At 34.1% G+C, this 72089-nt stretch overlaps 2 protein-coding genes across 2 annotated transcripts; one reads left to right on the top strand and one right to left on the bottom strand.

Moving 5' to 3' along the window:
• The first annotated feature begins 58804 nt into the window (after nucleotides 1–58804).
• LOC139872898 (uncharacterized) lies at nucleotides 58805–61328 on the top strand. Its single transcript, XM_071860836.1, has 3 exons — nucleotides 58805–59566; nucleotides 60051–60606; nucleotides 60983–61328. Exons 1-3 carry the CDS (start codon nucleotides 58908–58910, stop codon nucleotides 61127–61129), a joined length of 1362 nt encoding a protein of 453 aa, XP_071716937.1. The 5' UTR covers nucleotides 58805–58907; the 3' UTR covers nucleotides 61130–61328.
• An 821-nt stretch (nucleotides 61329–62149) lies between these two features.
• LOC139902849 (putative RING-H2 finger protein ATL21A) lies at nucleotides 62150–63705 on the bottom strand. The gene is made up of 2 exons (XM_071885498.1): nucleotides 62991–63705; nucleotides 62150–62595 (listed from the first exon to the last, which is right to left on the bottom strand). The coding sequence occupies exons 1-2, from the start codon at nucleotides 63703–63705 to the stop codon at nucleotides 62150–62152; spliced, it is 1161 nt and encodes a 386-aa protein (XP_071741599.1).
• Between the last annotated feature and the right edge of the window lie 8384 nt (nucleotides 63706–72089).

Genomic DNA, 72089 nt, shown 5'->3' with positions numbered 1-72089 from the left:
AACAGACACCCTAATTGACGCGAATCCTAAAGATAGATCTATCGGGCCCAACAAGCCCCATCCAAAGTACCGGATGCTTTAGTAATTCGAAATTTATATCATGTCCGAAGGAGGATCCCGGAATGATGGGGATATTCTTATATGCATATTGTTAATGTCGGTTACCAGGTGTTCAATCCATATGAATGATATTTTTGTCTCTATGCATGGGACGTATGTTTATGAGAAATGGAAATATGAAATCTTGTGGTCTATTAAAATTCATGAAATGATTATTTATGTTAAACTAATGAACTCACCAACCTTTTGGTTGACACTTTAAAGCATGTTTATTCTCAGGTACGAAAGAAATCTTTTGCTGTGAAATTGCTCATTTTAAAGATATTACTTGGAGTCATTCATGACATATTTCAAAAGACGTTGCATTCGAGTCGTTGAGATCATCAAGATTATTATTAAATCAGTTATAGTTAGATATATTATAAAATGGTATGCATGCCGTCAACTTTCGTTGTAATGAAAGATTGTCTTTTCAAAAACGAATGCAATGTTTGTAAAATGTATCATATAGAGGTTAAATACCTCGCGATGTAATCAACTGTTGTGAATCGTTTATAATCGATATGGACTTCATCCGGATGGATTAGGACGGGTCCTTTAAAAATTTAGGCTTACATTGATGGTTTGTCCGAGAAGATTGAACACGGGGTTGAGTCTAGTGAACCCCAGACTATTGAGGCGGCTATGTCTATGGCCCACAAACTTAATGACAAGGTGTTGAGAAGAAGCAAGACTACAGTTGTTGAAAGTAGTGAGGAGGTTGTCAAGAAGGCTGATAATGGGAAACGAAAGTGGGATAACAACCGCAATCAAAACCAGGGTCAGCAGAAGAAACAGGATACCTCAGGTGCTAATAATAGAAATCAGCGTGTGTGTCCTCGTTGCTATAAAGCTCATGATGGTTACTGCACAGTTACTTGTAAGAGGTGCTCTAAGCAAGGGCACATTGCTAAAGATTGTACAGTGCTTTTGCCGGGGTCTGCTACTCCCGTGACTGGTGGTAATAATAATAATGTTGGTAATAGAGGTGGTAACGGTAACGGTAATGGGAAATCGAATAATGGAGGTAATCCAAGGGTTTGTTATGAGTGTGGGAAGCCGGGGCATTTCCGAGATGCTTGTCCCAACAAGAAGACTGCAGAGACTGCACGCGGCCGAGCGTTCAACATTAATGCTAAGGATGCGGAGGAAGATCCTAAGCTTGTTACTGGTACGTTCTCAATCAACGATTTATCAGTTTATGTATTATTTGATTCAGGGGCTGATTTAAGTTTCGTGTCGAGTAAATTAAGTCCGAGAATCAAAACGTCGTTAACTCTCTTAGACAATACTTATGTTGTTGAAGTAGCTAATGGTAAGGAACTTACTGCTAAGACTGTACATCGTAAGTGTAACATTAATCTGGGTGGTAGGGATTTCGAGATAGATTTGATACCGATTGAACTTGGTAGTTTTGATATTGTTATTGGTATGGATTGGTTGTCTGCGAACCGTGCTGAGATCGTGTGTTATGATAAGGCTATTCGTATTACTGATGTGATTGGAGAGCCACTGATGGTCTTTGGAGATAAGAAATGCACACAGTTAAACCTTATTTGAAACACCGGCCATTTTTTTTTTTTAAATACACAGCGGAAGACTTTATTAACAAACACAATATAAGTCACGTCATTACGTTTAAGTTTACACAATGGTGTTACGTTATCACAAAACATTATTTATACAAAAGTCCACATCAGAGTTGGGTTGTCAAACATGTCTTCTGCAATAGCACCCTTCCCGACTAGCAGTACCTAAACCTGCAAGGGGAGAATATGTGGGGGATTAGCGCACCGCTAAGTGAATGGAATCTATCTAACAGATATAGCTTAAGTCACACACAAGCTATATACTAACAACAACACATGCTAACTACCAACTAGCATACAATAAGACAATACGAGGATCGGCGGCTTGTACGAGCACACGACTCCTAGCTGATCGGACTTGAGTCTACCGATAGTCCCTGCTACTCAATTCACAGTATAGTTATCCAGATGCAGGGGGTGCATCGTTCACACTATACTCACAATCAGTAGCCTATGGACCCAACCTCACCTAAGCACGGTTGACCTCATACGAACTCTGACCTCTCCTAAGCACGGTCTAGAGTCCCCAGTCTCCCTAGGCCCGACTGGTGCCATTCACACAGTGTACACATAATTCACATACAACATCAGGCATACTATATTATTCTAACATGGCAATTTCTACACTATGCATGGTAAAAGAGTCAACCACGGTAGCATGATATGCTACTTAAACTCTATCCGGAGATAGACCCACTCACCAATTACCAGCAACTGCTCAGTTATTATTTCTGAGCTTCCTCCTTATCCTTATAACCTGAGAACAACACAAATAAAGTTAATATACATATCCAATAAATAATATAATCATTTCATATGATTAACTAGGTCATAACACCATATATTCATAATTTTATGAGTCTACATTATGACTCCATTCAATAATGGCATACAGGTGCGTGCAAAACACGACATACACACTAAAACTCCTTTTTCGACCTACAAACAGTTTGATCTAGTTTCATAAAAGTTCATCATTGAAAAGTACTCTTCAATACGATTCCAACGATATTTGATTCATCAAAAACGGAGTTACGGTTTGAAAGTTACGCCCGTTTCAATTTCATAAAAGGTACTGTAGCAAATAGTGATTTTCGAACACTGTAGCAACTCGGTACTGTAGCAACACGGTACTGTAGCAACACGGTACTGTAGCAACTCGTACTGTAGCAAATAGTGTTACTGTAGCAATACCGAACACTGTAGCAAATAGTGATACTGTAGCAAATAGTGATACTGTAGCAAATAGTGACACTGTAGCAAATAGTGACACTGTAGCAGTTCGGGTACTGTAGCAAAATACTGTAGCAAAATACTGTAGCAACTGGGTTTCGAACTTCTTACGCTGATTTCGTGATTTTTTCCCCAAAAACTCGATTTTTGAGCGATTTTGATCAAATTTTAAGCACATGGAAGCTACTAAACATATATACAACCTATTTCTAACGTCAATTAACACATACAAACATATAATATGAAGATTCAAGCTCAAATTCATCAAAAACCCATTTACACCCAAAACCCAATTTCTATGAATTAAAACACGAATTCAAGCTAACAAACCTGGATAAATGATCACAAGGATGATATGAATCAATCCTTAAAGCCTCACAATCCAATTTAAGACTTAGATTCAATTAGGGTTTGTGAATGGATTAAGTTTGGTACGTTCTTGTTTGAGAAGGTTCAAGAAATGAGAAGAGTGAAGCAGATATTACACACTTATGTGGGTTATAAACCCATGCCCCATAACACACGGGTATTTATCAGTTATCTTAACTGATAACCTTTCGTATCTCCTTAGGCGGTCCTAACGGAGACCAAATTAAATAAACCAACCTGTTCTGGGACCCTTGTCACAAACTGGTCTTAACTCCATATTCAATTAATAATAAATATATTAATAAAATAAAAGCATAATTTAAACACAATTATAAACCTAAGGGCAATTAAGTAATCTTACTTCTAACCCCGGTTTCAGTCTGTTACAAATCCACCCCCCTTAAAGAGATTCCGTCCTCGGAATCTGGTCTTGCTCAAACAGATGAGGGTAACGGGTCTTCATCAACTCTTCTGTCTCCCACGTCAAGTTAGTCCCTAAGCTGTGTTTCCATTCTACTAAAACCATCGGGATCTTTTTCTTTCTTAACTCAGTAACCTTTCTGTCGACCACTCGAATAGGTTCCTCAACCAACTTGTTACTCAAATCAACTTTCAAATCTACCAGCGGTACGATTTGTGTCTCGTCATCGACTTTACACTTACGCAAATAACACACGTTGAATGTATTATGAATACCGGCTAACTCTGACGGAAGATTTAACACCACAGTCTGATCATTCAACACTTCACTGATCGGAAACGGACCAATAAATCTCGGTGCTAACTTACCACGTTTACCGAATCTGATAACCCCTTTCCACGGCGAAACTTTCAGATACACTCGTTCACCCACATTAAAGGTTACCGGACGTCTACGCGGATCAGCATACATTTTCTGCCTATCTCTAGCGGCTTTTAACTTTTCTCTCGCAATTGCAACTTTTTCGGCTGTCATTTGAACAATTTCGGGACCTGCAAACTGTTTCTCCCCGGCTTCTAACCAACAAGTCGGAGTTCTGCAACGGCGACCGAATAACATTTCATAGGGCGGCATCCCTATACTCGAATGATATGAATTATTATACGCAAATTCGACCAACGGCAAATGTGTATCCCACGAACCACCGTATTCTAACACACAAGCCCTTAACATATCTTCCAAAGTCTGTATCGTTCTTTCACTCTGTCCGTCTGTCTGAGGATGATAAGCTGTACTTAAATTCACACGTGTACCCAGATTCTGTTGAAGACTATTCCAAAAATTTGACACAAATCTGGAATCTCTGTCTGAAACGATCGATAATGGCACACCATGTCGACTAACTATCTCGTTTATATACAATTCGGCTAACTCACTTAACGAAGCTGTTTCACGAGTAGCAAGAAAATGAGCACTTTTAGTTAGGCGATCCACTATTACCCAAATCATATCATGTCTTTTCTGAGTTCGAGGTAATTTGGTCACAAAATCCATCGTTATATGTTCCCATTTCCACTCTGGAATCTGTAACTGACGTAACGAACCATAAGGTTTCTGATGTTCTGCCTTCACTTGAGCACATATATGACACTTTTCGACATAACTGGCAATATCCGATTTCATTGTTGGCCACCAATACACTGTTTTCAAATCATGATACATCTTATTACTACCCGGATGTACTGTCAATCTGGATTTGTGAGCTTCCGTCATGATTAAATCCCTCAAATCTCCAAGCTTAGGCACCCAAACACGATTGTTTAAGGTCTTTAGTTCACGTGAGTCATCAATTAAGTCCATTTTTCGTTTGGTCATTTGTTCAGATTTAATATGTTCGTCCTCTAAAGCACAGGCCTGAATGGTTTTTAAGCTGTTAATCAAATCTGAAGTTATATTCAAACGAAGAAATTTCACATTTTCACTTGACTTTTTACGACTTAACGCATCTGCAACCACATTTGCCTTACCCGGATGGTATTTAATTTCACAATCGTAATCTTTGATCAACTCTTGCCATCGTCTCTGACGCATATTCAATTCTTTCTGTGAGAAGATATACTGCAAACTCTTGTGATCTGTACATATAACACAATGGGTTCCATACAAATAGTGTCTCCACAGTTTCAAAGCAAACACTACTGCAGCCATTTCAAGATCATGCACTGGATAATTCTTCTCATGAACTTTCAACTGTCGCGAGGCGTAGGCGATTACTTTATCTCTTTGCATTAATACACAACCCAACCCAGCATATGATGCATCACAGTATACCACGAAGTTGTCTGAACCTTCTGGTAAAGCTAACACTGGTGCCTGACACAGTAGCTGTTTCAAAATCTGAAAAGCCTTTTCCTGTTCATCAGTCCATCGAAAGGCTACATCTTTACGAGTCAACTTAGTCAACGGACCCGCTATTTTCGAGAAATCCTTGATAAATCTGCGATAATAACCGGCTAATCCCAGAAAACTCTTAATCTCAGTCGGAGTCTTCGGAGAATTCCAATTCATTACCGCTTCTATCTTTGTCGGATCAACTTTTATACCTTCGGCACAAATCACATGACCCAAAAACTGCACTTCACGTAACCAAAATTCACACTTTGAAAATTTTGCAAATAATTGTTCACGTTTCAACATGTTCAAAACCTGTCTCAGATGTTCAGCATGTTCACTTTCGGTCTTTGAATACACTAGTATATCATCTATAAACACAATCACAAACTTATCTAAAAACGGACGACACACTCTATTCATTAGATCCATGAAGATTGCTGGCGCATTCGTCAACCCAAACGGCATGACAAGAAATTCATAATGACCATACCTTGTTCTGAACGCTGTTTTCGGTATATCTGATTCAGCAACACGAACCTGATGATATCCGGATCGTAAGTCTATCTTAGAAAAGAATGAAGCACCCTGTAACTGATCGAACAAATCATCTATTCGAGGTAATGGATACTTATTCTTCACTGTTCTTTTGTTCAATTCACGATAATCAATACACATACGCATTGATCCATCTTTCTTTTTAACAAACAATACCGGAGCACCCCACGGTGAAGAACTCGGTCGAATAAAACCACGATCTAATAACTCTTGAATCTGTGACATCATTTCACGAATTTCAGATGGCGCTAATCGGTATGGAGCTTTTGCAACTGGAGTTGTTCCAGGAACCAACTCAATCTTATATTCGACTTCCCTTACCGGCGGCAGACCTGGTAACTCATCTGGGAATACTTCGGGAAATTCTGATACTATCGGAATATCGACCACTGTTTTCTTTTCTTTCTTCGCATCAATCACATATGCAAGAAATGATTCACAACCCTTTGCCATCGACTTTTTCGCTTTCATCATGGTTATCAACAGAAAATTATACCCTCCCCGCTCCCCTCGGGCCACAACACGGGTTCCATCGGTCGAACGAAAGGTAATCATTTTCCTATCACACTTAATATTAGCCCTAAGCGAGCTCAACCAATCCATTCCTAGTACTACATCAAAGCTAGGAATAGGTAACACTAAACAAGTCACCGGGAAAGACTTCCCTTCGATCTCTATACAAACCCCAGACACATATGTTGTGATGGGTGTAGTCTTACCATCGGCTACTTCTACACTAACCGGCTTGGGTAACACAATAGCTGGTAAATTCAACTTAGCACAGAAATCTAAGGACATAAAACACCTATTGGCACCACAATCAAACAATACACGAGCAGGTATTGAGTTGATTAGAAACATACCGGTGATCACTTCGTCGGTTGCCACAGCATTCTCAACCGACATCTGAAAAGCTCTAGCCTCTGCTGTTGGAGGGTTCTTTCTCTTTTGCCCACTCGAGGCAGTTGACCCTACGGCTGATGCTGAACGCGCCCCTGACCCTGCCCCGGAACTACCACTCTTCGACGGACAACTAATTGCACGATGCCCTGGTTTGTGACAACTCCAACACACACTATTCGGATACGGGCATGCTGAAGACTCATGCCCAACAACACCACACTTTAAGCATCTTCTTGTAGCCTCAGAACACTGACCACTGTGAGAAGATCGACACGTGTGACACCAATTCCCTTTACCTAATCCAGATCCAGTACTACTCTGACCACTTTTACCCTTCGATTTAAACCCACTAGACTTCTTAAATTTAGATCCTGATTGACCAGATACTTGTCCACCTTGTTGTAGCACATTACCAAACATTCTGTTTCTGGCAGCCTGAACATCACTTTCTACCATCTTAGCCATCACAACAGCTTGAGACAATGATGTAGCTGTTCTAACAAAAGTTCTGTACTCAGGCAGAATGATATTAACAAAATGCTGGATACGAGACGCTTCGTCTGGCACCCATTGTTGTACAAACCTCAGTTTATCCATAAACTTCTCTACTACCTCATCGATCGTCATTTGAGGTGTCATCTTCATTTCAAGAAACTCAGTCTTAATTCGGTTCATATCAAATGGATTACAATATTGTTCACACACCTTCCCATGAAACTGCTCCCATGTGATCATACTCACTTGCTCTTTTGGTATACTAGAAATCAAAGAATCCCACCAAATCATAGCCCTACCTTTCAACAGTCTACTAGCATATGTTACCTTCAGCTCGGGTTCACACTGACACGCTTCAAATACCCTTTCAACTTCTCGCAACCAATTGAGAGTTACAGTCGGATCAGTACTTCCAGAGAACTCGGAGGGTTTGCAATCACGGAAGTTCTTATACGTACATCTTTTGGGTGGTTGCATGTAAGGTTGATGGAACATTTGCATTTGGTATGGATTCATCATCATGGGATTTTGGTAAGTAAAGGTGTTTTGTGGTGGCATATAATATTGGTTAGGTATTTGATTCTGAAACTGATTCTGAGGCACATTAGGTATCGTTTGGGATTGCGCGGTTGGGAATCCAGGTGGTGTATCATCATTTCCAGAATGCCTCGCCAATTCAAGCTCATTAATTTTGTCCTCGGCCTCTTTTAGCTTGCTTTCTAACTGAAGGATGTAACTACTCTGATCATCATCTGACTCAACACCTTCTTCTGGTGCTCTGAATGTTCCGGGGTTAGATGGGCCAGTTGTGTTTCTATCAGCCATACCTGTGCTACAAAAAAGCTCACACAAAAGCTTAGTGGATAACAGTTAGTTCAATCACAACTAACACACGTATATCCTATTTTCACTTAGCCCCCACTCCCACAGACATGTTTGACTTGCCTCAGGGTTTGGGAACAAAATACGCGCACGTATTTGCTGCCAAACCATGCTCTGATACCAACTTGAAACACCGGCCATTTTTTTTTTTTTTAAATACACAGCGGAAGACTTTATTAACAAACACAATATAAGTCACGTCATTACGTTTAAGTTTACACAATGGTGTTACGTTATCACAAAACATTATTTATACAAAAGTCCACATCAGAGTTGGGTTGTCAAACATGTCTTCTGCAATAGCACCCTTCCCGACTAGCAGTACCTAAACCTGCAAGGGGAGAATATGTGGGGGATTAGCGCACCGCTAAGTGAATGGAATCTATCTAACAGATATAGCTTAAGTCACACACAAGCTATATACTAACAACAACACATGCTAACTACCAACTAGCATACAATAAGACAATACGAGGATCGGCGGCTTGTACGAGCACACGACTCCTAGCTGATCGGACTTGAGTCTACCGATAGTCCCTGCTACTCAATTCACAGTATAGTTATCCAGATGCAGGGGGTGCATCGTTCACACTATACTCACAATCAGTAGCCTATGGACCCAACCTCACCTAAGCACGGTTGACCTCATACGAACTCTGACCTCTCCTAAGCACGGTCTAGAGTCCCCAGTCTCCCTAGGCCCGACTGGTGCCATTCACACAGTGTACACATAATTCACATACAACATCAGGCATACTATATTATTCTAACATGGCAATTTCTACACTATGCATGGTAAAAGAGTCAACCACGGTAGCATGATATGCTACTTAAACTCTATCCGGAGATAGACCCACTCACCAATTACCAGCAACTGCTCAGTTATTATTTCTGAGCTTCCTCCTTATCCTTATAACCTGAGAACAACACAAATAAAGTTAATATACATATCCAATAAATAATATAATCATTTCATATGATTAACTAGGTCATAACACCATATATTCATAATTTTATGAGTCTACATTATGACTCCATTCAATAATGGCATACAGGTGCGTGCAAAACACGACATACACACTAAAACTCCTTTTTCGACCTACAAACAGTTTGATCTAGTTTCATAAAAGTTCATCATTGAAAAGTACTCTTCAATACGATTCCAACGATATTTGATTCATCAAAAACGGAGTTACGGTTTGAAAGTTACGCCCGTTTCAATTTCATAAAAGGTACTGTAGCAAATAGTGATTTTCGAACACTGTAGCAACTCGGTACTGTAGCAACACGGTACTGTAGCAACACGGTACTGTAGCAACTCGTACTGTAGCAAATAGTGTTACTGTAGCAATACCGAACACTGTAGCAAATAGTGATACTGTAGCAAATAGTGATACTGTAGCAAATAGTGACACTGTAGCAAATAGTGACACTGTAGCAGTTCGGGTACTGTAGCAAAATACTGTAGCAAAATACTGTAGCAACTGGGTTTCGAACTTCTTACGCTGATTTCGTGATTTTTTCCCCAAAAACTCGATTTTTGAGCGATTTTGATCAAATTTTAAGCACATGGAAGCTACTAAACATATATACAACCTATTTCTAACGTCAATTAACACATACAAACATATAATATGAAGATTCAAGCTCAAATTCATCAAAAACCCATTTACACCCAAAACCCAATTTCTATGAATTAAAACACGAATTCAAGCTAACAAACCTGGATAAATGATCACAAGGATGATATGAATCAATCCTTAAAGCCTCACAATCCAATTTAAGACTTAGATTCAATTAGGGTTTGTGAATGGATTAAGTTTGGTACGTTCTTGTTTGAGAAGGTTCAAGAAATGAGAAGAGTGAAGCAGATATTACACACTTATGTGGGTTATAAACCCATGCCCCATAACACACGGGTATTTATCAGTTATCTTAACTGATAACCTTTCGTATCTCCTTAGGCGGTCCTAACGGAGACCAAATTAAATAAACCAACCTGTTCTGGGACCCTTGTCACAAACTGGTCTTAACTCCATATTCAATTAATAATAAATATATTAATAAAATAAAAGCATAATTTAAACACAATTATAAACCTAAGGGCAATTAAGTAATCTTACTTCTAACCCCGGTTTCAGTCTGTTACATTATTAGCTGTATAAAAGTTCGTAAACATCTCCGCAAAGGCTGTCATACTATTCTTGCTCATGTTGTTGATCCTAGTAAGGAAGTAAAGAACGTTGATGACGTTCACATTGTTAGGGATTTTCCCGAGGTGTTTCCTGATGACTTACCTGGCCTTCCGCCGCAACGCGCGGTAGAATTTCAGATTGATCTTGTTCCCGGCACAGCTCTTGTAGCACGTGCTCCTTATCGTCTTGCGCCTTCCGAACTTCAAGAATTGTCGAGTCAACTTCGTGAGTTGTTAGACAAAGGTTTCATTCGTCCTAGCTCGTCCCCTTGGGGAGCTCCCGTTCTGTTTGTTAAGAAGAAAGATGGTTCCTTTCGTTTATGCATTGATTACCGTGAACTGAATAAGCTCACTGTTAAAAATCGTTATCCTCTTCCGAGAATTGATGATCTGTTCGATCAACTTCAGGGTTCGTCTGTTTATTCAAAAATTGATCTTCGTTCTGGCTATCATCAGTTGCGTGTTAAAGAATCTGATGTTTCAAAAACTGCTTTTCGCACCCGTTACGGTCACTTTGAATTTCTTGTTATGCCGTTCGGATTGACAAATGCACCTGCTGTGTTCATGGACCTCATGAACCGTGTGTGTAGACCCTATCTGGACAAGTTCGTTATTGTTTTCATCGACGACATCCTTATCTATTCTAAGAGTGATGAAGAGCACGAAGAACACTTGAGGTTAGTGCTTGATTTGTTAAAGAAAGAAGAGTTGTACGCTAAGTTCTCTAAGTGTGCTTTTTAGTTAAGAGAAGTTCAGTTCCTTGGTCTTATCGTTAGTAAACATGGAATACAAGTTGATCCTGCTAAAATTGAGGCGATTGAAAAGTGGGAAACCCCGAAAACTCCTACTCAGATTCGTCAGTTCTTAGGGTTGGCAGGTTACTATCGAAGGTTCATTCAGGATTTCTCTCGTATTGCGAAACCTCTGACTGCTTTAACGCATAAGGGGAAGAATTATGAGTGGAAGGATGAACAAGAGAATGCTTTTCAGATTTTGAAGAAGAAGTTGACTACCGCTCCGATTTTGTCACTACCGGAGGGTAATGACGATTTTGTTGTTTATTGTGATGCATCGCGACAAGGCTATGGTTGCGTTTTGATGCAACGAAAGAAGGTTATTGCGTATGCGTCACGACAGTTAAAGATTCACGAACAGAACTATACAACTCATGATTTAGAGTTGGGGGCTGTTGTTTTTGCGCTTAAAATTTGGAGACACTATCTTTATGGTGTCAAGAGTACTGTGTATACCGATCACAAGAGTCTTCAACATATCCTCGATCAGAAACAGTTGAACATGAGACAACGAAGATGGATTGAGACGTTGAATAATTATAATTGTGACCTTTTGTATCACCCGGGTAAGGCCAATGTTGTGGCTGATGCATTGAGTCGTAAAGAAAGGACTGAGCCTCGCAGGGTTAGGGCCTTGAATATGACAGTTAGATCAAACCTCGTTAGGCAGATTCTTGAGGCACAACAAGAAGCCTTAAAGGAGGAGAATTTTGTGAAGGAGAATGTAGAAAAGGTAGCTAAGAAGTTTGAAGTACGAGCTGATGGTACTAGGTATTTTGCGGGACGTCTATGGGTTCTGAAATTTGGAGGTCTTCAACAACTTGTTTTGGATGAGGCTCATAAGTCTAGATACTCTATTCATCCTGGTTCAGGAAAGATGTATCAGGATCTTAAGGAGCTGTATTGGTGGCATAATTTGAAAGGTGATGTAGCTAAGTATGTGACTAAGTGTTTGACCTGTGCTAAGGTCAAAGCTGAACATCAAAAACCGTCTGGACTTTTGGTGCAACCAGAAATTCCCGAGTGGAAGTGGGAAGGTATCACTATGGATTTTATAACTAAGTTACCAAGAGTTTCGGGTGGCTATGATGCGATTTGGGTAATTGTAGATCGACTCACTAAGTCGGCTCACTTTTTGCCGATTAGGGAAACGGATTCGATGGAGAAACTCACCCGTTTGTATTTGAAAGAGATTGTTTCTAGGCATGGTGTTCCTGTTTCCATTATTTCCGACCGAGACAGTCGATTTGTGTCGAGGTTTTGGCGATCTTTACAGGAAGCCTTGGGTACTAGGTTGGATATGAGCACCACTTATCATCCTCAAACGGATGGTCAAAGTGAAAGGACTATTCAGACATTAGAAGACATGTTGCGAGCGTGCTTCATTGATTTTGGAAATGGGTGGGATAAATATTTGTCGCTAGCTGAGTTTTCTTATAACAACAGTTACCACGCAAGTATTAAAGCCGCACCGTTTGAAGCTTTGTACGGTAGGAAATGTAGGTCTCCTATTTGTTGGAATGAGGTTGGGGATGCTCAACTTACAGGTCCAGAGATTATTCACGAGACTACTGAGAAGATTGTACAAATTAAAGAAAGGTTGAGAACTGCTAGAAGTCGGCAAAAGAGTTATGCCGATAAGGGAAGGAAAGATGTTGAATTTCAAGTTGGTGATCGTGTTATGTTAAAGGTTTCGCCTTGGAAGGGCGTAATCCGTTTTGGTAAAAGAGGGAAGTTAAGTCCTCGTTTCGTGGGACCTTTTGAGATCATTGAAAGAGTTGGACCGGTAGCTTATCATTTGAAATTGCCACAAGAACTCAGTGCTGTTCACGATGTTTTCCATATTTTGAATTTAAAGAAGTGCTTGGCTGAATTTGATCAGACTATTCCTTTGGAGGAACTTCAAGTTGATAAGCAATTGCATTTTATTGAGGAGCCTGTTGAAATCATGGACCGAGAGGTTAAGACTCTTAAACAGAGCAGAATTCCTATTGTTCGGGTCAGATGGAACGCTAGACGCGGTCCCGAGTTCACTTGGGAGCGTGAAGACCAGATGAAGCAGAAATACCCGCGTTTGTTCTCAGATGCCGAGTCAACCCCTGCGCCTGCTTAAATTTCGGGACGAAATTTCCGTAACGGGAAGGTATTGTCACGACCCTACTTTTTCCGTTATCTTTTTCAGTTAATTATTTAACGACCGTTAACTGTTAGTGTGCCACGTCATTTCTATGACCTATATTATTATTTGTAATAATATATATATATATATTAATTATTATGTGTTATGTGAATATTTGTATTCATATTTTAATTTATACGTTTCTACGTCTCGCGGATTTCCATCCGGCGAATCTTTTTGGTTTTCAAACCAACGGTCGAGTTTTTGGGACATTTAAATCCTAAATATTTTAAATATGATATTTTAAGATCATATTATTATATAGTGTATTTATATTTATTTTTTGTCGCGCGTTTGTTATTTTTCCGAATTTTTAATCGCGTAAGTGCTTTTTGCGTTTTGGGACTCGTTCGGGCTTTCGGGCCATAAGGAATTCTTCACTTGGTAACTTTGGGCCATGGAGCCCACCCCACACACCCCCCATCGGCCAAAACCAAGAGGGGAGGGGGTAATACTCCCCATTATGTTTTTTTTTTTGGCATTTTATTTTGTTACTTCCACTTTTATCTAAACCTAACTTTATCAAATTGCTCTCCTCTCTCCCTCTTCCCTTTGTGCTGTCGCCATCCTCACCCAACATCACCATCATCATCAAAATTTAAAGCTTGGATCAAGGATTGATTAGTATAAACGCGTTCCTCTCTTCATTCTCTACGCGATAACATCAATCGTTTCTCGATTAGGGTATAAACCCTAACCCTAGAACTTTCAATTTTTCAATTATTTTCTATATTTTGATGTTTATTTAGTAGTATGATGTTTGTGGATTATTGTAATGGTGTTTGTATGCATAGATGTACTCATAATTGCATGTTTTCGGTTTATAAAATTCTGGACAGCAGCTATTTCGTGTATTCTGGGTTTGTGACTGAGATAAAAGTTAAAATAAACTATCTAGATGAGTTCCTCTCATCAAGACATTAATTTTAGACTCCGGATTCATGTCGTTTCGATTCCCGGAGCCCTAGTTATGATCAAATTACTATTTTGTTAAAATTGAAATGTGGATTGACATGAAACAGGTTTGGTCTGACTTGGTGACCTTCCTTGGTGTCTTTAGGGTGTGTTAGTGTGTTAGGACTGATGGTGGGACGAACTTTCATGTTCGGGTCACCTAAATCCGAGCCACGGTTCACCCGTTTTGACTAAAACACGGTTTTGAGTCAATTGAAGGTCCAAGTGGTGTCATGGCTGATTACCATGACTTGTGGACTATTCTTGGTGTGTTCTTGAGTGCACCATTGTGTCGGGTGGTTTGAATAGGCGGAGATGCATATAAGGCTCGCCAGAAATCGACACCCGGGGCTCAAAATACGACCCGATGAACTTTTGAATTAAAACTTATGATTAATTCTAATACTTATGATAAAAATAATGAAACTCATTATTAATTAATTACTTATGATAAAAGAAGTAATTATTATTATTTAAGAATTATGATATAAATATTTATTATATCATTTAATTATTATTTATGATTTAATTAACATTTTAATTTAACTTATGATTAATAACACTTTTATTATTAATGGAAAATACTTATGATAAGTATTAAATTTATTTTATAAGAATATTATTATAAGACTTATAATGAAGATTAAATAATTATTTAATTATTATAAGACTTAATTATTATTTAATTATGATTTAATTATTAAATACTTATGATTTAATAATTATATTTAGAAACTTATGATATGATTAATAATTCATTATTAATTAATAATACTTATGATATGATTTAAAATTTATTATTAATTAATAATATTTATATTATGACTAATATTTAATTAATTAATTAAATACTTATGTTATATTAATTATATCATTTCAACTTATATTAACTTTAATAATTCATTTTATTTAATTAAACTTATGTTATGACATAATTATACACTTTTAACTTTAATAAACATTATAACTTATGTTATTATTATAACTTACACTTTTCAAATTAACGTTGACTATGTTTGACCAAGTTTGACTTTTGAGTTGACTTTCAGTTGACTTTGACTTTCAGTTGACTTTTGTTGACTTTCTAAATAAGGAAACTTTCCTAACTTAAAAACTTTCTAAAAATAGAACTTTCTAAATTTGGAAACTTTCCAAAAATAGAAACTTTCCAAAAATAGAAACTTTACTAAAATAGAAACTTTTCAAAAATAGAAACTTTCCTAAAATAGAAACTTTCCAAAAATGGAAACCTGCTAAAAATAGAAACTTTCTAAAAATAGAATGTATGTGTCCGTACGCTGTTCCAGTCAAACCGATGCTTGCCGAGTATTGTTCTATGTCTACTTGCATCATGTACAATAGCTATCATACTAAGACTTGACCTAAGTTAGTTATTTATATCGACCTGCTTTATTTATAGGTCGGCGTTGTGATCATTCCTGATCACTTTATTCTATTTGTTGTTCGCTTGTTTGTGTGGTTTCTTCAGTTGCTTTTAAGGTGAGTTATAGTCCCGTTTTTACATACTTTTCAAAGTATATTTTTGGGATGTGATTACATGCATTTTCATTTACGTTTAGACACAAGTAACAGTTAAATTTAATTATTCATTGTGTGTTGGACAAAAATATTCCCTAGTCTGGTAACTGTAATCATTGGTTTCTACTGGTGAACACGAATCCTATGGATAGATCTATCGGGTTTGACAACCCCATTTTGAGCTAGTCGCGCTAGCAATTTATAATCGAAATGTTTAGTACTTCGTAATTTGTTGTAGATACACTGTCCAAGTGTATATTTTTATTGTGTTTGGCAAGGGTAAATAAAGGGTTAAGTGGTTACCAGGTGGCTCATTGATAATGGAATAATGTTTAATGTTTTCTAACATTTTTAAATCTTGTGGTCTAAAGTTTACTTATTTATTTAAACCTATAATTCACTCAACCTTTGTGTTGACAGTTTACTTGCATGTTTTCACAGGTACTTGAGTTTTGTGATGCTTCCGCTGTGTTTAGAAGAGTCTGAACGCATTTGGGCAGATTTTATGAAACATTTTATGAAACTTAAGCTTGCATTCTATTTTTGGATAATTTAAACTTGTGGGTTTGTTGGCAGGGATTTGTGTCAACTTTTGGTTTATTACTATGGTTGGTTGTTTAAAACTACATATTTGGGTTTGTTTCCTTTTTGGGAAACTTTTGAAATAAAAGAATGCAACTTTGTTTATTTAATTCATTTAAGTCCGATCAAGCTGTGGGACCAACTGACGGATCCGTTAAGTGTTTTGACGGGGCCGTCACAACAGGCCCTGAGATTATTCAGGAGACAACTGAAAAAGTTCTACAGATTCAGGAACGATTGAGAATGGCTCGAAGTCGTCAAAAGAGTTACGTCAATGTTAGACGAAAGGACATAGAGTTCCAAGTTGGTGACAAAGTTATGCTTAAGGTATCACCTTGGAAGGGTGTCGTATGATTTGGGAAACGAGGAAAACTGAGTCCTAGATATGTTGGACCGTTAGAGATAACTGAGAGAGTTGGACCAGTAGCTTACAGATTGGAACTACCACAAGCACTCAGCGGTATTCATGACGTTTTTCATGTGTCCAATCTAAAGAAGTGTCTAGCCGAAGATAATTTGATTATTCCTTTAGAGGAACTGCGTATCGATAACAAACTTCATTTCATTGAGGAACCTGTCGAAATCTTGGGCCGTGAGGTCAAGAAATTGAAGCAAAGCAGAATCCCTATCGTTAAAGTTCGGTGGAACACGAGGAGAGGACCAGAGTTCACGTGGGAGCGTGAAGATCAGATGAGACTGAAGTATCCACAATTGTTTTCGGAGGAAACTACTTCAGCGGACGTTCGCTAAAATTTCGGGATGAAATTTTCAATAACAGGTGGGTAATGTAACAACCCTGATTTTTCTGTTACTTCCGTTAACCTTCCGTTAGTTTATTTAACGGCGATTATTTAGCTATTATGCGTTTACGTGTATTAAATGCGTACTTGATCTTTGGAGGGTTTTAATAATTGATATGGGTTGATATTAATTCAAATAAATATTTCGAATAATGAAATACGATAAAAACGATACGATTTTGATAATAGCTTTTTGAGCAACGAAACGCTCGGGTTTATTTTAATAATTAAATTTATTAATTATTAACTTTTTGAAATATTTAATTTATTGGGTTTTTAATAAATTAACGTTTGGTTGCGTTTAACGATCGGTTTAGCGTTTTGGGCCTTCGGTACGTTTAAACGGCACTTGAAACGAACCACACTTTATGATCAAGCAAGCCAAAACATAATATAAATCAATTTTAATAAATATACCATATAATTATTATGTTTTAAACATACTTTCAATTTATTAGAATTTATATAGATTAAAACGCGAGAAATTGACGTTTAACGTTCCGGTTTACGTTTTCGGCTGACGACACTTCAAGGCTCTTAACCGGATCCCATAGAAAGTCATCTAGAATCATTTTAGAGTCCATTAACTTCTATTTGGACCCTCTTGGCCGAAATTCTTCACCCGCCATGGTCCATATGTTATTTTCGTGGCCCGTTAATGTTAAAACCCAACTAGTTAAGCCCTTTAAGCCTTTTAATCCCTAAATAATTATAACAAAAGAAGGGGAACGACTTGTAGCTGCTCCCATTCGTGATTTGCAGCCCCATATTCATCATCTAGGTCACCATCTTCATCTCGTTCAATCCCCATCAATTGCTTGCTCGTTTGCTTAATCGTTTATGTATTCGTGATCCTCTCGTTCTTCTCTACACGTATCTACTTGAAATTTGTTATTTGAAGGTATAAAACCAATAACCCTAATCTTATTAGATCTGATTTTAATCAATTACATAGTGTACAAGAGTCTAGTGCTCAATTAATTGCGATTAAAGTTGTTGTTAGTTGTTAATTTGCTCGATTGTTGTCTTTGTTATGAAAACCGAATTTGATTGTTATGAATCTGATAATATGAGTTTATGTACTGATCATATAATGTATTTAGATGGATATATCTCAAAAAATTAATAAATTTGGACTTTGGATTTGCATGATTTCGTTACCGGATGCTTAAGTTATGATTAATCGAAGTTTCGTTAGGGTTTCACATATAATCCGAATTTTAGGAGTTGCATGCTTTGTGTTTTAGTTTATATAAAGTGTAATACTGTATTCCTTGTGAATATTTATGCAATTTAGACTAAATATTTGCATCGAAAGGTTATGTAATGCTCCCGATATGATAAAACGAAGTTTTGATTGTAAAGTATGCTGAATCTGTTTTTAAGTTTACATAAAAATTGCTAGAATGAATTAGGAATTTATTTAGACTTTGGGCTTCTGGAATATGTTATTCTAAGTGTTCCTTGACATGTTTCATTTGTATGCGAACTTGCGAGAACATGATTTGCCATGAGTTATATGCTTATCTTTGTGATGTGTTCGATTGATGTTCAAAAACTGCAGAGTCTGTAATGTTTTGCAAAACTGTATGAATTGGCTAAAGTAATGCTTCTGATTATTTTATCACTAAAATATTCAGATGTTTCGAGATGACACCAATTGGCCGTTCGTCAAAATCTATTTTCTATATTTTTTGAAAAATGTTTACAAACTGACGCGCGAGCAGAAATTTCTGTAACGAACCTGAACTTGATCCTTTCTGATTCCTGACTTTTAATTATCGTATGAGACCCTGGCCAGACTTTTTGGAATCGATTTTAAGTCTATTTATGATCTGGAGTTTTCCATGTTTATGTAAATTTTTTACTATGAGATAATTTGCTAAGTATGCTACGTGTTCATGGATTTGGTGCACAACGATAAACTGAAATTGTGAAAATGATCATTCATGACCTAAAACGTATTGTATGACTTAGGTTTGACATGTTGACCAATATTTGACATGAACCTACTGATGTTGACTTTAGTTGACTACTTTGACCAAGTTTGGCTTTCGGTTTGACTTCGGTTGACTTTGTTTGACTTGCATGATATAGTTGACTTTTACTTTAAAACGCGTTGAGTCAACCAGTAAGACAATGTATACTATGAAACCACACTTATATAAGATACATATATTGACCAACCTACATACATATACTTAGGTTACATTACTCGGGTCTAAACCGTACAAGTCATTTGTCTTTCATTCCGAGCTTATTCAAAGGTGAGTCTACAGTCCCGCTTTTTACATGTTTTCAGGGATGAGAATACACGCTATTATATTTACATTTTCAATTACTTTTATATTGACATGAGTACTACACATATGCATACTGAGTTTGTACACAAAGCCTCTAGCTTGAATACTTTTAATACCATCGGTGTAAGCACAATTTAGATGGACGGATCCGTTAGGTTGACAACCTCACCCACTATAAAAGCAGTGGTGCATTTATTTTGAACATTAAATACACTCGTACAGGTGTATAACATTTTAGGAGGTAAAGGCGGGTATAGTGGCATCTATACTCGGGTTAATGCTAGTATTTAGGTGCTCGGTGTATGCAGCGATAGAATCTCGTGGGCAGGGAAATTAAACTATTTTTCTGATAACTGTTTTTCAGATACTATACAACGATATTTAAACTATGGTTTACGAGCAAATGAGATAAAACTTGACAGGGTGTTGTCTACAAATGATTGAAATTTGACATGGTAGTGTCAACAAACTTTTGAAACGAGAAACGGTGTTGTCTAAAAACTTTAACATTAAACTTTGGTGGTCTTTCACTAGTAAACGTTTTTGAAATGTTATTTCTTAAACATACTGTATTGTTTACCTAAAACCTGTAGATTCACTCAACATTATTGTTGACCCGTTTTGCGTATTTTATTCTCAGGTATTAATTGCTTCCGCTGTAGAATATTGCTGTTACGTAGAAGTCAAGCCAAGCACTGGGACCAGAGTTAACATTCCGTTAAAGGGATTTGACGGGGTGTTACATGTATCAACGAGTTATGAAGTATTAACTCATTTTCCCCGAAAGATTTATATGTATATTTTATATATATAAATTTTTAAACCATAATAGATCTTTCCGTACTAAGCTATTATGTGTGAATTTTAACTACTCGGTTAATTCATATTACAAATATGCGATGATGTACGTCCTTCGTCAGCAACTTAACTATCGTTAACTACAATCACTGTTTTAATTTAATAAATTCCAATTTATAATAAATCAAGTGTAATATTCAAATATATGTTTGATTTTACACTTTCATCATCGATGTACCCGATTTTTTTTTCAAAGAACATCATTCATACTTTGCGAAGTTCACAAGAATTTAATGAAAATCAACATCACGCCTCAATAAATAATGAAGTATTGATTCATAATTTCAATATTATTGCAGAAATACTTATGTAATCTCTAAAGCCTTTAAGGGATTATTCAATTCTAGTTTCAACCGTAAATCGAATGAGTTTAATTTAGTATTGACTCATTGAAATCTATGTTACATCTGAAGAGAATATATATATATATATATATATATATATATATATATATATATATATATATATATATATATATATATATATATATATTCATAAAGACTGTAATAAAATTCTTTTGTAAAAAAAATTAATTGTGAAATTTTTTTTAACGGGTAGGTAATACCCGATATATATATATATATATATATATATATATATATATATATATATATATATATATATATATATATATATATATATATATTCACAATTAATATGTTACATTCTTCGAATCTGATTAAGCAAATTATCAACTATACTTCCTACTTTCACAATAATATACATTCTTTCATAAAAATAAAAACAACCATACTCATTCAAACCCAATTAAATATTCTGATTTTGAAACCTCGGAATTCAACTCGAGATATAACCGGTACCACCACTTTTAGATTCCTACATCTTTCAAAGCTATATTTTGACTTCAAAACTGTGTTAGAACACCAAATGTATATTAATGATTACAATCTGTGTTCAAACCCTTCGAAAATTTCTGAAGACACTTCAAATAATAAGCAATCGAGATGATAATCCAACCACATATTACCCACAGTTATGTACTTAAAAAGCTCTCAAAACCAAAGTCATAATTCAACACATATCTGTGTCAGATCTTTTATCATTTATTAGCAAAAATAACTTTGCAATTCCTTTTCAAAGTAGTAAATTCTATCACAGTTCTAGCAAGACAACTTCGATTTTTCATTCGGAGTAGCCTTATCATAATATATGATTACCCTTTTGTTACCGGAGAACCTTTCATATTCCACCACATTAGCAATAAACTTATTCACAACTCCACTGATCTTTGACCTTCCGAAGAATCATTATATTTACCGAAACCCCATCAATTACTCATTCGCATCTTGTAACGAGAATTTCCATACGAAGCATCGGAAATTAGCAACCAGTATTTTGAAATCTCGTAGCATGTCTACGCCAACAGTTATATGTGTACGTATAACGTCTATCTCCTGGACTTACATACTTTGAATGTGAAATTCTAAAAAACATCTTGAACTGCAAACTAGTTCTTGAAATGCTGACGAAGCAGCAAAAACTGTAAACGACCTTAACAGTAAAAAGTTTGATGATAAAGTATAGTATGGTGGTAAAGCTGAGGAAAAAAAAAGGTTTGGAACTGGAAAACGGATTGAACAGACCATGAAGGAGGCTGTGGACAAATCACAAAGACTAAATCTGCCTTCAAAGAATCCAAATGATTCAGTGCCTGCTAAAGTCATTAACGAATACCTTACTCCTTATTCTAAACCTTTACAGACAAATCTTCATCATCATCCATCAATATTAGAAATTCTAAGATATTATCATATCTTTCATTATAAATATCCTCGAAATTTCTGAAGATATTTTCATAACTAATCTTATCTGAAGTCATTTATCACTTTGCGCTATCAGTGTTACATCATATAAGAAACTATTAGTTTCTATATTCTGTAAACTTTCGAGTTTAAACTATGAATGTTTTTGAAGTAGTGTTGGGAACTGATGCATGAGTTAGTATAATATAATGACACTTGATCAACGTGATTATATTATAGTAAGTCATACTGAGTTTCTAAATAGAACGTGATGATTCACAGATCATAATGTCATCATGTGCTATGTTACATGACTCTTGTATTCTATTTAACCTTTAAAATATCAAAAAAATACTTCTTGATGATTCGGCTTTTTCCGAGGTATTCTGGTAATTTGACAAGTCAAGATCGTTCCATTACAATTTCCTTCCTAGAACATTAACAATGTTCATTCCGAAATTCATACCTGCGAATTCTGTACCATTTCAAGCGGTGCTTAATCGCAAGAAGAAGAAACGAAAGGACAAAACTTCGAAACGGAAATTGGGGTATAAATCGCAGCAAATAAAAGAGAGCATTAACTGGGGATGATAATGATTATAGAAAATAGAAGCAGGGACATCGAAATATAAGGGAAGATATAAAGCCCAATAACAACCTAGAAATTATAAACCGTATATATCAATGCATATATCAATATAAAGACATGGGAGAACTAGAAACACTATAAACCCAAGAGTATAATAAAAGTAAATAGATTCTTTCGGAGGCAGATGAAAAAGATGAACGACAGATATGAGAGTGAGGAATATATCAAGAAGTAGAACTGGATGAAGCATATTGATGAATGCTTTAAAATATGAATTGAGGAAAAAGAATGGAAGGTGTGAGTTGCAAGTAAACGAAGGAGGTAGATTTATAGTAAAATATTCTCCGACAGAGCAAATCAAAATGGATGATCGCATTTAAAGCAGATCCTAATTTCCTTAATCAAAACTTATTACTAAGATCTTCTCCAAATCTCTTAAACTTCGAAAATCAACCTGTCTATGTCAAAAAATATGACGAAATTTTACCTTTCTCATTTCACTCTTTTGGTAATAGTTTCACTCGTACTCTTCACAAAAATCAAATGATTTTATCCATATTACTCAATGATGATAAAACCCTAATCTTCAGCTTATATGCGTCATGAAAACATACTTATTGTCAGCCATGACCATCCCAATCAAATTTCGGGACAAAATTTCTTTAACGGGTAGGTACTATGACAACCCAGAAATTTACGACCAAATTTAAACTTTAATCTTTATATATTCCCGACACGATAAGCAAAGTTTGTAAGTTGAATCTCAAGAATTTTAAACTGTGTTCATACATTCATTTAACCTCGACCAAATTCCAAAGATTCACGAACCATTATAGGAACGGATATGATTATATATGTATATATTATAACTTGAAAACGTTAGCAAGTATTAAACGTATAATACTTTACATGAACGTATTTGTTTCAATATGTTTATCGATGGAATTAGAAGATTATACCAAATGATTAATTTATCTGGTACGGTGTATGATTACGAGTCTCTGTTAAGAGGTCCACTTTGATTTAGAAAACCTTTCGTTTTTAACGGCATTCGGAGTATTTGGTAAAAGTGATTTACAAAAATGTCATTTCCGAGAGTTAGTCAAAAGTTAGTAATCATTTCTGTATAAATTTCAAAAAGTGTACCTTACTTTGATTAACTAGTGTCCTTTGATAATCAACTAGTAAGTTTCCATATTAAAAACACTACTTGGTAAAATAACTACTATTATTTAAAAACGAGATAAATTATATAAAACGAACTATGAAATGTAATTGACTTTAACGTCCTGATTTAAAGTAATATATTTTAACCAATAACGAGCCCCTGATTTATAGAAGCAAATGACCACAACACTCAATTATATAAGTTACATTTTTTATAAGGTAATTTTTTGATGAGAAAGTCAAATTATTAATAAGGGTACACGTCATGTAACGTAAAAGGCTAGTTTTCTAAACGTACGAAAGTGCGCTCGAAAAACTGAAAGTGGTACATGAGTCGAGTGACAACGTACGAGTCATTTGAACAAAAATTACATTTTTACTACGCACGTAAATATAATATAATATTTAATTAATTCTATAGATTAAATATATTATATATTAAATAAAATATAAATCAATGTATTACGTAAGAAATAAGAGTGTCGGCAAGATTCAACAAGGCATACCAGCTAGAATTGAGCTCCATGCGATTGCATGGGCTCTCCACTCACCCACCATGCGATCGCATGGCTAAAGAAGTGTGGCCAAGTCCTTTAAAGTTCGACGTACTCGTGTTTCTGATTCATTTATCCTCTTCATCTATCTATCTCTATATATTACTCCATATTACTTATTATATTTATTATTAATATTATTATGTATTGATTATAAATCTTATGATATTAATATTAGTAGTATTATTATTAGTAATATACATAAAATACTACGACGAGGTTCTGCTCGCGTGTTTTCAAACGAGTTTTAAGAATAGGATAGGGCTAAGGAAATTATGGGTTATAGCTATGGAGGTGATGGGTAATGTTCATGGGTATGCTCATGAGGTCAATCTAGTGTTTATCATCTCCGTTGCATCTATGTACCTTTCCTGCAATATTGAATCTCAATATTGATACGTAAGCGCTCATAATTTAATTTTTAGATACTAATAGTGTATCCCTGACTAGTGCTCGAGTATATAGGATTATGCATGCTTGTACTTGTGATATTGCCATTAGATAGGTTATGTTGAATCCCGAATTAGTTATATATGCGGTTGAGATAAGGTATAAGATATGCATGTCATTGGAAAGCTAGCGGAAAATTAAGAACTTTTCATTTAGATATCGAATGGTTTCGATGAACGAATTTGAAGTTATAGTCAATTGAAATTTGGTATTATTATTAAAAAATGATTATTATTATCGTCGTTATTATCGTCGTTCTAGTTTTATCTCATTGTTATTATTATTATTATCTTTATCAATAAAAGGATTTATTATTAAAAATTGTTATTTTTATTATTATTACTATCGTTATTATCGTTAAAGTTATAATTAGTATTATTATTATTATTATTATTATTATTATTATTATTATTATTATTATTATTATTATCATTATTAATATATATATATATATATATATATATATATATATATATATATATAAATATATATATATATCATTATTTAAAAATGGTTATTGATATTGTTATTATTATTATTATATTATCATTAAAATAATTATTAGTATTATCGTTAATAATGTCATAGTAATTATCATTATTAGTATTATTGTAATTAAAACTAATGTTGGTAACACCTAATTATTTTGATTACTATTATTATCATTATTATGAACACGATATAAAAGTCGATTAAAAGCTATTAAACGAAACGATTAGGAAATAATGAGTATGAGTATCATGATGAAATTAAAATATTGTAAGATATTGATTTAGATAAAATTACCGTACTTATTTTTATTGTTACTATTATTATTAAAAGTATCGTTAGTACTAAAATTATCATTTTAACAAAAATTATCATTTTAATAGAAATGTCATTGTTATTATAAAATATCATTATTATTATCATTTTAAATAGAATTATTATTTTAAATATAATATTAAAAAGTATCGTAAATATTAAAATTATCATAATTAGAATTATCATTTTATCATAATGTCATTTTTAGTAATTATAAATATTGATATTTTTATTAATAGAATAATAATTATTATTATTATAAAATAATACAACTTTTACTTACTATTATCATTATCGATATTATTTTATCAACTACATATGTAATACAAAGATGTTTTACTACGTGTAACATAATTACATTAATACTACCTTTCATATTATTTTTATGATGTTAAATGAACTTTATAAATTTTATTACTTAAGATATATAAAAGTATATTTTATATAAAATTTTATTTATTAATAAATGAATTATATTATTTACTCTAATAAATCTTTTAAAAATATTTAAAAATATAAAACGACGATATTTAAACTATATATTAATCATGTATAGATTTTTGGAAATTATTTTGAGTCAAATTGACTTTTGTTGACTTTTGCATATTAGTCTCGAGCATTAGGATTGTGGTACACTATGACTTGATTTAATTTGTTAGACAAATATTGACCAACATATATATATATATATATATATATATATATATATATATATATATATATATATATATATATATATATATATATATATATATAATTAATTTAGGTTCGTGAATCTGAGGCCAACCTTGCACTTGTTCAATGACGTTATATGTATTTTTACTACGAAATACAGTATGGTGAGTTTCATTTGCCTTTTTACCCTATATATTTTTGGGCTGAGAATACATACGAATTTTTATAAATGTTTTACGAAATAGACACAAGTAATCAAAACTACATTATATGGTTGAATGATCGAAGCCGAATATGCCCCTTTTTAGCTTGGTAGCCTAAGAATTTGGGAACAGACCCCCAAATTGACTCGAATCCTAAAGATAGATTTATCGGGCCCAACAAGCCCCATTCTGGAATTTGGAATGCTTTAGTACTTCGAAATTATCATGTCCGCTGGGTGTCCCGGAATGATGGGGATATTCTATATGCATCTTGTTAATGTCGGTTACCAGGTGTTCACCATATGAATTGCAGAGACCCGTCCTAATCCATCTGGATGAATACATTACATTTGGTTACATCGCGAGGTACTTGACCTCGATATGATACATTTTACAAACATTGCATTCGTTTTTAAAAGACAAACTTTCATTTCATCGAAAGTTGACGGCATGCATACCATTTCATAATATATCCAACTATAATTGACTTAATAATAATCTTTATGAATTCAACAACTCGAATGCAACGTCTTTTAAAATATGTCATGAATGACTCCAAGTAATATCTCTAAAATGAGCAAATGAACAGCGGAATATTTCTTTCATACCTGAGAATAAACATGCTTTAAAGTGTCAACCAAAAGGTTGGTGAGTTCATTAATTTAACATAAATAATCATTTCCATCATTTTAATAGACCACAAGATTTTCATTTCTCATAAATATACGTCCCATGCATAGAGACAAAAATATCATTCATATGGATTGAACACCTGGTAACCGACATTAACAAGTTGCATATAGAATATCCCCATCATTCCGGGACACCCATCGAACATGATAATTTTGAAGTACTAAAGCATTTCAAATTCCAGAATGGGGCTTGTTGGGCCCGATAGATCTATCTTTAGGATTCACGTCAATTTGGGGGTATGTTCCCAAATTCTTAGGCTACTAAGCTAAAAAGGGGCATATTCGGCTTCAATCCATTCAACCATATAATGTAGTTTCAATTACTTGTGTCTATTTCGTAAAACAGTTATAAAAATAGCGCATGTATTCTCAGTCCCAAAAATATATATTGCCAAAGCAATTAAAAAGGGAGCAAATGAAACTCACCTAATGTATTTTGTAGTAAAAATACATATGATAAAACTGAACAATGCAGGGTTGGCCTCGGATTCACGAACCTATATTATTTATGTATATATTAACACATATAATTGTAATCGAACAAATATATATATATATATATATATATATATATATATATATATATATATATAAATTTATTAGTTATGTCATTTTTATATTAATAACCTATATGTTTGATATATATTTTTAAAAATAAATGAAAATATTAATTTTGTTATGTTATATGTATTTAATACATTTTTGTGTGTATATATATATATATATATATATATATATATATATATATATATATATATATATATATATCTTTTGTCTGTTAAAATTATATTAATACTAAAATGATATTAGAAATGATAATAATAATAATAATAATAATAATAATAATAATAATAATAATAATAATAATAATAATAATAATAATAATAATGGTAATAGTAATACTACCTCAAAGGAGTAACCCTTATAAATAATGCCCAAGCCCGAGTTTGAACCCACGACCTCCCGCTAACCCGAAACACTCCTTAACCATTCCTCTAATTCCGTTTTTCTGAAAAAAAAATATATCGACCCGAATATATATAACCCGATATATTTCTATTTCCCTTTTTATCTTTTTCTTCACAACTAAACCCATATCTATTCATCATCATCTTAATATTGTTATCATCTAAAAAAACATTATCCTAATCCTAATCATCTCAAATATCACTATATCATAATCATCATCTAAAACACCATCATTAACCATATTAACATCGTCCTCTTCATGGCTCATCATCAATATTGCGTAACATGTATCATGTTTCCTTTCATCTTCATTATTAATCGAAATAGAAACAAACAGATACACCACAACAATTATTTGTTAAATATTTTCTATATCCTAATCATTCCCTAATTCTCATCACCATTATAAGTATCATGATAACTTAGAAAGTCCAACCCACATGATCAATGGGTCTCAGCCCAACAACAAGAAAAGCCCAAAACATGAATTATCCATATTTATAAGCTATCGATCCAAATTAGAAATGCTTAAGTCTTCGGTTCACCAACAACTGTCACAATTAATTATTCTAAGGTTGGCCATGACTTTCCTCTTTGTCCCACAATTAATCATCAACAATGAAAAAATATATTCTACGCCTTATTTAAATCAACTTGCGGGATACCACCAAAAATCGCTGTCCAATTTTTAATCAAGTTGCTTGTCCCATGATTTACAATATGGGTTGGCCAATATATTAAAAAAAATTCTATTCATTTGATTAGGATCCAAGAAAAAAAAATCCCATCGTGACACAATACATCATTAATAATATAATACGAGCTCCATCCTAATTATTAAAAATATAACAAGGGATCAATCTGTAACCCATAATGGTCGGCCCCTTTCCTTTTTAATATGCATCTGTCGACCAATATTTTCTATCATTTTCCACTTGCATAAACTTTTTAAAATGCGCTGTATTAATTTCCTATATATCCATGTTGGCAAATTCTAAATTGTATACGTAAACTACTCATTCCATCTACCTCTTTACCTTTCGTTTTCGTTTGTACATAAAAGAGTAGCAGAGTTATTACGGTTAAGATGTGTGGGGTTTGCATAGATCAGAAAAATAGAAGGCAGGCTGCAGCAGTATCAGGTGCAAACTTAAAGCAATTTGTAGTTGGTTTTGTGATGGTTGGTGACTAGTTTGGTTCGATTAACAATAGAAGAAAGAAAGGTGATTGTGGTTTCGGTTGTGTTCTACAAGGAAAAGAAACAGAAAAAATATTCAAAAGGTGGTTTGTTTCTTACTTGTTTCGCCTATCAATAGCACGGGAAGATAGCAGCAGCTGTAGTTGATGGTGGTTGGGTGATTTTAAGGTGGTAGTGGTAGTTCGATGATAGTAGCGGTTTATGTTAAAGTTCAAGAGAGTGAAAGAGATAGTGAGAGAGGAAGAAAGAAGGTGATGAAGTGTTGAAGAAATCACAAGGAAAGAATTATGAGTGGGTTCAAGGTGGTGATATGGATGGTTGAGATGGTTGATTAGTTTGAAGAAGGAAAGGTGATGGTATCGTGATTGGGTTTACATGGTATTCGGTTCTAACTTAAGAGAGGCAAATGGTTTGTGATGGTTCTTGTTGATCTTTAACGAGTAGCAGGAACAAGGATAGTAGTAGCAGGTTTGATCTTCGAATGAAGATGATGGTGGCGAGTTTGTTTTATTATTCTTCAGTGTTTTATTTCGATTACACATTTTAAAGTGTCTATAGAGGTTATCAATTATAATCACAGCTAATGCATCTCAATTATCACTTGTTCACTAGTTTGATTAGCTCGACAATTTTTGATTCTGTCAGAAGAAATATTAAGAAAAATACAATCTATTAAAGTTGATTTTGTTTGTTAATATGACTTAATTGGTGATGATATGTACTATGTTACAGTCATGAATCAATTTAGGGAACACCTTGATGGAGATAGGAAACCGATTACGTATTTTTATCTGTATCAATTTATATATATAACCGTATTATATATCTAAATATATATTTGAATATAATTATCTGTATATTTTGTATATATGTATGTATTTATATATATAACGGTATAAATATATGTGATTCTTATATTTTGTTAATTAATAAGTGTAAATATATTAATACAATTAATAATACTAGTAATAATATTATTAGTATTATTGATAAAGTGACTAGTAATACTAATTAATAATATGATAATATCAATAATGATAATTTTAATAAATTTAATTACTAATAGTGATAATAATAAAAATAATAATGATCTTAGTAGTTATAATTATATTAATATTATTAATGATAATAATAATATTAATTGTAATAATAATAATATAATCACTTATACATATCCAATTATATATATATATATATATATATATATATATATATATATATATATATATATATATACACACACACCCAATGGTTTGTGAATCGTCGGGAATAGTCAAGGTCAAATGTATATATAAACTAGTTCAAAATTTTTGAGATTCAACATTACAGACTTTGCTTATCGTGTCGAAATCAAATAAGAATTAAGTTTAAATTTGGTCAGAAATTTCCGGGTCGTCACAATACCTACCCGTTAAAGAAATTCCGTCCCGAAATTTGATCGTGGTTGTCATGGCTAACAATAAAAATGTTTTCATGACGAATATGAGTCGATAAATAGAGTTTTATCATTATTGGTTAATATAGATAAACAATTCAATTACTCGAAGCATACGAGTGAAGATATCACAAAATAGTGAAATGAGAAAATAATGAGAAAATAGAGATTTGTCTTAACTTCTGACGTAGTCACGGTGGATTTTCGAAATTCAAGGAAATTAAAGAAAATCTTCGTAGTCTATATAAGATCTGATTTTTCGGTGAAAAGGAATTTAAGATCTCTTTAATTAAATGCGATGATCTGTCTTGATTGCTCGGTCCAGTATTTCCACTATAAATGAACTTCTTCCGTTCCATTACTTCCTACCACTTCCATTTTCTATATTTTAATTCATACTTTCAAATCATCAGTCAATATGCTTCATCCAGTTTTAATTCTGGATATATTCCTGACCTTCATATCGATCATTCTCCTTTTTCAACTTCCACCGGAGGATTCTGTTAACTTCTACTATTACCTTGAGGTTATAATGTTTTTCATTCTTCCGTGTATTTATGTTGCTATTCACATTGATATACACGGTTTGTGATTCCTGTGTTGTTGTTGGGCTTTATACTTTCCCTTATGTTTTGGAGCTCTTTGCCTTTTTATTCTCTTCTCGACCTCTAATAAAGCGAGTAATAGTTCAGAATTCGTAAGTATGGAGTTTTGAATGATTATAGTATTCTAAATAGAAAGGAATGTATTAGCACGAGTTGATTTGTCAAATTACCAGAATCCCTGAGAATGGAACTATCAAGAATATATTTTCTTGATATGTTCAGACGTTAAGTAGAATGAAAGAGTTATGTAACATGGTTCATGATAAAGGTATGATCTGTGATCCTTTATCTCGTTCCATTAGAAACTCAGCATGACTTACTGTAATATAATCACGTTGGCCAAGCGCCATTATATTATACTAACTCATGCTTCAATTCCCAACACTTCTCCACAATTCATTCATAATTTATACTTAGATTTTTACAGAAGTTTCCAATATAATGGAATACAAAAAACACGAAGAGGTAGATAATTTCGGACAAGAATATTTATGAAAATATCCTCAGAAATATCGAAGATATTTATGATGATATTTTGGAATTTCTAAGTTCGCAAGTTGATGAAGAAAAATTTCCCGCAAGATTTTTACATGACTTCGGAACAAGATATTCTCTAAAGATTTCGGCGGATCCAGAATTACCTGGATTCTTTGAATATAGGTTTTGGTCCTTGTATTTGTCCTTGATCTCCTTCATGGTTAGCTCAGTCTGTTTTTCGGTACCAAATTTTCTATCGAGCGTTTCCCAACATTTCATTCTTTATTATCAAACTTTTGGCCATTAAGACTATCTAAAATTTTTGTTGTTTCCTCTGCATTTAATGCTACCATATCTGAATCATCGGTTATCAATCTGAGGTGGTTTCCAAGAGGATTTTGTTTTTAGATTATTAAACGCTGATTGTAATCGTCAAGATACAAATGATGTTTATGCTGGAATCAAGTGGCAAACTTGAAGAAATGTTTAGTTTTATATATTATAATCAATATTTTAATACCTTTTAATTGTTCGATGCTAGTAGTCTACTGTTAGTAGTCCAAATATAGTCCAATAGTTCAATAATTCAATATATAATCTAATTAATGAAGACGTATTGTATATCTATTGTCTTAACTAACCAAGATTATATTATATTGTCTCACGTTTAACCAAGACTGGTGTATTGTAAGGAATAGTCATAACGGATATAGGAACAGTTAGCTAGGATATTGTTAGCGTGGATTCTTAACAAAGTTTTACATCTATAATTAGTTGTTTCTAATAAATTTTATTTTGTCCAATATTTTCTTCATTATGCCACTTGTTAAAACTTGACTTAGATTCTGATAGGTAAAAATTCGTATATAAAATTGGATTAGAATAAGAATGGTTATTCATGGATGAATGGATATGTATATCTGTGGTTGTAAGTAGGATAGTAAATAACTGTTGAATCAGAATTGAAGAATGTACGGTATAACATGTTAATATGAAATCTAAATATTCCTCGGGTATTACCTACCCGTTAAAATATTTTCTCCATTAACAGTTTGTACAAAAGAATTTTTTAATTACAATCTTTATGAAAATATATATACATATATATTTTCTTCAGATGTAATATAGATTTAATGAGTTAATATGATATTAGTCTGATTTGATTTTTTGGTTGGAACTAGAATAAATAATCTCTAAAACATTAGAGATTACATAATCTTCATGTCGAACGAAGATAAATGATGTAGAACGTCGTGTAGAACGATGATTATGCTCGAGATATAGATTGTGATGTTGAAGCTTGTGATGTTGAAACTTAGGTTTTTGGTGGTACTGATGTGGATGTGGGTGGTGTTGTTGGTGCCGGTGATGTTGCTGAAGCTGGTACATTTTGCACCATATTTTCCAACTTGATTACTCGAGCGCGAAGCTCGTTGACTTCTTCCATTATTCCGGAATGATTGTCGGTCATAACGAGTGGATGAATAAGGTTTAGGATTGTGAATAGAATATAATCGTGATGAGCTACCCTGGAAATGAGGCTGAAAATGGTGTTTCGGATAGGTTCGCCGGTAAGTGCTTCAGGTTCTTCGCCAGGAGGGGAATGTGGTGGATGGAAAGGACCGCCTTCTTCTTGCCTCCAATGATTTAGTAGGCTACGAACCCATCAGATGAATTGGGGATGGCTGATTGATTGATTCATTCTGGTGACGCTGCTTTCGGAGCTTAGGTGAACATCCATATCGGAATCCGAGGAGTTTGAACTAATGACGAATTCCATTTCGTACGATTAAATAAAGGATTTTTCGATATGAAATGATTTTCGAATATTGGATGATATTCTAACTACATAGAATATCTATATATATAGTACTAAAGATTTCGTAGACTACGGAGGAATTTACGGCATATGTCAGGCAAGTCTACAGTAACAGATGCGCTAATATATGAATTTTGTCTATACACTATTCATGCAGTCAATGCAGTAAAACGTGTCTAGACTAAGAATGATAAGCAGGTAATTTCCTAAGGATGATAAGCAGGTAACTTTCGACAAGAAATGATAAGCAAAACTTTTGATATGCAGACACGGTCGAAGTCCAGACTCACTAATGCATCCTAACGACTTATCAGTTAGACACACTAATACAGACCTGGTTCGCTAAGACCACCGCTCTGATACCACCTGTAGAGACCCGTCCTAATCCATCTGGACGAATACATTACATTTGGTTACATCGCGAGGTACTTGACCTCTATATGATACATTTTACAAACATTGCATTCGTTTTTAAAAGACAAACTTTCATTTCATCAAAAGTTGACGGCATGCATACCATTTCATAATATATCCAACTATAATTGACTTAATAATAATCTTGATGAATTCAACGACTCGAATGCAATGTCTTTTGAAATATGTCATGAATGACTCCAAGTAATATCTCTAAAATGAGCAAATGCACAGCGGAAGATTTCTTTCATACCTGAGAATAAACATGCTTTAAAGTGTCAACCAAAAGGTTGGTGAGTTCATTAGTTTAACATAAATAATCATTTCCATCATTTTAATAGACCACAAGATTTTCATTTCTCATAAATATACGTCCCATGCATAGAGACAAAAATATCATTCATATGGATTGAACACCTGGTAACCGACATTAACAAGTTGCATATAGAATATCTCCATCATTCCGGGACACCCATCGGACATGATAATTTCGAAGTACTAAAGCATTCCAAATTCCAGAATGGGGCTTGTTGGGCCCGATAGATCTATCTTTAGGATTCACATCAATTTGGGGGTATGTTCCCAAATTCTTAGGCTACTAAGCTAAAAAGGGGCATATTCGGCTTCGATCCATTCAACCATATAATGTAGTTTCAATTACTTGTGTCTATTTCGTAAAACAGTTATAAAAATAGCGCATGTATTCTCAGTCTCAAAAATATATATTGCCAAAGCATTTAAAAAGGGAGCAAATGAAACTCACTTAATGTATTTTGTAGTAAAAATACATATGATAAAACTGAACAATGCATGGTTGGCCTCGGAGTCACGAACCTATATCATTTATGTATATATTAACACATATAATTGTAATCGAACAAATATATGTATATATATATATATATATATATATATATATATATATATATATATATATATATATATATATATATATATATATATAAATTTATTAGTTATGTCATTTTTATATTAATAACCTATATGTTTCATATATTTATTTTATATAAATGAAAATATTAATTTTGGTATGTTATATGTATTTAATACATTTATATATATATATATATATATATATATATATATATATATATATATATATATATATATCTTTTGTCTGTTAAAATTATATTAATACTAAAATAATATTAGAAATGATAATAATAATAATAATAATAATAATAATAATAATAATAATAATAATAATAATAATAATAATAATAATAATAATAATAATAATAATAATAATAATAATGGTAATGGTAATAGTAATACTACCTCAAAGGAGTAGCTCTTAAAAATAATGCCCAAGCCCGAGTTTGAACCCGTGACCTCCCGCTAACCCGAAACACTCCTTAACCATTCCTCTAATTCCGTTTTTCTGAAAAAAAAATATATCGACCCGAATATATATAACCCGATATATTTCTATTTCCCTTTTATCTTTTTCTTCACAATTAAACCCATATCTATTCATCATCATCTTAATATTGTTATCATCTACAAAAAAACATTATCCTAATCCTAATCATCTCAAATATCACTATATCATAATCATCATCTAAAACACCATCATTAACCATATTAACATCGTCCTCTTCATGGCTCATCATCAATATTGCGTAACATGTATCATGTTTCCTTTCATCTTCATTATTAATAGAAATGGAAACAAACAGATACACCACAACAATTATTTGTTAAATATTTTATATATCCTAATCATTCCCTAATTCTCATCACCATTATAAGTATCATGATAACTTAGAAAGTCCAACCCACATGATCAATGGGTCTCAGCCCAACAACAAGAAAAGCCCAAAACATGAATTATCCATATTTATAAGCTATCGATCCAAATTAGAAATGCTTAAGTCTTCGGTTCACCAATAACTGTCACAATTAATTATTCTAAGGTTGGCCATGACTTTCCTCTTTGTCCCACAATTAATCATCAACAATGAAAAAAAATATTCTACGCCTTATTTAAATCAACTTGCGGGATACCACCAAAAATCGCTGTCCAATTTTTAATCAAGTTGCTTGTCCCATGATTTACAATATGGGTTGGCCAATATATAAAAAAAAATGCTATTCGTTTGATTAGGATCCAAGAAAAAAAATCCCATCGTGACACAATACATCATTAATAATATAATACGAGCTCCATCCTAGTTATTAAAAATATAACAAGGGATCAATCTGTAACCCATAATGGTCGGCCCCTTTCCTTTTTAATATGCATCTGTCGACCAATATTTTCTATCATTTTCCACTTGCATAAACTTTTTAAAATGCGCTGTATTAATTTCCTATATATCCATGTTGGCAAATTCTAAATTGTATACGTAAACTACTCATTCCATCTACCTCTTTACCTTTCGTTTTCATTTGTACATAAAAGAGTAGCAGAGTTGTTACGGTTGAGATGTGTGGGGTTTGCATAGATCAGAAAAATAGAAGGCAGGCTGCAGCAGTATCAGGTGCAAACTTAAAGCAATTTGTAGTTGGTTTTGTGATGGTTGGTGGCTAGTTTGGTTCGATTAACAATAGAAGAAAGAAAGGTGATTGTGGTTTCGGTTGTGTTCTACAAGGAAAAGAAACAGAAAAAAATATTCAAAAGGTGGTTTGTTTCTTACTTGTTTCGCCTATCAATAGCACGGGAAGATAGCAGCAGCTGTAGTTGATGGTGGTTGGGTGATTTTAAGGTGGTAGTGGTAGTTCAATGATAGTAGAAATTTATGTTGAAGTTCAAGAGAGTGAAAGAGATAGTGAGAGAGGAAGAAATAAGGTGATGAAGTGTTGAAGAAATCACAAGGAAAGAATTATGAGTGGGTTCAAGGTGGTGATATGGGTGGTTGAGATGGTTGATTAGTTTGAAAAAGGAAAGGTGATGGTATCGTGATTGGGTTTACATGGTATTCGGTTCTAACTTAAGAGAGGCAAATGGTTTGTGGTGGTTCTTGTTGATCTTTAACGAGTAGCAGGAACAAGGATAGTAGTAGCAGGTTTGATCTTCGAATGAAGATGATGATGGCGAGTCTGTTTTATTATTCTCCAGTGTTTTATTTCAATTACACATTTTAAAGTGTCTATAGAGGTTATCAATTATAATCACAGCTAATGCATCTCAATTATCACTTGTTCACTAGTTTGATTAGCTCGACAATTTTTGATTATGTCAGAAGAAATATTAAGAAAAATACAATATGTTAAAGTTGATTTTGTTTGTTAATATGACTTAATTGGTGATGATTTGTACTATGTTACAGTCATGAATCAATTTAGGGAACACCTTGATGGAGATAGGAAACCGATTACGTATTTTTATCTGTATCAATTTATATATATAACCGTATTATATATCTAAATATATATTTGAATATAATTATCTGTATATTTCTATATATGTATGTATTTATATATATAACAGTATAAATATATCTGATTCTTATATTTTGTTAATTAATAAGTGTAAATATATTAATACAATTAATAATACTAATAATAATATTATTAGTATTATTGATAAAGTGACTAGTAATACTAATTAATAATATGATAATATCAATAATGATAATTTTAATAAATTTAATTACTAATAGTGATAATAATAAAAATAATAATGATCTTAGTAGTTATAATTATATTAATATTATTAATGATAATAATAATATTAATTGTAATAATAATAATAATAATATAATCACTTATACATATCCAATTATATATATATATATATATATACACACCTAGTGGTTTGTGAATCGTCGGGAATAGTCAAGGTCAAATGTATATATAAACTAGTTCGAAATTTTTGAGATTCAACATTACAGACTTTGCTTATCGTGTCGAAATCAAATAAGAATTAAGTTTAAATTTGGTCGGAAATTTCCGAGTCGTCACATGAATGACTTTTATCTCTAAGCCATGCGAAATGCCTGATACGAGATTATGTTTATGAAAGATGGAATTTAAATCTTGTGGTCTATTAAAATTATGGAATTGATGGATTATGATAAACTAATGAACTCACCAACCTTTTGGTTGACACTTTAAAGCATGTTTATTCTCAGGTATTAAAGAAATTTTTCGCTGTGCATTAGCTCATTTTAAGGATATTACTTGGAGTCATTCATGGCATATTTCGAAAGACGTTGCATTCGAGTCATTGAGTTCATCAAGATTATTATTAAGTCAATTATAGTTTGATGTATTATGAAATGATATGCATGCCGTCAACTTTAGATGTAAAGAAAGTTTGTCTTTTAAAAACGAATGCAATGTTTGTAAAATGTATCATATAGAGGTCAAATACCTCGTGATGTAATCAACTATTGTGAATCGTTTATAATGTATATGAACGGGTCCTTTCATGGAATATGAACGATACTCTTGATTTTAGGATATAAGGGTAATAAGTTATGGTTATTATGCCCTCTTAAATAAATTCTACAGAGTATGTAATAATTTAGTAAAAAATTAAATTATATTTTTGAAATCTAATCTTTTTCTTTTATTAAGTCACACTATTCCGACTAGAAAAGAACTTAGTTTTTATATTAGAATTAATTTTTTAATATATCGATCTCAAACTTGACATATAATATGAATTATCATTATCATTATCACTTTTAAATGTAGTTTTCTTTTCAAATTGTTACACTATACTGTACAAAGTTGTTAAGATATTAATGTGAGAATGAACAATATAAACTAATGTTTCAAACCGTCCATATAGTAAGTTTATAAATCTTAATAGGGGCATCTTATTGTCATCTCTCGCACCGGGCAACAAAACTCTCAGGACCGGCCCTGGTCATAGGCACATTGTGTGTTTTTTGGTGAGAAAATGAATTTTTGACTGTGACTGTATTTGACTCGTTAATCCAATATGTCAAATTTTTGTGTCAAATATTTGGAAGTTTATGTGGCAAGATTGAAAATTGGGTAGAAAAAAAAATAGATTAATTAATAAATATAAAATGTGAAAAACTGTGATTGGATAGAATCAACTCACGCTTCCGTCAAAAAAATGGCGTCAGTTCCATCACTCGTCGCCAGCTCATTTGACGGGCTCGATTTCGCGTCGCGATAGAATTAATCTTAGTGGTATGTCCCATTTTCGGTTTAGTTTGGCTCACATTTTTATAATTTTTTTTTTTTTTTGGTTCTTTTATTTGAACTCAAGGCTTTCTATTTTTTAAAGTTATTATTTTTGAAAAAAAGAGATCATGTACCATACAATTAAATAATTACTGTAATAAATTACTTCATAAATAACCGTAATATACAATATTTGCCGACGTTATATACAAAATGAAAATAAACACAAAAACATAAGAAAAACCTAACAACAAACAATAATTGTAAATGCATCTAACAACCCTCGTTATAATCAAAGAGCTTTACCAAACAATTGAATGTCGTGAATATAATTATAAGCGAGAATTAGGATAATCTGATTTAATGGGAATCCACTAAAACATCCCCATCTTCCCCCCATCACATAATGGACTGGCGCTTAATACAGAAGACAATGATGCCGCAGAACACCCAACAATCAAAATGACTGACATACAAGTACATATATCAGTAAAACACCAACTCTGTTTGTGATCATATTAAGCTCCCAAGGACAAAAAGATCAAGGACTCTATGCCACCAACTAGTAAATGATACAAACTCACCGAGCTTTTTCTTTTTGAACAGCAGTTTGGATCACCCATGGGGACTTAACCACCTACGCGATCATCTCCCGCAGCTTCATAACCCACCCCCAACTGCTGCCTTGTAAGAAATCCAAAATCAATCCGAAGACATGGCCGGTACAACCCCCCTCCCGTTGCCCCGTAACGCAATGTGCGAAATGCGACCTTGGGTAGATATCAAGGTCAGTGAATAACCTTGTGTGCAATGTTGTATTCCCCGTGAGTCGAACTCCTGATCTCTAACAAAGAGTGTCAAACTATTATCACTTTAGCTTGAACACAAGGTTACCGAGCAATAAAATGTTGGATACAAAGCCTTGTGGGAAGTTGTGATTATTTTAAAGATGATTGATGGTTCTATACTACTTGGTGACAGTTTTATAAAGATGATAGTTTTTTTTTCTCTTTCAAAAAGTTGTGATTTACATAATTTTATAGTTAGCAAAAAAAATTCGTATTTGAATCTCATTTCTATTTAGGGTTTAGTAAATTGAATTTGAATTATTCAAAGATAAAAACATTAGCATGTCATAGGTTGGATTCACTTAAGATCGCCTTTAGGGTGTGTTTGGCCAACGATTCAAGGATAATTGTAAACCATTCAAGGATAATTTACAAGTAAATTATCTGCATTAGACAAAAAACAAGAGGATAAACAAATGTACAGCAAATTGAGTAATTGACTAAATTCAACACCAACATACAAGTTAGATTCAGTACAGTCTACACCCTTATATATGATGTAAACAAGTTATTGTAAATTTCAACTAACAAACACAAGTTTCATAAGTAACCTCACATTTATGAATTTATGAAATACTATATTAGATGACCCTTTATATTCTTTATCTTCCATCTGCAGAACAAATTCAAAAAACATATAATCATCAAATTCGTCAATAAATCAATAAATCAATAAACAAAACTAATATACATCTTCAACAAAAATAAGGTCAGAATTGAAAGTACATATATATCATATACCTAGAACAATTGGTCTTGGATTTGATCTCGGGAATTTTAATGTCGATCATGCACGCCTTTGGAAGCCTAGAGATGTCTTGCCCACTTACAAGCGATATAAGATCGTTGTTAATCACTTTTTTCTTAATGCAACTACACAACAATTGTGCATCCATGTCTGAATTCAGTTTCCTCGCTAACATCCCAATGTTTAGACAACACTTTAAGGGCGGATGTCCACACACGTTATTGCAAGGATGTTCTTTACAACCCCGACGACAATTTCGCAAGTATAAAAGGCAAGGCATCAATTTAAGCTAATTTTTGGGCATGTATGTGTCAAACCTTCAACTGTTGTATTTGGCTTTATAAGAACCAAAAGAATCACCAAAAAACATGTTAATGTGACTACTTTTTTCATCTTTTTCTTACAAATTTCTTTTAGTTCTAACTTACAGTTTATCTACACCTATGATTTTATAGAATGCGTTTATAATTTGTTATTTTCACCCGGGTAGTTCCATCTTTTCATACACTTATACTAATATTTACTTCCGTTACGAAATCCTACCATATTGCATTAACATAAGTATCATGTCATCATAATAGAAGTGTGTCCATAAAGGACAAAGTTGAAATGTCCCGTTCATATCGATTATAAGCGTTTCATATTAATTGATTTCGTTGCGAGGTTTTGACCTCTATATGAGACGTTTTTCAAAGTCCGCATTCGATTTTAAAAACAAACCATAACCTTTATTTTGTTGATAAAGGTTTATAAACATAACGTAGATTATCAAGTAATGATAATCTAAAATATAACGTTTTACACACGACCATTACATAATGGATTACAATAATATTACACATCGATTTAATTCTCCGAATGGAGTTTTTAAACAATTTTATACAAGCATGCAGACTCCAATTCTTGTCTTTATTTAGCATGCAACAGCGGAAGCTCTTAATAATCACCTGAGAATAAACATGCTTAAAATGTCAACAAAAATGTTGGTGAGTTATAGGTTTAACCTATATCGTAATAATAATAATAGACCACAGGATTTCATATTTCCATTTCTCATAAACATCATGCATGCATATAGCAATCTGCATAAAAATCATTCATATGGTGAACACCTGGTAACCGACATTAACAAGATGCATATAGAATATCTCCATCATTCCGAGACATCCTTCGGACATGATAATTTCGAAGTACTAAAGCATCCGCAACAATGGATGGGGCTTGTTGGGCCCAATAGATCTATCTTTAGGATTCGCGTCAATTAGGGGCCAGTTCCCTAATTCTTAGGCTACCAAGCAAAAAGGGGCATATTCGATTTCGATCATTCAACCATAGAATGTAGTTTTACGTACTTGTGTCTATTTTGTAAAATATTTATAAAACTGCATATAATCTCATCCCAAAAATATTAGATTTTAAAAGTGGGACTATAACTCACTTTCACGTATTTTCACTTCGTCGGAAAATAAGACTTGGCCACGGGTCGATTCACGAACCTATAACAAATATATACATATATATCAACATATGATCGAAATATATTCACAACAATTTTATTACGTTTTGACGTTTTAAATTTGTTAAGTTAACAGTCCAACGTTAGTAGTCCACAATTAGTTGTCCACAGTTAGTAATACAGAAATAAATCAATATATATTATCTCGAATCAATCCACGACCCAGTGTATACAAGTCTCAGACTCGATCACAACTCAAAGTATATATATTATTTTGGAATCAACCTCAACCCTGTATAGCTAACTCGAGCATTACCGCATATAGAGTGTCTATGGTTATTCCAAAGAAAAAATTACGCCGTTGGTACCTGTGGTTTGTAACCATTTTCATCACAACACCTAAAGTATGTTTTTTGCGCCATTGGTACCTAAGTTTTGTGTGAGTTTCGTGGTTAGTACCTACACTTAACAACAGTCTATAATTAACAGCTTCCACCTCACATGTGCCACACATGTGAGGGTAGATTCGTCCTTTACATTAATTAACTCCCACGCCTTTAGTATGTACTGCACATATAAACCCTATACCATTACGTACATGATCACAATTACTGCACGATTTGGTTTGTTCTTCTACACTAAGTCTCAAACAATAAACCCTAGAGATCATTACGTTCTACAAGTTATTATCAACAATGGATACAAGATTATACAAAATGCGAAGCGAATTAAACTTATTTGATGTGAACGAGATTTATGGTATAATTTGTTATTTTTTTATTATTTTTTTGCAACTGCTACTGTTACATTGAACTGTAACATAGATTGATTGTATACACCAAATAAGTACACTACGCATAATATAACACCAAATACATGAGAGATCGTACTGGCATTTTTTTTTTTTTTGGTAAATTATTGTTAAAACAGTAATTTTTTTAACTGTTGATAAAACAGTTTATACTGTTTACCATTCAAGGTATTTAAACTGTACTTAAAATGTTTTAACAACAGATTTAACATCATTGTATGAGCATACTATTTTTTTCTTCTAACTGCTATTGTTACATTGTATAATACCTTTTTTTTTAATACCACAATTTTTAAAACAGGTATAATACCCCTTTTTAAACAGTTAGGGTTCTGGTTTTTGGTTGAACAGGTATAATACCCCTTTGTTAAAACAGTTTATGTACCAGTTTTAATACCACTATTGTTATTGTTAAATATGTTGCTAAACTGTTACATTAAATCTGCTATTAAAACAGTTTAAGACAATTTGACTATTTGGGTCAGTTTATGTTAACTTGGGTCAAAATAACTACTTTGACAAGTAGATTATGGAAAATGACCCAATAAGATAATAAATGTCCTTTTGGGTCATAATTATCACCTTTATTAGTAGGTAATGAAAACTGACCCAAATGGTACATTTAATGTTAACTTGAGTCAAAATAAGCACTTTTACAAGTAGATTATGGAAAATGACCCAATTAGTTAATTAAAGTCCTTTTGGGTCATAAATATCACCTTTATTTCAATTGTTGACTAACTTTGACTATTCGGGTCTTAATTACCATTTTTGACTGTTGTTGACTTTGGGACTAATGTATATCATTTGGTTAAAACAGTTACCACTTTTAAGGGTTTTATGTTTAAATTACAAACTTTGTTGACTTATGTTAACTTTGGGACTAAAAAGTTTGGCATAAAAACAGTTTGGCACTAAATACTTGACACCAAAACAATTTCTTTCCAATGACCTTAACACTTGACATAAACACTTTACACAAAATAATTTCACACTTGTCTAATGGCTAATGTCAAACTTTTTATTTGTTAAGTGACTAATGACTAATAGGCAACAACCAGTATACATAGATATACACTGATAATACACTGATTTAATGCCTTTCATTTTGTTAAAACAGTAAGAAAAAATAATTACTTCGATTGTTGAATAACTTTGACTATTCGGGTCTTAATTACCATTTTTGATGTTTTGATCAAAACTTAAGTGCATACATGTTCAAAATACATCATGTTGGTATGCATTATAACTGTTTTGATTTTGCATTTGGTCAAAAAGTTTTGTACATTTGATCACCTAAGTGCATACTTGTTAGATCATGAATTTGCATTGGTCAAAACTGTTTTTAGACTTGCTTTAATTTTTTTGTTCAACATTTGCTCAAACACATTTGTACATTCAATTAAATGAATCTACATTGGAACATAATTACCATTACATGAATCTACACTTCATTAAGCAAAACAAATACTAACTGCATTCATGAAATACCATTACATGAATCTGAATTGGAACAGAATTACCATTCATTACAGCTTAATTGCATTACAACTTAAGTGCATTACATGAATCTGCAATAAAAAAATTGAAAATACTTTCTACAAAAAAAAAAAAAAACAACATACATCACAACTATAACACAAATGAAAAATACTATCAGCTTCATCATATCTTCATATCTCAGACTTCTAATTTTTTCACCTCAGTTCAAACAGGTTGGAAGTAGCTTAAAGTAGTATGAAAACGATGGTTATCAGCTTCATCTTGCATCTCGAATTTTAAAGTTTAAATTACAGATTTGATGATATGAAAACGAGGATCAGAAATAAAAATTAGGTAATTCAACAAGCTTCGTAGTAGTTCGAATTACATCAGTTCTTCCACACCTTCAATCAACTATAATGATCTTCGAATTTGAACAGATTAGGGTTTATACTGATTTAGGGATTGTGGTTTATTTGAACGAATTAGGAATAGGGATTATACTCGTCGATTTGGTGCTGCCCATGGGTTTTTATATGTACTAACATATAGAAAGATAGAAAGGGACAAAAATACCCTCACATGTGTGGCACATGTGAGGTGGAAGCTGTTATTTATAGACGACTGTTTAGTGTAGGTACTAACCACGAAACTCACACAAAAATTAGGTACCAATGGCGCAAAAAATAAACTTTAGGTGTTGTGATGAAAATGATTACAAATCACAGGTACTAACGGCGTAATTTTTTCTATTCCAAATAATATATATAGATGACGTCGATATGATATGTCAAAACATTGTATACGTGTCTATAGTCTATCAAGATTACATAATATATGTTAGAATACATGTATAATACAATATAAGTTAGTTAAGTTATGGTTAGTGTAGATTTGTTACAAAGTTTCACGTAGCTAAAACAAGCAAAAATATCCAATTTTGTTTTACCCATAACTTCTTCGTTTTAAATCCGTTTTGAGTGAATCAAGTTGCTATGGTTTCATAATGAATTGAAATTTATGAAACTAAACAGAAAAAGTATAAGTTTATAGTCGGAAATACAGGTTACAAGTCATTTTTGTAAGAGGTAGTCATTTCCATCGAAAGAACGACATCTTGATGACCATTTTGAAAAACATACTTCCACTTTGAGTTTAACCATGATTTTTGGATATAGTTTCATGTTCATATGAAATATCATTTTTCCAGAAGAACAACTTTTAAATCAAAGGTTATCATAGTTTTTAATTATCCAACCCAAAACAGCTCCCGATTTCACTACGACGGCGTATGTCCGTTTTTACGGTGTTCTTCGTATTTCCAAGTTTTAAATCATTAAGTTAGAATATCTTATAGATATAGAACATGTGTTAAGTTAATTTTAAAAGTTAAGTTAGAAGGATTAACTTTGTTAACTAAACTATATTCTAGTGATTACAAGTTATAATCTTCGAATAAAATAGTTATATATATATGAATCGAATGATGTTATGAACATCATTACTACCTCAAGTATAGTAGGTAAGCCTACTGGAAATGATGAAGAAATAACTTGAGCTTCAAAGGATCTTTGATGGCTTAGAAGTTCTTAAAGTAGAATCATGACACGAAAACAAGTTCAAGTAAGATTACTACTTGAATTAAGATAATTATAGTTGTAGAAATTGAATCAAAGTTTGAATATGAGTATTACCTTAAATTAGGATGATAACCTACTGTAAATAACAAAGATTTAGTGAGGAAGGATGATCACTTGAAATGGATTTGCAAGATTGGAAGTAAGTTAGCAAACTTGAAAGTGTTCTTGATGTGTTCTTGAGTTGTTGTTTTGTAAGTTGGTTTATGTATGGATTCAAGAGTTAGATTGAACTAGATTTTGATGAAGATGATGAAGAACACTTAGAACACCAAGAGAGAACTTGAGAGAGATGAGTTTGATTCAAGAAAATTGAAAAGTGAATGTGTTTGTGTTAGTGATACTTCACGTGAATATGGGATGGCAATATAGGCTCCATTAGTTTGTAATTTTGTGAGATATTTCATGCTAGTTGTCAAATGATGGTTCCCACATGTTTAGGTGACTCATTAAGGCTGCTAAGAGTTGATAATTGAAGTGTATATTGTAACATCCCGCGTTTTTCCGTTAAATTTATTTTAACGCCGTCTTTTTTTTAAATAATATCTTTCGTTATTTAAATTCGTAGTTTCCGTTGACTAACGTTCATAATATCCCCGTTGTTTAGTTATAACATCACTCGTTTACTCGAGCGTTTTTAAAATATTCGTTTGGTTAATTCACGCACCCGCTTTCAAACTCGAGGGACCGAAGTTGCCAATGGGCCAAACTAGTTGACTAGGTCAACTAGTCAACCCCATCTCATCCATTCATTTCATTCCATCACCTCCCACTTCATCCTCATACTTCCATTTTTCATCTTAAACTCCAAACTCACAAATTCATCATCTAAATCCGATTGGAGAAGCAAACATCAAAATAAATTACATTTTCGTGATCCTCTCTTCATCCTCTTCGATTTGGTACCAATTTCATAGCTTGGGGTAAAGTTTCTAAAAACTCTAGATTTCTCTAAATTCATTTTATATACTTGAAATGGTGTTAGTTAGTGTCTATGGCTCGTGTATAACATGAAAATATGATTTATTTGCTCGATTTGTCGTTTTGAAGTAACTAGCATGAACTTGAAAATGGATGTGCTTAATCTTTGATTTTAGATGAGTTAATGTTGTTAAATTGTTAAAGTTCATGTTTTAATTGTGTTACTAGTATCACTAGCTTCGTTTTGATGCATAGGTTGACTAAGAAAACTTCAAAAACATGAATATTGATTTTTGTGGATTTTGGTTAGGGTTTGATAGACTTAAAACGAACTTTTTGATGCTTGAATGCCATGAAATGTTATTTGTAAGTGTTTAGTTGTAATGCACGTTTTATTACCTTCAAAACGGTATATCATATGTGTGAATTGGATTCCCGAAACTTAAAATGCATTTGATGAACTTGAAACTTTGAAAATAAACCTTTATTGATCAATTGACGAGTTTTCGGTTATTGTAATTGATGTTTTTGCTTGGTGAAAATTAGTTAGTTGTATTCCTTGTCAAAATACCTTTCCAACGATATAAGATACTTGTTTTGGATGTTTACGGTTTAGGATTTATGGGTATTTGAAGTTGGATTCGTGCTTGAGTGTGAAAACTGCCAGAATTCTCTGCACAGGTAATGGCGCGGCGCGCCATGTACCCGCGCGGCGCGCCAAAGTGGTCTGTCCAACTTTGTCAATTTTTGAATAATGTTTGCTATGCTACGCACCCCCGATCAACATGAAACTTGGACAACATGCTCATATATGATTTCTAAGCTTAGGAAAATAGTTCGGGACCCGACCCGACCCCGTTGACTTTTTCGTTGACTTTGACCAAGTTTGACTTTTAGTCAAACTTAACAAAACACTTATACAATCGTTCTAACATGCTTTCATACTTGATTCTTGCATGAAACTTGATAACGTGACTCACATGCTACATATTCGAGTCGTAACGAGCCATAGGACTAATTGAACACATTTCACCCGACCTTGTGTCGTAACCGGTTAATTGATACAACTTACTTGTTTAGGTCAAGTCTAAGCAACTTTCATGCACACGTTTACTTTGTGAAGTACTTTTATACTCGTGCACTCGAGGTGAGATCATAGTCCCACCTTTTCAACAACTTTTTACACTTTTAAATTGTGGGCTGAGAAACATATACTTTGTTACATTTTGTACTACTTACTTTTATACTTTGAACACAAGTACAAGGAAAACAAACATTCCACAGCGAGTTAGAACAAAAATCCTCAATTCGATTATCATTAGTTACACTTGCAGGGTGTAAGCGAGAACTTATATTGTGTGGCCATACGGGTTTGACAAACCCTCATTTCGGACGGTTCGCTACCGTCTACGGATGAAATATATTTTTGAGAAACAGTGTATGTTCTAACACTATTGTGATGGGGTTCTATGGAAGGAAATGTTAAGTCTTGATAATTGGGTGCTCGCGAACAATACTTTTGGAATGCAAACGATTTTGATAATCAACGTTATGGGAATACTAAATCTTGTGGTTCAAAAACAACGTTTATTACAAACACCTATGATTTCACCAACGTTTTTCGTTGACAGTTTTCTATATGTTTCTCAGGTTCATACTTGGCTATTTGATACATGCTTCCGCGTACACTCTGATTTCTTGCTTGGGGTCAAGCATACATACATACATACACTAGTGATAGCACCTTTGGATTCAAACATATTGTTTACATACTTACGCTATTTATAGCAACCGCGATTTTAAACTAATTATGTCGCAAGTTATTTCATTTATACTTTATACTCTTGTAAACTTAAACTTGTCGTCGAACGGTTTTGTAAACTAAACTTTGCAAGCATGATACGTTTCAAAAGAATGCGACATAATTTTGGTCAAATGAGTCTCATATAGGGACTACGACCACGTAACGGGACCTAAGTAGTCGGCGCCGTCAATGACGATTTGGTCGGGTCGCTACAGATGGTATCAGAGCTGGTTTAACCTTAGCCGTAAAGGTAGTCACGCGCGCCGGCTGTCAGGCCGGGCACCCGAACGGACTATGCTTTTTGGCGCGTTAATCGTAGAGGGGGTTCTCACAGTGTTACCTGTGACGAAGCATTGGCTCTTACCCCTTGCGATCCCTTAGAATTTAAGGGTTGGCAGTTTGGCAGAAATGCGGGCTGTAAAATTAGTGTCCGAGGTACACTCAGTGGTCACCAAGCAGTTAGCTGGAAAGGCACTGGGTGGGTTTCTACCCCATCTGTCGCTACAGATGGTATCAGAGCGTTGGTTGTAGGGAACTAGGATGTGCATTAGTGTGTCTGACAGAGTCGTTGGGACGCATTAGTGAATCTAGACTACAACCGGATAATTAGCCATTGCATTCTGACATACATTTGCTATAGATAGCACTTACTTGACAACTTGTGCATTATACTTGAATCATTCTTAGGCAAACTTTTTAATGGTACCCAACCTTCATCATACGAACTCGCATTCCGCCACTTTTTGGTAACACACGTGAATTCAAGGTTTATACGCGTACGGATGACCACGACTTCATTAGTCACTCTAGTTCGGGAATTCTGACTCCTTGGTTGTTATCCACCCCGTCTCAGCTTACTATCCACAAGTGTTGTAAAGTTACCACCACCACTCTAGATGAGTATCGTCATCACTATTTATCACTACGGTTGCGTACTACTCGTTATCATGACTCGTTACTATTTTCATACCTAAATACATTATTGTCTGACTCGAACCGCATTGACGTGAACAATCATTTATATACTTCCCTCGGGGAACGTTTCCTTAGAGTTGCAGAAATTCTTTCGATTTAATACGAGTCACGTTTGAGACGTCGTTACATTTTGTTCATATTAGATCTTCACAGTTACACGAACTTGATGTTATGGAGTGATGTGGGAATGGAGGTATGAGTTAGCGTAATATAACGACACTCGATCAATGTGGTTATATTACGGTAAGACATACCAAAGTTCTAATGACACGTGATGGTGGTTAGACTCGATCAACCTAATCACCACCATGTGCCATGTACATGACTTCATCTATTCATGTTTGGACATCTGAAAACTCCGAAAGTACTGACAACAACCATACCGGGGACACACCTTCGAATATTGTCGAACCATATTTATGCTTCCGAATGAATGACGAATTCTTTCAACTTCAAACATACGTTATACATGAATACTATCTCGTCCTCACACAGTTTTATCAACGAACTACAATATACCTGTTATGCTCACACCGAGGTGGAAACTTCTCTCGTATTACACTCGTATTTCCGTATAAGGAAATCTTTGATTCTAAATTTTCAATGGAGAGATAGACTCTTCACGTTATACTAGTACTCGCCTCGAGGGTGAATAGCCCCGACGAACGTTTTCAGAGACCGATGAGAACTTGCTCCGACAAACGTTTTTGGAAACAGATAAATCTTTCGCGACGCAAATTTCTTGAGAAATTTGTTCTAACTAACGTTTTCGAGTCCTGATGTACCCGTTCAAACATACCTTACAGAAATGTACCTCATTTCAGATCGAGATTCTTGTTTCACTTCTAGATTTCGGAGTGCTTTTCGAAAAGCCTCGGGACCACGTTTAAACATGAGTACAACACATCAACGCATCTCGAAGGGCCAAACAAACATACGATTCAAACCTTGGAAATCATAAAACGAATTCGTGTATCGACTTCAAAATTTCTTGAGAAAAGTCATTGCCTTTACTAAATTCTCTTACGCCGATGGTTATCATTCAAGTCTTAACGTCAGACCTTTGGAAATCTTATGTGATCGGAAACGTCATTCTCCTTTTGTAGAACCAAGTTAATGATAATCAACCCACCGAACCCGAGCTAATTCATGGAACAACCAAGAAACTTCTTTAACCTCAGAAAGGCTCGAGACGACCGTAGTCGCCAAAGGAGCTATGCCACTGTTAGACGTAAACTTTTCAAATTCCATGTAAAAAGCCGCGTAACGTTAAAAGTCGCACCTTGAAAAGGTGTAGTCCATTTCGGAAACGTAGAAAGCTATATCCGCGATATTTTTAGTCCTTTTGAAATTTTGGGGTGTGTTGTGCCCGTTGCTTACCGCTTCGAACTTCCGACTCAAACAAATTCCGTTCATCCTACATTCTGTGTATCAAACTTAAAGGCGTGTCTTGCGAGACAAGAACTTGTTATCCTCTTCGATGAACTTACTATCAACGATAAACCTCACTACCAAGGAGGACCGGTTGAAACTATAAATCGTGGAACCAAACTTTAAACCAACGTAAAATCGCGACTGTCGAAGTTCGTTGAAATACCCGAGGGAGTACCTTCACTTATTCGTAGAACCGGCAACGCAAGATCTCGAGAAAGAAACAACGACTACTACTTCCAACTAAATTTCGGGACGAAATTTCTTTTAAGGTGTAGTTAATGTAACATCCCGCGTTTTTCCGTTAAATTTATTTTAACGCCGTCTTTTTTTTAAATAATATCTTTCGTTATTTAAATTCGTAGTTTCCGTTGACTAACGTTCATAATATCCCCGTTGTTTAATTATAACATCACTCGTTTACTCGAGCGTTTTTAAAATATTCGTTTGGTTAATTCACGCACCCGCTTTCAAACTCGAGGGACCGAAGTTGCCAATGGGCCAAACTAGTTGACTAGGTCAACTAGTCAACCCCATCTCATCCATTCATTTCATTCCATCACCTCCCACTTCATCCTCATACTTCCATTTTTCATCTTAAACTCCAAACTCACAAATTCATCATCTAAATCCGATTGGAGAAGCAAACATCAAAATAAATTACATTTTCGTGATCCTCTCTTCATCCTCTTCGATTTGGTACCAATTTCATAGCTTGGGGTAAAGTTTCTAAAAACTCTAGATTTCTCTAAATTCATTTTATATACTTGAAATGGTGTTAGTTAGTGTCTATGGCTCGTGTATAACATGAAAATATGATTTATTTGCTCGATTTGTCGTTTTGAAGTAACTAGCATGAACTTGAAAATGGATGTGCTTAATCTTTGATTTTAGATGAGTTAATGTTGTTAAATTGTTAAAGTTCATGTTTTAATTGTGTTACTAGTATCACTAGCTTCGTTTTGATGCATAGGTTGACTAAGAAAACTTCAAAAACATGAATATTGATTTTTGTGGATTTTGGTTAGGGTTTGATAGACTTAAAACGAACTTTTTGATGCTTGAATGCCATGAAATGTTATTTGTAAGTGTTTAGTTGTAATGCACGTTTTATTACCTTCAAAACGGCATATCATATGTGTGAATTGGATTCCCGAAACTTAAAATGCATTTGATGAACTTGAAACTTTGAAAATAAACCTTTATTGATCAATTGACGAGTTTTCGGTTATTGTAATTGATGTTTTTGCTTGGTGAAAATTAGTTAGTTGTATTCCTTGTCAAAATACCTTTCCAACGATATAAGATACTTGTTTTGGATGTTTACGGTTTAGGATTTATGGGTATTTGAAGTTGGATTCGTGCTTGAGTGTGAAAACTACCAGAATTCTCTGCACAGGTAATGGCGCGGCGCGCCATGTACCCGCGCGGCGCGCCAAAGTGGTCTGTCCAACTTTTCAATTTTTGAATAATGTTTGCTATGCTACGCACCCCCGATCAACATGAAACTTGGACAACATGCTCATATATGATTTCTAAGCTTAGGAAAATAGTTCGGGACCCGACCCGACCCCGTTGACTTTTTCGTTGACTTTGACCAAGTTTGACTTTTAGTCAAACTTAACAAAACACTTATACAATCGTTCTAACATGCTTTCATACTTGATTCTTGCATGAAACTTGATAACGTGACTCACATGCTACATATTCGAGTCGTAACGAGCCATAGGACTAATTGAACACATTTCACCCGACCTTGTGTCGTAACCGGTTAATTGATACAACTTACTTGTTTAGGTCAAGTCTAAGCAACTTTCATGCACACGTTTACTTTGTGAAGTACTTTTATACTCGTGCACTCGAGGTGAGATCATAGTCCCACCTTTTCAACAACTTTTTACACTTTTAAATTGTGGGCTGAGAAACATATACTTTGTTACATTTTGTACTACTTACTTTTATACTTTGAACACAAGTACAAGGAAAACAAACATTCCACAGCGAGTTAGAACAAAAATCCTCAATTCGATTATCATTAGTTACACTTGCAGGGTGTAAGCGAGAACTTATATTGTGTGGCCATACGGGTTTGACAAACCCTCATTTCGGACGGTTCGCTACCGTCTACGGATGAAATATATTTTCGAGAAACAGTGTATGTTCTAACACTATTGTGATGGGGTTCTATGGAAGGAAATGTTAAGTCTTGATAATTGGGTACTCGCGAACAATACTTTTGGAATGCAAACGATTTTGATAATCAACGTTATGGGAATACTAAATCTTGTGGTTCAAAAACAACGTTTATTACAAACACCTATGATTTCACCAACGTTTTTCGTTGACAGTTTTCTATATGTTTCTCAGGTTCATACTTGGCTATTTGATACATGCTTCCGCGTACACTCTGATTTCTTGCTTGGGGTCAAGCATACATACATACATACGCTAGTGATAGCACATTTGGATTCAAACATATTGTTTACATACTTACGCTATTTATAGCAACCGCGATTTTAAACTAATTATGTCGCAAGTTATTTCATTTATACTTTATACTCTTGTAAACTTAAACTTGTCGTCGAACGGTTTTGTAAACTAAACTTTGCAAGCATGATACGTTTCAAAAGAATGCGACATAATTTTGGTCAAACGAGTCTCATATAGGGACTACGACCACGTAACGGGACCTAAGTAGTCGGCGCCGTCAATGACGATTTGGTCGGGTCGCTACATATATACCAATAGTATATACATCTAGGAGCTGTGTATTGTACGAGTACGAATACGGGTGCATACGAGTAGAATTGTTGATGAAAATGAATGAGAATGCAATTGTAAGCATTTTTGTTAAGTAGAAGTACTTTGATATGTGTCTTGAAGTCTTCCAAAAGTATATTAATACATCTTAATACACTACATGTATATACATTTTAACTGAGTCGTTAAGTCATCGTTAGTTGTTACATGTAAGTGTTGTTTCGAAACCTTTAAGTTAACGATTTCGTTAAATGTAATTAATCCCATTGTTATTATATTTAATGAGATGTTAAATTGTTACATTATCATGATAACATGATGTACTAATATATCTTAATATGATATATAAATATTAAGACGTTATTACAACGATAATCGTTACGTATAGATATCGTTTTGAATTTCTTAAGTTAGTAGTCTTGTTTTATGTATAAGGTTCATTGTTAATATACATAATGAGATACTTTAATTATCATTTCATCATGTTAAACATATATATATATATATATATATATATATATATATATATATATATATATATATATATGTTCATATATATAATATCATGTCATATACAAGTTATAACGTTCGTGAATCATCGGACAAACTGGGTGGTCAAACGTTAACACAAAAACCGTTTCAATTAATCAAGTCTTAACAAGTTTGATTGCTTAACATGTTGGAAACATTTATTCATGTAAATATTAATCCCATATAATATATAATAATGAAAAAGTTCGGGTCACTACAAAAGTTTTCTATATTTTGACAATGGAAGGAAGTGTCTATAACACATAAAGTTTTCTCATTTTAGGTTACTTAGAAAGAGCGAGTATATTTACTTAGTTTTACCTAACCTACTGGGTTATCCGGTGTTCGCTTCCAACCCACTTTCAGAGGCAGTTTCGGCAGATGTGCAAATTGTGTAACCAAATAGAACCCAAAAACCACCGAACTATTGGTTGAGTGGTAAAAAAACCTCAGTTGGTTGTGGGCCTGTATCCTTGAAAAAATAGGTGCAGGTTCAAATCCTGAGGGAGAGTTTTCTCCAAGGTTGTGCCTCTGGTATCCTTCACTCTGTGCGGGCTAAGCAGTTAACCTAAAGCATTCCGGGTACGCTTTGCGCGATGGATGCGAGAAGTTTCTTCCTAACGGGTGCGTGGGTGGCAAATGAGATGATTCGATGCCAAAATTGTCGTTCTAAAAAAAAATAGAACCCAAAATTTTAGATACGTCTAAATATATGAAAAATAGTAATACATTTATTTATATAAAGTGGCGGAGTATTATTCGAACAATGAACTTAAATTGTAATTAAGTACTCCTCCGTCTCATTCTAATAGTCTAGTTTTGAATTTTAAGATTTTTTTTGCTCAACTTTTACTTAAAATAACTTTATTTGTGTTATATATTATTTGATGAAAATTATACTAATGAAAACACATTTAAACATTAATTCATTCATATAAATTTCATCGAATAATATTTAACACAAACAAAAATATCTTGAGTCAAAGTTCAATACAAAAGACTTTGCAAAATAAAAGTGGACTATTGAAATGAGACAGAGGGAGTAATGAGACAGAGGGAGTAGTTTACAGATTATGAACTTAAAAATATTAGTTTATTATTGTTTGACCAACTACAAGATAATCTAAGCTCATGTCAGCATGTCTCATTTATCTTTAATATTCAGTCAAAATAATAACGATGATGACAAAGATCTTAAATTGTGTTGCAGTCCTCCTCAAGCTGCTTTCGGGAATTGTGGACCATAAGATATTGATGAAAATAAACTCTATATGGGTTAAGGTTGCTTAAAATGATCTTGCCAAATAAAACTTTGAGACCTACTGATGTTTTGAAATTTTTTAAAAAGATCTATTATTTTCAATTCCCAATTTAATAATAAATTATCCAGATATGTTGAATATTAAATAACCGTGACATCTGAATAAAGAAATGTTTCAAAATTGGAGTTGTTGAAGTCTTACTTATAGTCTACCATGTCTCAAGAAAAACGTAGTGAATTAGCATTGATAGCTATTGAAAACAATATATTAGGTTGATTACAAATAGGTGATCAATTACTTTGCTTTCAAAATGGTAAGAGAGTAATTTTATTTTATTTAAAAAATACTTATTGTAATGAGATGACATTATTTGAGGATAAAATAATTTGATACGCAAGATGATCTTATCGAGGTTTGAATTCAGGACCTCTTATAAGATATTATGGCTCCAACCCGTAGACTAGGTTTAGTGTGTCCATAATTATCATGAGAAATGTACGGTTAGATGTTTTCCTATAACAATCTTTGTGGATCCTCAATCGATGTGATAATCCTACAATCGTTTCAAAACAACATTGTGTTTTCATACAACACGATCGAAGAAATGTATAATTACACGCGAGATATTCGCGTTTAAAATAAACTCATTACAACACATGGGTCACCGATTAAGTAGTTTTGGTTCTAACTGACTTAAAAACAGAATTTTAACAAATGACTCGTTAACATACACGAAATACATATTGTCATGTGCATAAAACACTAATTGAGATAACCCACAGTTATAAAAAGGACGTTAAACCACCATCACTTTCGTTCACATGGGTCCAAGAAACGTTAAAGACAACAATTTTGTTAGTGATTCAACTATTTTCTTTTATTTTTAAATTTTTTTTTACTAAAACGGGATGTAATAACATGTTTATGTTATGTTAAATGCGACATATATAAGGGCTCACTTGATCGAAGTCTATGTAAGTGAAGCTTACACGTCACGATATGTTCTCCAGAGTTTTTATTTAGAAGGAAGAAAATTAACTTGAAAAAAACACAAAAGTTTTTGTGTTACTAAGGGGGTTTTTGATATATGAAAAATATTTAAAAGAATAATTATGTCTTATGGTTTAATGAGTGGAGCTATTAGGGAGCCACTCAAAATTATCACACTAAAAGCTCGATTCGAGCTGAGCGTAGATAAGCTAGAGCCCGATCTTGAAGTATTTAAAGTGTTTTGCGAAACTAATTCACACAGTAATGTGCGGGTTAATTCCCACTCATTTGCCTCTAAAAACCTCAAACTTATGTAATCCTTACAAATTACACCTCAACCATGATCACGAACAACGTAATCAATGTAAGTTTTAAAATGATTGAAGAAGCTCATTGACACATTAACATTGATAACATCATCGATGATTTTACCGAACCTGATTATGTAACTTAAAATTTTTCATTTATCCTTTGACAATTTAAAACATAGATATAACATAAAATTAATATTAATAGTATTCATTGTCTGTGGCTATCTAAATTCTACCTTTGTATGACAATATTCATTCCAACAAATGTATGTGACTATTTTTTTTTTTTTTTTTTTTTTTTTTTTTTTTTTAACAGCGATTGAGATCACCCGAGGGGGACTAAACCACCCGCTGCGATCATCTCCCGTTTCGACTATGCCGATGCAGCGATAATAACCCCGCCCCCATCGCTGCCCGGGAGGAAACCTTGAAACCGATCCAAGGGCACGGCCAAGTAAAACCCCCTCCCCTTTACCCCCAAACGATATGAGAAAGGTGCCATGAGTGGGTACTTTATGGCAGGGATGAAATTGTATTTTTAATATGTAACCAACGGGGGGTCGAACTCCTGACATCCCCTAAAGGAGACATGCCACCAACCGCTGGACCACATTACAACTTCATATATTTTTAACAACAATTAACTAAGTATAACACATTAATGTACTTTAATGACAGAGTGTTAAAAAACTTTTAAAATTTTTTGGCATAATTATGTAGATAGTCCTTGTGATTTACCTAAACTTTCACACGTAGTCCCTGAACTTTTTAGCATTGGTAGTCCTTTTAAATGTAATTTTTTGCGTGAATCATTCTTTAATCAATTGACCACTAAATTTATCCGTTAAGTTCAGTCATGTGCCAGTCTTAACCTCAACTTTAACCTTTTAAAAGATTTTGAAAACAACTAAAGTGGGTGAACGGAAGAACAATAATGGGTTTTGTGTATTTTATCCAGATTTATAATGGCCTGAAATAGATGCCATAATAAAAATATAAAAAGGCTATTTTACTCTTACATGCGTAGAACATGATAGAATCTAACCGATAAATATAACGGTCAACTGATGGAGGGACGGTTTTCATAAAAAATTTCAACTCTAAGGACTATTAATGCAAAAAGGGACTACATTTGAAAAGGTATCCGCATAATTTTATCAAAAACTCACTCTTTTGATTTTATCCGGGTCAACCGTTGTGACCCGTTTACTCGACGAAAACCAAATTAGGGCTTGAATATATATCCCAAAATTATTGGCAAATTCAACCCCTTTTTACTCTCTTATAATCGATCCCATTCGTTAGTCTGCTTTCGATCAATCAAAACGATTTCCAGTTACAATCTGATTGATCGATTTCAATGGAGCAAGTTCAATCCCAATCTCAAATATATCAGGTAATCGCAAAATTATTAGACGGTAAATCAAAAACCCTAAATTTCAACACACCAATAATCCCGATTTCATCAATTAAATCTCGAATTCAAACCCTAACTTCCATCCCTATCCACCACCAACTCCTTATATCCAACGGCAAAACACTATTCGACGACGCCGTATTTCACCACCGGAGTTCGACTGTGCATTTATTGCTCCGGCTCCGGGGAGGTAAGGGAGGGTTTGGATCGTTGCTACGTGGCGCGGCAACGAAAGCAGGGCAGAAGAAGACGAATAATTTTGACGCGTGTCGTGATATGAGTGGTCGGAGATTGAGGCATGTGAATGCTGAGAAGAAGATGGAGGAATGGTTGGCTGAAGAGAAAGAGAGGAAGCTTGAAAAAGTGGCGGATGATTATATTAAGAAGAAATCGAAAGGTGCGAAAAAAGCGGGTGGTGGTGGTGGTGATGGTGCTGAGAAGTATGTGGAGAAGTATAGGAAGGATTCTGCTAAGTGTATGGAGGATGTTGAAAAGTCTGTCAGGGAATCACTTGCTGGTGAGTTTGCGAAATCGAAACGGAAGGGTTTTGGAACCGAAGGGGAGAATGGCGGTAGCTCGAAGTCGAAAAAAATGAAGATTTGGTAACATTCATTGCCTACTTTTATACTTATAAATGATAATAGTAATCAATTTAAATATAATTGGATATGTTAATTCTTGTATTAGGTGTGTATAGACAAACTTTTGGTGCACATTATTGAGAACATTGTTTGTTGCATATGGTGAAATTCAAACGAACGTCTTTATGTACGTGAAATGGTTGTTGAAGTTTGATGTTATTTAAATCAGCAGTTTTTACGAATGCAAGAAGTTGTAATGTGTTATTGTGAGACGATAGTTATCATGTGGATTTTGTGGCTTTGGAGAGACTAGTTGTGAGGAGAGGTTGTGTGTATATATGCACAGGTTTATCCTACGAAAGGGAGTTGTGTTTGATACAAGTGTTTGTGAGAGGATAGGGAATATGTTTATAGGACGTAAAGTATAGAATGTTAAATGTTACAGTATAAAACATTAGTTTACCTTAAATTTGTTTCTTGACATATATTTATTCTTATTTTATAGGATGGGAAAGAGAAAGGTGGATGACAGTGACAGTGATGACATGGATGAGGAAGATAGTGACGATGAGATGGGCGAGGAGAATGAGAAATCTGTTGTTATAAACAATGAAAACCAATCAGACTCGAATAAAGAAGCTGATGAAAGTTTAGCATCTGTTACAGGTGGTAAAGTTGAAGGAGAATCTTCAGTAGGTTGTTCATCTGAGAGTGCATCTGAGGAAGAAAAGGAAGCCATTGCAGAAGGACAACTGGAATCCATTAAAGAATCAAATGTATCAGCTTTACATGATGAGAACATTGTAAAGCATCTAAATGATGCAGTGGTATTGGGAAGAGAATCCATTCCTGTCACTGAATCGGAGTTTGTTAACACTGAAGAAAAACGGTGTGAAAGTCCCAATGTTTCAAACAGGAAAGAGGGTGGTGTTACTCTAGTCGAAGCTAATAATTCTGATTCTAAAGATTCTAATGATGAAGAAGTGTCTACAAAGAGTGATTCTCCAAAGCTGGAGAAGCCGCTAAATTTTGACGAGTTTAACGTGGCAGCAGACATGGAGGTACGCTTCAACCTATTATTATCCCTGCATATGTAGATGATAATCTAGATGCTCTTTTGCAATTTTCCCTCTGTTGAGATGTTTGTCAATGAATTTGGTGTACTTTAATTTTCAAGGGAGATATCTAACCGAAAATCAATCGCATTATGCAAACTTAATTAATATGAAGTATATCTTAAATCTTAATGGACGCTGTATTGTTATAAACATATGATTCCTGTAGAAAATTATAAATCTTTAAGAAACTGGTATGAGATCCTGAGGGTTTTTCGATTCATTGTAGAATTACAACAATATGTAAGTTGTCAACTGGTATAAATGTGTAAAAAGGGGGTCCATGTATGTAATTCATCTTTTTTTTTTTGTTGATATTTAGGTTCTTGGTATGGAAAGGCTTAAATCCGAGCTTCAAGAAAGGGGATTGAAGTGCGGGGGTACTTTGCAAGAACGTGCAGCCAGACTTTTCATTCTCAAGACCACCCCTGTTGAGAAGCTACCAAAGAAGCTACTTGCTAAGAAGTGATTCAAGACTCGGTTTCGTATTATGTACTGAAAGGTCCTTTTGTCTTGTTTGTTTCATTTTGACATGTATTAAAGCTCCTAAACTTTTGCTGAAAAAAGAATCTTTGAAGTGTACAAGAATGTTTATATCATTGGTACATGTTGCATGCCCACTGTGTACTAATGAGCATGATTAATGCATGACACTAGTCTTTTGGTTCCTTGATCTTTCTGAAATTCTGTTTTCTTACCTTAGGGGAAAGGCCCTTCAAATACATGAATTAACTTGTAATATATGTATAATAAGTAACTGACCTGAAATCAAAATAAAGACTAAAAATTAGCACCTGTGCGAAATTTTAGAGAACTTGGTTTGTAGTTATTCTATTCTTTTTGGAATTTAGTTGATCTAATTGGTATGTAATAATGAACTATAATGCTCTTTTACATATGCTTCTTGTATATACCCACATTGTATGTATTGCAGTTTTATCAAGTTCTGATCTGTAACACGAAGAACGGTAAAAGGTGATTTCATGCAACCTATATAAACTTGGCTGCTTGGAAACTGCGTCTACACAGAGGTATCCATCTAATAACCTATTTGGTACATACGTCAACGGCTTATTATCAAATTCCTGATATACGCCTTAAAATGATAACACTTGCGGACCTCTATCAGCTTTTCCAAAATATTGTTGGTGACAAATATTGTCTGTGTCACTTTTGAACCGGCCAATGACATCCATTCTTATTTACTACCAGCCACCGTATAGTTATTTACCTCTCTGAGTTCAATATTAAAAAAATTATGTAAATATTTTAGAGTCTGGTATGTTACTTCTACTCAACTATTTTAACATCCTTTGACGGTTAACATTTCATCAAAGCAGATGCCTTGTTTTCCTATATCAAACTAGTCTTTAATGAATTGTATTTACTGCATAGATACTTGTACATTGTGCTGAAATTGGCACCTGTGCCATTTTTACAAAGCAACAATTATTTCTCAAGAAAGTCTAACTATGAATTAATAAGTTTCTTATAACTCAACATGAGCCGGAGAAGGTGTATTCCTACAAACTGGGCATGTTCCTTTCATTTTTAGCCATTCGTCAATGCAATCAGCATGGAAGCAGTGTCTACACTCGGGTATGCATTTAACTATTTCTTTAACATCGTATTCTGATAAGCAAATCGAGCATGCTGCGTCTTCAAGTCCCGGTAACCGTTTGCTTTCTCCTAAAATGACTTTTGTGTAGGACTCGATGGTCATTTGATCCAAACCTATGATTATACCGTCATGTGTATTGGCGGCAGTTTCTGGTGTAACCGCCATGATGTTCGGTGTTGCGTTTCTTGATACCCAGGTGGCTACACTTCTGTAGTCCCTGAATATATAATACATCATGGTTATAGACGCTGCTATGGCTGGTATAGCCAGTGCCATTGATACAATTATCAAAGCCATTATTACCTTTTTATTTCCTGAAAATATAAATATGAACAAATTAGCAAAGATAGTAAGTAGGTTCGTTTGTTTTGGTTTATTGTGATGTAAATTGAACTAAACAGTAGTATTTAGGCTGCGTTTGATAAAACTAAATAATTTAGCGCCGAATGGTTCATAATCTGAATGATTCAAAGTCTCTGAATACACTTACTTTTTCACTTACTTCTGAATGTAATTATGTTTTTTGATAACATTTTGAATGAACGATAATCATATGTCATTAAGAGGTTAGAAACAAACATGCTGAATACTGAATGATTCAGCATTCTAACCATTCAATTAAGATGTAAACAAACATATCCTTAGCCTCATTTGAGAGGTCAATGTGTTTCGACATGAAAATTAGGATCGTTGAAAGAATTCATCTTACCCTTTGGAGTATAATCTCCGAAGCATGAAATTTCTTGCGTAGTGGCATTTGTATAACCACAAGTTCCACCAATTGCTGAACAATCTTGACAATTAGGATCATCCCATGTCAAAAACAGATCCATATTAAGATTAGTTGTCATCCCTTGTTCATCTTGATACTTCGATATAGGACTCAATAACGATCCAACAATTTCACAAGCCTTTTGGTTAACCAATGCCTTAGCAAAACTATCAAACTTTGTAGCCAAAATTGAATGTGTCGAATTGCTGAGACAACCAACTGTGACGTAACGAGACGTCGTGACCTCAACTGGGCAGCTTAACAGAGTAAAGTTTTGACTCTGGGTGCTTGTAAAAGGCGAATCCGATAGATCCAAAGTATGAAGCCTTGAAGCAGTACAACTTGAGATTGATGGGTCGTAAAGTTGGACAACTTGAGATTGATAATCGATGCTTCTTACTGCAAACTCCCCGGAATTTGGGATGTTTAGTATAATCTTTGCTTGTTCGTTACAGCGTAGGTCGAATCCCGGGTAGCCACAAACGTCGGGTTGTTGGTTTAGCATACGAAAAGGGAATCGAATCGAGTGTTCAATCGAGCCGCAGATTGAAACCGGGCAATTGTATCCCGATGCTGCTAATGAGAGATGAAAATGAGGAAGTAGAATTAGTATTAGGATTATGAGATAAAGGAAGACACTGATATCCCCCATTGATGCTTCTAAGGATTGGAAGAGAAGGTTATTCTGTATAATGAGACCCACTTTGTACTAAATCACCCCATGACTTTTTAAGGTCAAATTTTTTTGGCTTTTTGAACCTATAAACAGCTAATCTGCATGTTTTTCTAGTAATTAATTGAAAAAGTCAATGGTCAACCACCACATCGTTTATGTTTTGGGAGTAAGATATCATTATATAAAGATTTTATACATTGGTCCATTGTGTTTTTGTATTAATTAATCTCATAGAATAGATTGCAGACATGCATTTGTGAATATTCAATTCAATTGGAGATGGACTAATTGTTAATTGTTGTTTAAGAATGTCAAAGGTGTAGTCCCTGTCTCTTCCTATATTTCTGCAACTATTAAGAAGTTGGTTACTCCTTTTTAATTAATTAATTTATAATTTATATTTATTTATTCTATATGTATATTTTAACGCAAAAAGTAAATAGCTCAGATCTTTTTGATTTTGTGGTATTGGGTTGGCAAACCTAAAAGAATTGATCGGTTTTATAATTATATTATATAATATATAATATATATAATATACCAATACCAATATATTATACGAATACTAATTGGCATGGAAATTCAGCCTCGCTATTGACTCGAAGTTATTGGTTCATTGAGTGCAAATTAGTCCTTTTGTGTTCTTTATTTTAATGGTTTCGCTGATGTCATGACTTACGTCATGACTATGAATGATAATGGATAGGATGATATTGTATTCATATTCGTTTATTTTTTGCTCAACAATATCTATATTTATATCTATTTAATTTTAAGTCATCAATTCATATCCACTGGATTAAACGAGTTAATAAATATCTAATTGATACTCAAAAAATGTTATAATATTTTCTAATATGTAATTAAAACAAAAACGTAATACAACAAAAATATGTGTAATGTTGCATAATTAAAATCTATCCATAAGAACGTATAATCTTTATCGGAGATTTAACATAATTTGTTAAATTTACCATTAAAACATAAACAGTGACAAATTAAATGTGTAATTTGTATGTTTAATTGATTAGATATACATGTATTATTGCAATATCATAGCTAATTCATTATACGGTTACAAGTAAAATGTGTGTAACGGTAGATGCATATCTAATAGAAAATGTGTTTGCACATATCTATATTTATTTATTTATATACGTATTTCGGGTATTAGTAGATATATCTATGGCTGAAACTTTTCACTCATATCCATAACCATATCCATTTAAGTTCATTTATATTCGTATTCATATTCATTTAGATTATCATAACCACCACGAAGTCATCCCTAGTCATGAGGATGTCATTCAGACTTTTGTATTTTTTTTCCTACTGACTTAATGATGACATCATCTTGGGGTTTTTCCCCTTCTCTCGTGTCTTTTCTTTTTTCCTGTTTATTGATCTAAAATTTACTCATAATTTTTTCTTTATCATACATAAATAAATATTTATATATAAACAAATTTCTATACACGTATGTAAACTAACAAATTTCTATATGCATATGAATTAAAACTCTATCTTCGTTTAAAGTTTTTAAATAAACATCACAAATGACACTGTAGGATCGTGTAAACAGCATTAAACGATCTAATCTTCAATATCAAGTACGGAAAAACTCGATATTGGGTTTTATATTCAAAACACATAATATTACTTTGATCTTAATATGATAATCGACTTTTAGGTGATAAATATCGACCAAAACGAACGCTAGAAGACCAGGGAATCAATTTGGACGTTTAGAATAGGTTAGGATTCGTAACCCTAACAATGAACCCATAATTTCCATTATATACACACAACATGTGCAACCGTGCGGTTGCATCCTGCAACCGTGCGGTTGCCTAGTGTACCCGTAAAGAATGCATTGCTGCATCCGTGCGGTTGCATTCCAACAGTGAAAGTTAAACGTTAAAGCACTTCAACTTGATCGTAATGAACTCGGGGACTATAATGCACCAACAAACTCCCCCTAGAACCCAGTTCATTAAAACAAATCAATAAAATTACTTTCACCTGCAAATAGACAAACAACCACGCAATCAAACAAATCTAATAACAAACAGATAAAACATTCACGTCACGTTATTACAACCATATCGAAATAAAATGAAAATAAATGTTCAAGTCCACAGTTCGATAGTTTTTGATTCTAAAGATAAACATTAAGCATGAATATCAAACGCATAACATGTGCGAACAGCCCTGTTAAACTGAATGGCCTATTTCATGTTGCAACTCATGGAAGATCGGGTGTCTCCACAACACCTTGATATCCTCCTTGCATAGATTTCGAATCCACCTCGGATCGATAATCCTAATCTGGTCCAAGGTTTCACCAGATTCCAACCATATAACTGCTTCCTCAGTTCTCCCGTCATAATACCTCCATCTAAATCGCTTTCCAAAATTCTTTGGCATTTTGCGAACCGGTGCATACCTCATGGTCCTTGCATGCTTGTACTTAACAACTCTAACCATGTTTCCCGTAGCTTGATCAATACGATACGATGTTTTAGGAAACTGAGGCTCTAACACAAACCAGCCATACTTGAACTCTTTCTTGATCTTGAACTGCATCCACTCACCCCAACCATCTGTCTCCCAATATAACAACGGTAATCGAGCTAGTTCCATCATCTCGAAGTATGGTAGCGTTTTGAGATCGAAAACATGTTTGAAATAATCCACTCCATTCTCCCTTCTCACTGCAAAACAATTCAGATCTTTCAAATATGCCCAGCTGAGAATCTTTCCACCGGTAACCTTTCCAGTTCGATCATAATATAACTTTTATTTTGGTTCCAACGGTACCTTCTTGAACCACGTATTCGTACAGGAATTATGATATTCCCTCCATTCCCGATTCTTTTGTTTATTCACAGTCTCAATATTATCACCTTCTTTGTTCACATCAGAAGACTCACCCTCCTCAACAATTCGCTTCTCATTTACCTTACTATTCAAAACCTCGTCACTTTATTGTTTGAATAGATCAGCAAACTCTGGTAAATCTTCCTTCACACTATCAACAGTTTCTTCATCATCAGAAGCATCTTCAATGATAACTTCTTCAGCACTATCATCACTGGTATGTCTGTTTCCACGTGTACCAACTGTATTCGGTGTTTTCTCCGCAGCAATCAACTGATTAACCTCAATACCAAACATTCTAGCTACCTCCTCATCTGTCATTGTATGTACAATTTCTTCCTCCTCCACATCGTAGTTCAGCGAGCTAATCACTGTACCTTGATTGTCCAAGAAATATGTTAACTTATGAATATCAACAGACAGAGGTTTAGGAAAATGTACCTCCTGGATCTGACTTACATTCTCAGTCCCCTCAGATGAAGAATCCGAAGAAAATTCGCTTTCGGTAGACAGAAGATCATCATCAATATGCTCCATTTTCAAACGTATTGTCCCATCTTGGGAATCAGCCTCCAACTTTCCTTTAAACCTTCTATCATGACGATCCAAGCGTCTTATTCTCTTAGCTTGTTTCTCCGTTAGCTTTTTAAGATCAGCCGCCTCCTTCTTCGATTTCTCAAGTTCAGAGGTCAAGGAGTTAACTTTAGCTTTTAAATCATTACCTTCCTTTTTCTTCTCCTTGTTTTTGGCTGTTATATCATTAACTTTATTCACTAGATCGAGCACAGTGGCCTGAATATTCACAAAGATAGGATCAGTAGTCGCAAGAGCCAACGAACTACCCGTCCGTGTAGAAACAACCTGTAGTGGTGGAACTTGTTGAGTAGATTGAGTTGGTGGCACTGGAGGTGCTTAAGATTGTTGAGTTCTAGGAACCTCAGTTTGAGGAGTAGCAGTTTGAGATGCTGAAGCTCCAGACGTAGAGTCAATATTCCTCCTTACATGAGCCCTCTTCATCTTTGGCCTCCTCAATGGTTCATTCTCTGGAATCTCCCTCCTTTTCAATGACATCAAAATATCACCACCTTCAGTCACATCAACCTCGTCCTCAAAACTATAATTCTCCAAGTCATCACCAATCCGGGCAGACTGAGAACCAACTTCTCGAACCTCTTCTTCATCATCCGACTTCGTAAGCACCGGAGCAATATCTTCCTTACCTGAATCACTGTCGTCATTCCTCCACATTCTAGGATTACACGCCACATAATCAGCCTTCAACAGATGTCCAAACAATGGACGAATCGGTGGAGCTGGCTTACCCTTATAGAAGAACATTCGACCACCTCATTGATCATTACGTTCAGCTTAACAAGATTCGAATCCTCCTTGGCAAGCTCATTATGCTGAGAATTGATAACAAGTTGAAGAAATCGTGGATATAGCAGATAAGGATCGGACTTGAACTTGTTGTTCTCAATCATGTAGTCGAATATAACCTTAGAGAAATTAAACGGTAAGTTCAGAATCAAAGTCACCATCATAGATTGCATCAAGGAATTCAACTTATCGTGACCTTCTCTCCTTGAGCTTAAACAATGCACAATGACATGAGCCAAATATAGAAAAGTAGATTAAACCCGACTTCAGCACCTTTGACTTAGTCAAATCTCCAGAATACCAGCATCTCTGAAGACAGCCTTTGACTAATCCCATGTTCAGTCTAGTTTTCATCTCCGCAGAGTCACCAAAGTTTAACAACCTCCCGATATGCCCTTCAGTAACTACAATGGGACTTCCATGAACAATACTGTTTAGAACATCAACCCGAAGATCACCATCCATCGTCTTTGACAAAGTAACGTTCTTTTGGAACTCACGTTGATGAGAAACATAAGCTGGCACATCCAGTGAGATTTTCGTGTAAATGCGAGACCTCTCTAGGAACTCCATGATCCCATGATAATCAGCCAGGTAATCACACTTGTTCAGATTGGCCAACATGTTGTTGTTAGGGCCCACCTAAAGTTCATTGTTATGTTCCATGGCCTTCTTGGACCTAGACTTAGTAACCCTTCGAGGTTTGGATCTCTTCTCAGCACGAGGATGACCGAAACTAGATCCGGTACCCTCAGCAGTGGGAGCATTTGACATAGGAGTCCCAGACATAGCTAAATCTGAAATAAACACGCAAAATATCGCAAACACAAAAGTTAGTAGTCAAAATTTCAAAATTAGGATTTCTGATGTGCATCCGTACGGCTGCATTAAGGTTTAACCCGGTTGCACGTGTAACCGTACGGGTGCATGGCCAAGTCACACGGATGCACACTTGTTGGTTCAAAATTTGGAGCTGCAGCGTAACCTTGCGGTTACACTAAATAGTAACCCGGATGAGAGTTCAACCGTGCGGTTGCAAGTTGCAACCGTACAGTTGCATTCATCGAAACTGTTAGGGTTTTCAAAACCAAATCCTTCAAAACATGTATTGATCATCAAATAAATGAATGAAAAAGCTTCTATAATCTCCAATTAACATGTTTTAATTGACAATATCATTCAAAACATCCTGAATCAATAAGTATTGATCTAAAGTTCATAAAAACTAAAAACTAATCAAAACAAATGATTTAGGGTATGAAATTGAGACATGATATGATAGAGATGCTCACAAACGCGAGATGAAGATGAAAAACAAGATCAAAACTCCCCTTAGCAATATGTAAATTTAGATGAATATTGAACTTAGAAAAATTATGAAAGCACAGTCCAACCCAGTTCAGTTCTTGGGTATTTATACCCACCCTGCAACCGTGCCGTTGCAGGGGTGTAACCGGCCACTTGATATGAAACCGTGCGGGTGCAATTTGTACCCGTACGGATGCACATTGAGTCCAACAACCTTCATTTTCCATGTATCCGTGCAGTTACATGGTGTAACTGTGCGGTTGCATTGTGTAACCGTCCGAGTGCATAAATAAAATTCAAAATTTTACCTTTTAAGTCTCGTCTTTCCTAGCTTTCGATTCTTGTCACATTTAACTTTCTGGATAAAATCAAACCAACTTAATTACAAGAATTATCAAACCTATCAATTTCACAAGATTCCGTTCCAATTTAGACCAAGTCAAATAACCTAATACGCAACTTATTAACCTTAGGTTTATTCGGATCTTACACCCTTGCTTACTCCCCCTGGTCCACACATATGGAGTTTATGAAATAACCACCAAATGATATGCAATATTATACAGTATGAAATTGCAAACATGCAAAAATACTAAACACTCTAACTTCTTTTTGGCTTTTTCATATTATCATGCAATAAACCTAACTATAAAAGCAAACGTTAACAGCATGGTGAGTTAAAACAATAAACTAACTGCATGGAAACCCTCACAAGCATGAATTTGAGAACTAAATAACTCACTATCTATCAAACATAATGAAGAATAGATACTACAGCTAACAAAGCATAAACACATATTTTTGTGAGAAGATGAATTAATCAACTTTTTCTTGGGATCAGAACTGAACTATCTTTTGCAGTTTTAACATCGTTAATCCTTTGATTACGAGTATTTTGTTCTGATTTTGATTTTAAGTACCTACACTTTTAGTCTTTGAAAATCAATAAACTTATCAGACTTTTCTTCCAGACTTTTTGAAGATCACTTTAGCATTTAATTACTTGAACATATTTCTATGTCTGCTTAAATCTTAGACTCAGTCCTCATTTGAGATCGCATAATTTATTAGGTAGTCAATTGAGCACAATATATTGAAACTGTCCGCTATCACCTCGATGTACTTTCGTTTTAATCGAACAGGAAGCATCTCACGATGTTTCTAGAAACCCTGGCAGCCATGAGCTTCTACCTTAAACTTATACCTTTCGATTCAGAGAGCTTTGTCTGTCTCAATTTTATTGCTTACTCCGGAAGAACTCAAATACTAGTTGCTATAAACCCCATGCTTGAACGAAAAGCTTGTTATGATGGAATGATATGATGTATTTGGGGGTGATGGAATTCTAAGTCAGAATATCCTCCAGAAGATATCCCCAGCTATCTCGATCAATCGGCACAACCCATATTACAGACAATAGAAGCACAGTCCTGCTAAATGATGACTTCATGGACAAAATGATTTGAGTCTTCTAGATCTGAAACTCTGACACTTCTCCCCCTCGGATGTAGATAACTTAAATCATTCTGATTAGCGCAATATTTGACCACCTTTCTCATTCAAATATAGAACACATTGGACAAATAGACATTAAAACCAAAAATTTATATCCCTTATGCTTTGTTGTTGATTTGGTGCATCATCTTTCTTGAGATTTCTACCAACATATATACATGAATAAAATATAACGGTATCCATTTTTTTTTTATTTTTTATTTTTATTTTTAATTTTTTTGGATTTTCTGATGTTGCATATATCATAAATGAAGATAAACATAAAGAAACAAAAATAACAACTATGATGATGATGCAACACTTATTTATGGAAGATGAATCACACTGCAGCCATAACCATTGGTGTTGAAGTAGTCTCCTCTGATACATTCTCAAACCGATAAATGTCTGTGATACAGAATTGCACTTTTCAATCCGTCAAGCCGAGAACACCCTCATTTGAATGACTGAATGACCTACTGATGCGTTTTGGCCCAAGCAATAAAGGTAAATGGAAACTGGTATACATTCTAACAGAGTAAACTCATCTTGTAGACTTACTTGGCAATCCTTCACAAGAGTATCAATCGTAATAGGGGAGACCTCAACCGTCTGTTGAGTTCCTGAACGATCGTTTCTCAATACATTCTCAGTGATAGTTAGGTGACTACCGTCAACCGCTGTAAACCTTTCCATGATTTCCTTGTCAAGATTATTTACTTTATATTTGTGTGATCATCTCATTCCAAAATTCAGACGTCAAAATTTATCACCATTCATCAACTAATCATGCATTACTTACTTTATACGCAAAACGATAAATATGCAAGTTCAGTAATACAATCATTTCCCATTTTCACATAGAAACTTCTCATTTTATTATTTTTCAACTTTTTATGGTTTTTCGATTTTCTAATGTTTTTTTATTTTCTGATGATGCCATTTTCTCAACTAATCTACTAAAGCAAAAAGCAAATAAACACAATATTTTTGGGTTTTTCATTTTAAAATGCATAACAGAAAATAAACTAAACATGCAAAGCAAGCTAAGCTACATGCAAAAATGATGCAACATGCAGATGCAAATATACAGATGATACAGATTAGATGGTTACTTCAATAACTCCTTATCGCACACAACCTCTGCCCTTTCTTTCACACCTAACACATTTAACAGGAATAGGAAACGTGGTCGGTAAAAAGCTTTAGTGAACAAATCAGCACGATGGGTCGTTGTACCTATCTGTAGGACATCTATTAATCACTTTTCATAACAGTCCCTAATGAAATGGTACTTG

Source organism: Rutidosis leptorrhynchoides, chromosome 1 (genome assembly GCF_046630445.1).
Source record: "Rutidosis leptorrhynchoides isolate AG116_Rl617_1_P2 chromosome 1, CSIRO_AGI_Rlap_v1, whole genome shotgun sequence".
Lineage (NCBI taxonomy): Eukaryota > Viridiplantae > Streptophyta > Magnoliopsida > Asterales > Asteraceae > Rutidosis > Rutidosis leptorrhynchoides.
Note: the sequence above shows the minus strand (reverse complement) of the source record. Positions and strands in the feature narration are given on the sequence as shown.

What these genes read in the sequence shown, in the direction of transcription:
- LOC139902849 (XM_071885498.1), bottom strand. Translation starts at nt 63,705, where the DNA reads ATGGGGGATATCAGTGTCTTCCTTTATCTCATAATCCTAATACTAATT. An exon ending in CGGAGATTATACTCCAAAGG is followed by an intron (nt 62,596 to 62,990) that starts GTAAGATGAATT and finishes TTATATTTTCAG; the next exon opens with GAAATAAAAAGGTAATAATG.
- LOC139872898 (XM_071860836.1), top strand. Translation starts at nt 58,908, where the DNA reads ATGGAGCAAGTTCAATCCCAATCTCAAATATATCAGGTAATCGCAAAA. An exon ending in TCGAAAAAAATGAAGATTTG is followed by an intron (nt 59,567 to 60,050) that starts GTAACATTCATT and finishes CTTATTTTATAG; the next exon opens with GATGGGAAAGAGAAAGGTGG. An exon ending in ACGTGGCAGCAGACATGGAG is followed by an intron (nt 60,607 to 60,982) that starts GTACGCTTCAAC and finishes GTTGATATTTAG; the next exon opens with GTTCTTGGTATGGAAAGGCT.